The sequence below is a fragment of the Hakea prostrata genome, chromosome 5 (assembly GCF_041222555.1).
Source record: "Hakea prostrata isolate BN-2017 chromosome 5, UWA_Hpros_2, whole genome shotgun sequence".
Taxonomy (NCBI): domain Eukaryota; kingdom Viridiplantae; phylum Streptophyta; class Magnoliopsida; order Proteales; family Proteaceae; genus Hakea; species Hakea prostrata.
In genome coordinates, this window is record NC_142604.1 from 50009988 (window position 1) to 50070935 (window position 60948).

The 60948-nt window shown below is 36.5% G+C and overlaps 2 protein-coding genes across 2 annotated transcripts; both read left to right on the top strand.

Moving 5' to 3' along the window:
* The first annotated feature begins 20255 nt into the window (after positions 1-20255).
* Positions 20256-23015, top strand: LOC149016355 (triacylglycerol lipase OBL1-like). The gene is made up of 5 exons (XM_089157499.1): positions 20256-20610; positions 21331-21527; positions 21611-21644; positions 21752-22365; positions 22499-23015. The coding sequence occupies exons 1-5, from the start codon at positions 20295-20297 to the stop codon at positions 22784-22786; spliced, it is 1449 nt and encodes a 482-aa protein (XP_089013625.1). The 5' UTR covers positions 20256-20294; the 3' UTR covers positions 22787-23015.
* An 8216-nt stretch (positions 23016-31231) lies between these two features.
* Positions 31232-59817, top strand: LOC149016356 (RNA-binding (RRM/RBD/RNP motifs) family protein). Its single transcript, XM_089157500.1, has 14 exons — positions 31232-31308; positions 31464-31669; positions 31790-31879; positions 33747-33812; positions 42189-42254; positions 42383-42468; positions 42595-42640; positions 46660-46714; positions 53403-53479; positions 53637-53769; positions 54271-54398; positions 54500-54604; positions 58202-58342; positions 58994-59817. The coding sequence occupies exons 2-14, from the start codon at positions 31652-31654 to the stop codon at positions 59054-59056; spliced, it is 1074 nt and encodes a 357-aa protein (XP_089013626.1). The 5' UTR covers positions 31232-31308; positions 31464-31651; the 3' UTR covers positions 59057-59817.
* The last annotated feature ends 1131 nt before the right edge of the window (positions 59818-60948 follow it).

The following is a 60948-nucleotide window of genomic DNA, read 5'->3' on the forward strand; positions in this document are numbered from 1 at the left end:
TTTCTTCAAGAGCTTGAAGGTGGAAGGGTATTATAAGGAGGTTTGAGTAGTCGTCTGACCGGTTTGAGGTAGCAATGTATTATTCTCAAATCTTGTTCTATTTTGAAGATTAAAATAATGGATTCCTTCCTTGTGGATGTTGCTAATCTCGAACATTTCGAGTTAGTGAACCACATAAAAATCTTGTGTGTTGTTTGCATTTCTCATTCATTCTTATGGTGGTTTGTTGTTTCTTTGTTTTGTGATTGTCTTCAACTTATTTGCACAAAATCCTTAGATTTCTTTTTTATTTGATTGATTTGCTAAATTACCCCGATCTTTGCATTGGTTCTAAACTTCTACAATTGGCATCAAAGCGTAAGTTTTGTGCATGTATTTTGAAGAATATGAGTGCTCATACATTTAGGGTGGAGCCATTTGATGGAAAGACAAATATTGAGTTATGAAAAATGAAGATAAAATATTTGCTAATTCAAAATAGTTGTCACAAAGCATTGTTTGAAAAAGATAGGAAACTGAAGGGAATGAAAGATGTTGACTAGAAAGAGATGGATCTCAAGGTCATGTCTACTATACGGTTGAGCTTGTCCAATGAGGTTTTGTTTAATATTGCACATGAAAAAACGGCCGCAAATTTGTGGTCGAAGATAGAAAGCATCTACCAAACAAAATCTCTCAAAAATGGAATTTCTTGAAGAGAATTACTTTCATTAAGAATGAAGGATGGTTCCAATATTCAAATCATTTGAATGAGTTCAACAATATACTTTGTCAATTGGAAGTGCTGAAGAAAAGATGAAGGATGAAGACAAGGCAATGATTTTACTTTTCACTCTACCAAAATCTTATGATCATTTAATAACGATCCTAAGTTGTAGTAAGGGGATTCCCCTGACTCTGAATTAGCTTGTAATGCATTACTTGTCAAAGAACTCTGAAAAAAAGGCTTCTTTTAGAAGTTTTTTAAAAATGGGATTGAAAGCTAATATGACAAGGGGTAGAAGCAAGGAACTTGGTATGCATATCCACCACATTCTCATTGGTTTCTATTTTTAATAATCGGATCCTCTCGTCTAAAAAAAAAAAGGCATACCTTTTGACTTAATGCCAATCTCACTCTTCAATCCTTGAAGCCACACTACTTCCTTACAAGCTTCCATTACCACTATGTATTCTGCTTCGGTAGTTCACAGTGCCACCATCGCTTGAAGCTTAAACATCCAACTTATTAGACCATTGACATACTTGAAAACATACCCCATATTAGATCATCTCTTACTACGATAATCACAACAACTAGCATCCACATAACATTGGATTTTTTCTTTACCTTTGCTAAATGTGATCAAGTAGTTACTTGTGCCTCTCAAATACCAAAGCACCCATTTTGTAGCACCTCCCAATGCCTCTTTTCTAGATTTGATATGAACCTACTACTCAACACACCAACAAAATGAGTAATATCCAGCCTAGTGCACATAATTAGAAATGTTAAGCTCCCAACTAAACTTGCATAAGGACATCTTGACATTTTACTATTTTCTTCTTCCGTCTTTGGGTTATCATTAGAAAATAATTTGAAATGTGATTCCAATGGTGTTGAAGCCGCCTTTTTGTTGCACTTGCCAAACTTCTCAAGAATTTTCTTCACAAAGGAATTTTGTGAAAGTGACAAAGTCTCATTCCTTATATATCTTTGAATATCAACTCCAAGAATTTATTTGGCTTGACCAAGATCCTTCATTTCAAATTTTTTTCTCAAACATCCTTTAAGCTCTTCAATTAGTTTTATCCTTGGACATCAAGAGCATATTGTTCACATATAAAACTAAAATCACATATGAATCATCATCAAAGAAATTAATGTATAAACAATGGTCATATTCACTTCTTGTAATCAAGACTTAAAATGAAGGAATCAAAAGTTTTGTACCATTGTCTTGAAGCTTTTTTAAGTCCATATAAGGACTTCTTCAACTTGCACACAAGCTTCCCTTTGCCTCTCTCAACAAATCTTTCTGGTTGCTTTATGTACACCTCTTCAAGGAGATTACCATGTAAAAAAAAATACAATTTTCACTTCCATTTATTCCAGCTCCAAGACATACATAGCAACAAGTTCAGCACCAATCTAATAGTTACCAACTTCACCAATTGAGCAAATATTTTAAAGAAATCTATATCTTCTTTCTGTGCAAAGCTTGGATAACAAGCCTTTCCCTATACCTCTCCACCTTGCCATCCACCTCCTCTTTGGGGTTTATATACTCATTTACAACCAATGACTTTTCTTCCCTTTGGCAATTCTATTAGATCCCATATCTTGTTCTTTTAAAGGGCTTGAAACTCTTCTTTCATTGCATCCTTCCAATGCTTTGTATCATCCCCATTGATGGCGTCAAGGAACGTACTTGGTTCTTCATTTAATGCCACCAAAGCTTTAAGAGTATTTGGATCAACATAATCCTTGTACATTTCCAGCAAACAAGTTTGTCTTCTAGGTTTTCCTCCCAAAGGTACCACAACTTCTTTTCAACATCAACCGATGTTTCTTCTTGAATTTCTCCTTGTATACCTTGATTATCAAAATCTATAACATCTTCATTAAGAGCACCCTCATTTGAAGATCTTGTAGGTTACATGTGAAATCCATGTGTATCCTCAACAATTGATTTTTTTTCATCATATTTCTTTTTCACCCCCTCAATCAACGTAGAGGATTCATCAAAATGCACGTCACGAATTATGATAATCTTATGGGTACTTGGATCTCATAACCGATACCCCTTCACATTTTTTCTATAACCTACGAAAATGCACTTTTTGGATTTTAGATCAAACTTGTTCCTTTTGTTAACTTGGAATCAAAGCATATGTGTTACATTCAAAAATATTCAAATTCGAATAATCACAAGGAGTTTCATACCATACCTCCTTTGGAGTCTTTTCACCCAAAGTCATTGAAGGAGACCTATTCACAAGGTAGCATATCGTCAACACCGCTTCGGTCCACAATTCTTTCTCAAAGTTTGCATTGCTAAGCATAGCCTGAACCCTCTTCATCAATGTCTAATTCATGCGCTTCGCCACTCTATTTTGTTGTGGTACGCACAATCAAGTACGATGTCATACAATTCCTATCACCTTGCAAAAATCACCAAATTCATTCTTTGCATGTTCCATTCTATTATCAGTCCTTAGAACTTAGATGCTTCTACTGGTTGTTTTCTCCACCTCAACCTTGAAATTATTGAATGTCATTAATATATTATTTTTTGACTTGAGGATTGTCACTCATACTTTCCTTGAAAAATCATCAATGAAAGTAACAAAGTATTGAATATTACCATAATACACATTCAGTGATGGACCCAAAATATCTGAGTGAATATAGTCAATGATCCCTTTACTTGTGTGCATACTCGCTTTAAAAGTCCTTCTGCAAAAAATTCAAATTTGGGATAAGCTTATTTTCCATCAAATTTTTTATACATTTCTCATTCATGTGCCCAAGTCTTCTATGCTACAACCTAAGAGGAATATCTCTTTTGTTAACTATCACATTTGCAACATCATTAATCATAGAATTACCCAACAACTTGTACACGAGACCAACCCGGACTCCCTTCATGATAACAAGAGCACCTCTTGAAATTTTGAGGATTCCTATCTCCCCCAGAAAACTTACAGTCTTCCTTCTCTCAAGTAGGTAAATAAATCAAACATTTTGTCATATCTGGGACATGTCTAACATTTTCAAGTGTGCGAGCTGTTGGAATTTATTAATTTGATTAATAAATTAAATGCCCAAGGGGAATATTGGAAACTCACTATTAGGGCGGTTACAAAATAGGGTTATATATTTTGGTAACCACCGCATTAGTGAAAAAGTAACTGAGTGATTCATTCGTACGAGCGAATCTCTGAGAAACGGCGGCTCCATCTCTCTCTCCCTCTCTCTTAGAATCCCAGGCTTAGAAATTCTTCTTTCCTAATTTTTGATCTTCATTCCATTAATCCACGGCATTTGGGTTGTGGATATTATTCCCTTTCCCTGTGATTGTGGAATCTCGCCGGTAAATCTTTGGTGGTGGAACGAGAACGTGGATCTAGACTTCCGCTGCGAATACTTCAAGTAAGGGAAAGCGAATTCAGGTAAGGAATTTTTTCCCCATCAATTAATTGAATTGAATTACTTTTGATGTATTACCAACATTGGCATCAGAGCCATTGGTTCCCACGTTTATTGTTCCTCCCCATTGTTTAATTTTATTGTATGGATCCAATGGGAGGATCAAGGGTTTAATACGAAACCCATGGGAGAATTGATAGGGTTTTTGGAAACCTTTATATTTTGGGTTCGGATCCGAGTGGGAGGATCCTTGTGAATTTTCCTAATGAAGATTTGCATGAATTGATAATCCATGATGATAATTTTTGTTAATAATTATTGTTGGATTTTTTTCATGTGTTTTTGGATGAATTTTTGTAAAGAAAAAAAAAATGTGATTTTCCATTTTTTTTGAAAAAAATTTCGTTCAAAAAAAAAAAAATTCGTTAAATGGGGAATTGACGTCTGTGTACCAGACGGATGCTGAGAAGGTGAGCCATCTCAGAATCCGTTTGGTCACAGAAGCCAGACGGACTCTCAGATGGTGCGCCATCTCAGAATCCGTTTGGTCACAGGAGCCAGACGGATGCTGAGAAGGTGAGCCATCTCAGAATCCGTTTGGTCACAGAAGCCAGACGGACTCTCAGACGGTGCGCCGTCTCAGAATCCGTCTGGTCCCATCCTAGCCGGAAGGACTGTCCCGTCCGGTGAGACGGCAACATCCCTCGGGCTGATGGACTCCAGACGGAGAGCCGTCTTAGAATCTGTCTCAGACGGATTGTCAGACGGTGATCCGTCTCAGAATCCGTCTGAGTTTTTTTTTGTCCAATTTTGAATGTGTTTCTATTTATTGGACATCTATGGCTCACAATCTATGTGATGTTTGAGCATTAAGGGCCTATTGGGGCCTAGTGGGAGCTAATGAGGTAGAAGTGTTCTGTGTGAACCACCTCATAGCTTGAACATGATTGCATATTTTATTTTAATAAAACTATTTTTTATTTATGGGTCTATCAATCATGTTTCTTGCACAAAATGAAGCTAGTGTATAAGTCTATGTGGGTTTGCATGAGAATTTGATTGAATGTTTTTTAGCATCTCTTTTGGTTTAAGTGCTTATCCCATAGGTTGACTATGCTAGTGTGATTTTTTGTTGCATGAGTTGTGTTTTATGCAAGATTTATTGAACTCATTCTTGTATGTAATATCTCTAGAAAAATGGCTGCTACCAAGAGCATTGTTGCTGACCTCACTAAAGGAGATAAGCTGAATGAGAGGAATTATGACCTCTGGCACCGAAAGGTGCAATATCTCCTGGAAGAGCAGGATATCTTGGAGACCATAAACCGGACCATGAACCCACCCGAGGAAGGTACCACTGCACAAGCATCGCGAGGGACCTTGATATATACAATGCTTGGAAGAGGAAAGACCAGGTAGCCAGGATTACAATCCTGAGCTCCATGAGGGATGACCTGATGCTTCGTTATGAGAAGCATAGGACTGCAAAGTCTTTGTGGGAGGCTGTGAAGTTCCAGTATGGAGGGACTTCCACCACAAGAGGCCGCCAGCTCGGACTCACTTTTGACGGTTATAAGATGAGCCAGGGTCACACCATGAGGCAGCATATAACCATTATGTCTAACATGATTAGTGAGTTGAGCGCATGTGGGCGCTAGAAGACTGATGAGGAGCAGGTCTCCGCAGTCATCAGGTCATTGCCTAAGACTTGGGAGCATATGAAGATCTTCTTGACTCATGTTGATGAGGTCAAGACATTTGATCAAGCTGCCAAGCACCTTGAGCTAGAGGAGGATCGGATGTTGGCCGATGTCCCTCACATTGAAATAGTTGCTGCTTGAAGCAAGCACTCGTAAGGGTGCGGGCTTCAAGCGCAAGAAGGAGAGAGCTCAACCTCGGTGGTCTAGGCAAAGTAATAGAGGTGGGAACAGAAACAAGAGTGGTTTATGAGACATGGTTTTAGAGTTGTATTTGAAAACAATTCTTTGGTTTTGTATCTCTGGGTGATACGGTTTATGGTTATGGTTTTCTTCGAATGGTTTCATTGTATTGGATACAATTGATTATTCATTTAATTCTAGTAGTGCTTTTGTTTGCCAAGATACTATGTGTATTGTTTCTAATTTGTGGCATGCTAGACTAAGACATATTGGTTTAGATAGGATGAACAAGTTGGCAAGAGAAGGTCTCTTAGGCCCAGGTTCACTATCTGATTTGCCAATCTGTGAGTCATGTCTAGCAGGAAAAGCAACTAGAAAACCATTTAAAAGGGCTTTGAGAGCCTCTCTTCCTTTAGAACTTATCCATTCAGATGTGTGTGGACCCATGAATGTGCATACTAGAACAGTCATATTTCATCACATTCATAGATGACTATACAAGGTATGGTCACATTTATCTAATTTCTCATAAGTCAGAAGCTCTGGAATGTTTTAAGAAATTCATGAGCTTGGTTGAGAATCAATTAGATAAAATGATTAAAACTCTTAGAACAGATAGAGGTAGAGAGTATCTCTCCGATATGTTCAAAGGGTTATGTGATGAAAAGGGGATATCTAGACAACTTACTATTCCAGGGACTCCACAGCAAAATGGGGTTGCTGAGAGAAGGAATAGAACCTTGCTAGACATGGTGAGATCCATGATGGCGCAGGCAAATCTACCCATCTCTTATTGGGGAGATGCTTTGCTGACTCCGGCCTATATCCTCAACAGAGTTCCAACCAAATCGGTTCCTTCCACACCATATGAGTTGTGGACCGGAAGGAAGCCAGATTTGAGTTACTTGCGCGCATGGGGATGTGCAGCATATGTTCACTCTACTTCTCACCAATATGGAAAGCTTGGACCCAGAGGAAGAAAGTGTATCTTTGTGAGATATTCTGAACCCTCAAAGGGCCATGTCTTCATTGGACTAAATGAGAATAAGAGGAGAACGGAACTTGAGTCTAGGGATGCAACATTCTTGGAGAATGATTTTCCATCTCTTTCAAGAGTTAACAAAGAATCATCGGAATTCTTTGAGATACAAGATAGTGGTCTTGTCACTCCAGGGATTCAGATTCTGGATAATGAACCCGGGGTTCATCCAGAAGATCCTAGTAGGAGTGGGAGTGCAGATGTGATAGCTACCTTAGACGGTGAGCAATCGGACATGCACTTGCGCCGTAGTGGGCGCGGGCTAGTTCCTCGTCGACGTTTCGACATAGAGGATGAAGCCTACATGGTAACTCCTGAAGAGATCGACTGTGAGATGATTTCAGTCGATGAGCATGAACCAAAGAGCGTGTAGGAAGCTCTTGCGGGGTCAAGCTCAAAGGAATGGTTAAAAGCAATAAAGGAAGAGTTGGAGTCGATGAAAGTTAATCATGTCTGGGACTTGGTTGACTTGCCGCCAGGCCGAAAGGCGATTGGGAACAAGTAGGTTCTCAAAATCAAAAGAAAGGCGGATGGATCTATTGAGAGATTCAAGGCTCGTTTAGTGGCTAAGGGCTACACCCAACGAGAGGGCGTTGATTATGAGGAAACTTTTTCCCCTGTGGTTAGGTTTGCCTCAATTCGCCTCATACTAACCATTGTTGCTCAGTTGGACTTGGAGCTTTATCAGATGGATGTAAAAACTGCTTTTCTCAATGGAGAACTTGAGGAAGAGATCTATATGGATCAACCTCAAGGCTTTGAAGCACATGGACTTGAGCGCAAAGTATGCAAGCTTAAGAAGTCCATATATGGCTTAAAGCAAGCATCTAGACAGTGGAATGTGCGCTTCCACCAAGCTATGATGGAAAATGGTTTTTCCATGCTTGAGGAAGACCACTGTGTTTACACCAAGAGATCTGATAATAATTATGTCATTCTGACACTATACGTAGATGACATACTTATGGCTAGCAATAGCAAGGAGCTATTGGAAACCATAAGAAATGGTTGTCTTCCGTATTTGATATGAAGGACATGGGTGAAGCAAGCTATGTGCTTGGTGTCAAGATTGTCAGAAATAGGCAAAAGAGATTACTTGGGTTTATCTCAAGAGACCTATATTGACAATGTCTTGACGAGATACGAGATGCACAACCGCAAACCAATTGATACTCCAGTGGAGAAGGGTTTGCATTTGAGCCTTGATATGGGTCCTAAGACTCCAGAGGAGAAAACCAAGATGGAAAGAGTTCCATATTCCAGTGCAGTGGGTAGCCTTATGTACGCTATGATGTGTACTAGGCCGGATATTTGTTATGCGGTGGGTTTGGTTAGTCGGTACCAATCAAACCCGGGCATAGAGCACGGAAAGCGATCAAGAGGATATTGAGATATCTCAGAGGAACGAGTAACTACATGTTGTGTTACCAAGGATCGGATTTGCGGTTAGTTGGCTATAGTGATGCCGACTGGGCTGGAGACATTGATGAGCGCAAATCAACCTCTGGATATGCTTTCTTGCTGAATGGCGGGGCCATTTCATGGTGTAGCAAGAAGCAAGCTTGTATATCCCTCTCGACCATGGAAGCAGAGTATGTGGCATGCTCAGCTGCGGTTCAAGAGGCTATTTGGTTGAGGAGATTCCTTCGACATACTGGGATTGTGATGACATCCAAAGAGGCTGCCCTTGTCTATTGTGATAGTACGGCAGCTCTTAGCTATGTCAAGGACCCCAAGTATCATGGGAAGACCAAACATATACAGTTGAGATATCACTTTGTTAAAGACATTACATCAAGGAAGAAAGTTGTACTTAAGCACATATCTACTAGTCAGATGGTAGCTGGCCCTCTTACCAAACCTATAGCCAAGGATGTTTTTATTTCTCATGTAAAATCCTTGGGCTTGCGTAGATTGTGACTTAATTTTGTACTGAGACTTTCTTATTAATGAGTAATATGAGTTCATTCCAGCATTTTTTTTTATTATTCACTTTCTGTGTGATTGTGTTTTGCTAGCATAAAACAAGATATGTCAATAGGCAAGAGAATGGCTCACTCACACGAGCATTCGCCTCTGGCGCCTTGGAGGCGAGCAGAGATGAGACAGATTGTGAATGACTTTGTGTAGGTCAATTCATAATCATGATGTCGCCAAAATTTGGAATCAAGATGAGTTTCTCTATTGTGAAGAGAATCGACATGAATATTCCCACTATTCATGTTGCCTATAGGAGCCAGGTGCGAGTACTTTATGTGGCGCTAGGGTGGCGACAATAAAGAAACTCGGGTTAGGCGCAAGAGGTTGCGACTAGACTAAGACATGTATGGTGTTGAGATGGACATACGTTCTATTGTATATAGAATGCTCCACCATAGCACATATATCATACTATGTGTGCTTAGCGATCATTGGAAATAAGAGGATGGATCCGTACTCCTCTCATTGTGTGAGTCCTGGACCTTATGGTCCATTAGTGTTCTTAGTGACTTTCGACTACATCATGAAACGAAGGGTTGATGTGGCTACTTTGGGGTGTTACCTATGGTCATGATTGATTCGACCTAAAGGGGCACTACCGGGAAAGGAGTCAATCCTAAGTGTAGTGATGGTCTGGGGCGAAAGGAAAGGTTTGATTCAATCGCACCCTAAAAAGTGTTTGTTGGCGCCAACTCGTATGTGTTACAAGTAGTGAACATTTTAAGGACAAGAAGGTGATCTCTCAGAGGGATCGAGATACCTTTAGTCTGGTGAGTTTGAATAAACCTAGGACACTGTGTTATACTAATGCTTATTTGATTTGTTTCTATGAGTGATGTGCCATTCTGGCCTTCTGGGAAGGTTTCTAGTTTGGGGCTCACGCGTGCATAGTATATCACCGGTCGCACAACCCATTTTGCCAGTATGACTTGTGGATATTAGGTGTCCGGGACACGGATGGTCTATGTATCCGGGATACATAGTGAAGAGATCAATATATATGTATATCCGGGATATGCATGTGTGTCTCTGGGACACAAGAGGTCTATGTATCTCGGGATACATAGCAGAGAGATTGAATGTGTATATCTGGGATATACAAGTGTGTCTGGGACATATTGAAAGATTAACACTTGCCCTTGTGCAAGTGGGAGCTGTTGGAATTTATTAATTTGATTAATAAATTAAATGCCCAAGGGCAATATTGGAAACTCACTATTAGGGCGGTTACAAAATAGGGTTATATATTTTGGTAACCACCGCATTAGTGAAAAAGTAACTGAGTGATTCATTCGTACGAGCGAATCTCTGAGAAACGGCGGCTCCATCTCTCTCTCCCTCTCTCTTAGAATCGCAGGCTTAGAAATTCTTCTTTCCTAATTTTTGATCTTCATTCCATTAATCCACGGCATTTGGGTTGTGGATATTATTCCCTTTCCCTGTGATTGTGGAATCTCGCCGGTAAATCTTTGGTGGTGGAACGAGAACGTGGATCTAGACTTCCGCTGCGAATACTTCAAGTAAGGGAAAGCGAATTCAGGTAAGGAATTTTTTCCCCATCAATTAATTTAATTGAATTACTTTTGATGTATTACCAACATAATACCATCAAACATCTTCACGCATACCGATCCAATGTCAAGTGTTCTACTAGTTGAGTCATTTCCCATCTTCACCAATCCTCCTTCACATGGCTCATATGTGCTAAACCAAAATTTGTATTGGCACATATGATGTGTAGCACCTGTATCAAGAACCCAATTTGTTGAAACCAAATGACAACCCACCATCAACATTTCATCTTCGATAACACTAGATGTAGTAGCCACAACTTGATTTGTCTCAGAATTATCACTAACGTTTTCTTTACCTTTCTCATTTCCTAAGTTAGAACTCTTTTTATTTCTTTTGGGATAATTCTTTCTAAGATTCCACTCTCTCCACAAAACCAACAACTATACTAGCTATCATGCCCCTTGAATTTAGAACGATGTATTATTTGTTTCTTGAAGAACCCTCGAAAGAATCATGACAGGTTACCCAAGGAGACAAGTTGAATTGGTGTCTATCTTCTCTTCGTTTTAAGAAACATGATTTGACAAGTCATGATTTCCATCAAGGTAGAGATTGTTGGGTTAGTGATGTGAATCACTTCTGTCTTTTATGTTCAAATTTTGAACTTGGTGGGTCCCACTTAGTGTTAAACATGGGTTAGATGTTTGGTATCATTAAGAAGGCCTTGGGAGAGGTAAATGGGGTGGAAAAAAAAGAGAGTTTCTAGTGATTTTTGAAAGGAGTTTTAAGCAAAAATGAGATTGAGTTTTTAGGTCTTCTTGTTCTTGAGGTTTTGCAAAATAAGGATTTTCTCTCTTGGGTCTTCTTCTCCATTGTTGCTCCATTGAAGTTTATACTTGGATTGAAGGGGTTTTTTTTCTTCAAGAGCTTGAAGGTGGAAGGGTATTTCAAGGAGGTTTGAGAAGTTTTGTAACCGGTTTGAGGTAGCATTATATTATTCTCAAATCTTGTACCTATTTTGAAGATTAAAATAGTGGATTCCCAACCCGTGAATGTAGTTCATCTCGAACATTTCAAGTTAGTGAACCACGTAAAAATCTTGTATGTTGTTTGCATTTCTCTTTCATTCTTGTGGTGGTTTTATCTTTCTTTGCTTTGTGATTGTCTTCAACTTATTTGCATAAAATCCTTGGATTTATTGTTTAGTTGAGTGATTTGCTAAATTTCCCAGATCATTGGATTGGGTCTTGACTTCTACAATTGGGAAGAAGAATGAAGTTGAGAATCAAAATCATAAAAATTATTGCAAATATATAGAGGAGAAAGAAACCAAACTCTTTAGTTCAAAACCATAAACGGTCAAACCAGTGGAATTCTAGAAGGATCTGAAGAGTTTCATAGAATCTTTGACCAATGGAAAAATGATCTAGAGCTCCAAAAAGCCATTCATCGACTTGCATCGTCTTCTAATGATAACGATTTAAAGAAGTTAATAGAAACGTATTAGCGAACCCACTTGAAGGAAACTCGGGTGAGATTGGAAGGATGACTAGTAGTTGTCCATGAATCAAAAACAATGGTGTTGACTTCGGAATTTTAAAAAAAATTTATGGTGGTTGATTTCCTACAAATTAGTGTGGTCACTGGTGGCTGATTTCTGGCAGAGTGGCTAAGTGTGGAGGGAGGAGTGGGGGGCTGGGCATGCGCATGGGCAGTGCAGAGAGGTTGGGTGTGAGTAGAAGGGGGTATCTTAATCATTTTATGAACAAACTTAATATTTTTTAAATGGTGTTAATTGAGTTAGAACCCAGACATTAAGAAGATCCAACAATAGTTTAACCTTACCAAGAAGATCCACGCCTAAATTTATCTTTTCCTACTGTTGCTACGCAATCTTGTTCTTCCACTCAACTGGATGAACCTGCAAGAATGAGCTCGACCGTGGAGGTCGAGTTTTCAATTTTCACCTCCGACGATCTAATTAGGAATCCGACTAAGGAAGACAAGAAACCAATGAACAATAAGAACTTGAATAGTGATGGTTCTATTCAGTGTACATTTCTCTTGTGTCCTCGTACATTTTTATAGCTTTTTTATTTATGAGTTTAACTGCGACTCAAGTATTGTTCAGTCTGCAATACGAATCTTAATGATTGAGTCCTACTCAAATATGAGTAGTTGAATTCCAATTGAATACCGTTTCTTCGGCTACAAGTCTTATTGGATTTGTCTTGCTATTCTGCCTTTATATTTATTCTACCGACCTTATCTTAGTCGGTTCGGCTTGGTCCAAACTGCTCGGACTAATCGAACTAGTTCGGGCCGGTTTATTTCTCCTTTATCACCTACCAAATGTTATTAGCATGTGCGTGTGTTGAGGCATAAGAGCTGCATGCCCACATGATAGGGTAGCATCCCTTTCTAACTATACCCATGTCCAAAATAGCAGCATTGGCAATAGAAAAGCATTTACTATTATTTATGTTTATGGATAAAATGATAAACGTTTTTGTCTTCCCAGTAATGAATTATTGGTGGCCAGCGCAATTGATTTTGCCATTAAACCACCATCATAGAGGATAATTTATATAAACTATTATTCCAAACCACCATCAACCCCCCCCCCCCTTTGTCTCTCTACCTCCCTCCCTGGCTGCTGAATGTTTTCACACACACCAACCCAAAAGTCACTGGGATTCTCATTTGGTAAGACTAACAATTTTTACTGAAGAGATCATGAGTTTGATTCTACCTAATAGTATATTGTGTAATACCACATCCTTAATATATAAAGAATTGTCTGTTCAAAAAAAAAAAAAAAAAAAAAAACCTCTATTAGTGATTTAAACCTAGATTAAAATTTTGGAATAGCTATTTTTGCCCTCATGTATCATACTAATTTAACCTTTTTTTTCATTAAATCACTATTACCCCCTCATTTCTAACGGCATTGAGAGGCTGTTAAAGTTAGATGCGTAATGTCTATTTTGTCTTTCATTATAATTATTGATGTGCATTTTACTATAACTTTATCTCATGTACTTATAAAAATCAATAACTCAGCTTTAGACTTTTCTTCAAATTATTATTGCATCTTATTGATAAGCTTTATTAGTTATTGATGACGTGACATCGGTATATTTTTTCAAAAACCACAAAAATAACCTCGGAGTTTGTTAATACTTATTTATCTTTCAGGTCATCTTATCAAATTTGATTCTTTAAAAACCAAAATGACTAGAATATAAAGGCAAAATTAGCATCTCATATGATTTCTCTAAATAAATGCAATATTGTCTCATAATTTCTTAATTTTAGTGAAGGGTAGAAACGAAATTGCACACTCAACCTCCTGCAACCTTCTAACACTATAATTAGAATTAAGATATAAGGTGACACCGGTAACTATTCCTAAATAGTGAGAAATCTCAAAATTATTTTGGAGTTCTTTAAATTCCACAAATGAAAATCTCAATCGAGCATACCTCTCAAATTAGAATCTTCTCGTGTTTCTCGTTTCTGCTTTTCTGGTGTCTGATCTGATGTGGAGGCTTGTTTTTCAATATAGAAATATGGTGCCATGGGCTCAGAGGAGCAGAATCGTTTGAATAATAATTTAGGCGACACTAGAACCAACAAAGATATTTCTGTTTTTCTCTCTTTCTGTATCTGTTCCACTTCATTCTCTTTCTTTGAAGTTTCTCTTTCATTACAAATCCATTTCATTTTCTTTTCAAGTCTAGATCACCTCATCAGTCATCAGCACCCCATGTCTTGTCAGATGCTTTCCCTGCTCCATTGCTTGTGTTTGACCATTTTCTTGTTTATATTAGAGAAGACTTTCCGTATACATCTTTGGGTTTGAATAAATAATATCTTTTAGTAAATAAAATAACTAATAACCGAATTGTAGTACCTCAAATGGAACCAAGTCAGTGAACCCAACAATCTCAATTACTTTAATGGTAAATTTGGGGAGCATGATAAAGGCTGCTTGTGCCTCACCATTATCTTAATTAACTGACTGATTAAGAACAGTCAGCCCTGTAAGGCTAATGGATTTCTTGAGTTTCTAGCTCAGAAATTCCGAGGGGTCGCTCAGTTGGCAAAGCCCAACACTTCCACATAGGAGGTCAAAGTTCGAATTCCCTCGGGGCCAAGGGCGAAGTCCCGCCTATATTAATTATATAAAAAGCGCCTTGAGAATGTAGTCGTGGTGCGAGCAAGCTGGTCCGGATGAACCTCATTCCAAAAAAAAATTTCTAACTCAGAATATGCCCATCACTAAGATATAGATGTAATTAAACATTAATTCCAAAAATTGTAAAATGATTCAAAAGAAAGCTATAATATCAAACCTGGTTGACGCTCTCTAGATTGTGGATATTCTTCCAACTGGATGCTTTACGCGAAAATTTAATAATATATTATTTATTATCAGAAAAGTCTTTTAATTAAATTTTTGTAGGTATGTATACAGTGGTGGTAATGCTTCACACACAACCATCCAAAAGTTACTACCAAGTCAATGAGAAACCAACTACCCTAGCTAGTTGATGCTTTGTGAACTCCATCAATGATTAAATTTATAATAAAAAATCTTAAGGAGTTGGCTCAGTTGGTAAAAATCAACACATCATTGTAAGAGGTCAAAGATTCGAATTTCCTTAAGATTATTAGGGTGAAGCCTCGCTATATATTTAAACAAACATAAAACCACTCCTAAAATCTATAGTCTAGGTACATGAAGCTGGTTCAAGTGAACTTAGTTCCAAAAAATAATAATAATAATAATAATAATAAATAAAAACCATATTAAAATTTTGAATACAAAATTAAATTTATTTCTATCTAAATCTAAAGTGTAAAGTGTTAATGAGGGCTTAATTTCTTGGACTTGTGATCCAATGGCATGGTCATTGTGAAGTTAAAAAATGTAATTGTATTGTTAATGCATGGTGGCTTGCAAAGCAGTAGGCAAGATTAGAGTTTGAGACTTCCAAGGGCATAGTTAGTAAATACGCATATCAATAGTTATTAATACATGTATCCAACGTATAATTGAAAAAATGGTATTTTTCTAGGGTGACCCCCTAATCGATCCTACCCATTACAGGAGTATTGTTGGTGGTCTTCAGTATGCTAAACTCACACGGCCTAACATCCAATTTGTTGTAACAAGGTATGCCAGTTCATGCAAGCCCTACCTGCTATCATTGGTCCACATATAAATGGATTCTTTGCTATCTAAAGGGTACCATCACTAAGGAACGGGGGCAACCACTTTCTCTGGCTCATCGTAGGCACTACGGGAAGCGGCCATTGAAGTGAGGCTCCGGAGGGAGTCAAAGTTCGGAGCCCGGTGCAGAAAGCCGCCTTTAGCCTTAGGTAGCTCTCGGTGGTGCCATTACTGCTTATTCATAAATTCTCATGTTTTAAATTGTGTGTGTTTTCAGATGTAGATTGGGCTTGTTGCCCTGATGATAGAAAATAGCTAGAGGGTATGCAATTTTCTTGGGTCAAAATCTGGTGTTTTGGAGTTCCAAGAAGTAGGCCACGGTGGCCCGATCTAGTACAGAGTCAAAGTACAAGCCATTGCCAAACACTGCAGCCGAACTGACTCTTGCTTCAATATCTTTTGAATGAGCTATAGATCTTCTTATCCACTCCTCCGGCTTCGTGGTATGATAATGTGGGGGTCACTCATCTTACTACCAAACCTATTTTTCACGCATGCATGAAGCATATGGAGATCGATTACTACTTTGTTCGTGATAAAGTTGCTAAACAACAACTTGAGTCAGATTCCTCTCTACCGAGGATCAGTTGAAAGATGTCTTCACCAAGCCACTATCATCTCAGCGGTTCAATTTCCTGATTTCCAATCTCAACATTACATTCTTGTCATTGAGCTTGTGGGGGCATGTTAGGGAACCACCAAGAGTCCATATTGAAAAACCTAAGAGAGTCCTACATGGACTCCTCCACACCAGATCGCATGAGACAGATAAGGACATAAATAAGGAATCTTATTTCTCAAGTAAAACCCCTCAAGTTGTTTTAACTAACCAAGGCAATACTTACCTCAAAATGAAGAGTTCTATCTCATGCATGATACCTCAACAGTGGGACTTCCACACAGCCAACCTCTCACCATAGGCGTTTGAAACTAAAAGAGTTGTAAACTGATGAATACTCTTAAGCTTCTCTATTTATATACATATCATACATATCATTGATCATCAATAAGAAAACTCAGTTGCAGCTCTCCATCTTGGACGTAGGTTGATTTCTACAACCGAACCATGTTAAACCTCTTATTGTTCTTCTTTATTTTCAGTTTACTTCACATCAAGTATCAGTTATCAACAAAAGGAAAACTACAAGCCACAATAAATTCTCAAACATAATTTTTTTCTTTAATATTTTACTGTTAGTAATAGTATATGATGTGCCAATAATCATGGTTTATGATGTTGGTTTAGGTCTGTCTTGCATTCTACGGGTCCGTATGTATAATTAGTATTAATTTGGTCGTATTATAATTGAAACGGGTATGGAGGCAATTACCTATATATAGATAGAATTGTAATTATATGGAAAATATGGTATTGTGTTTCCTTATAAATAATCTTTGCATGATAATTTAGGGAACAAGGTAAGCAAAGGGTAATACTTTATAAAGGATGAGAGTGATAAGGTTTTTAGGAAATAGTGAAAACTCTCTCTCTTGGGGACGTAAGTAATTTTACCAAGCTACATTAAATTCCTTGCTATTGTGAGTGTGTTCTACTTGTGTGCTTCATGGTTGTGCATCTGTCTCCAAGATATCAAATTCTAAAAAACCTAATTAATAAGGTCAAAGCCAAATTCAAAGATAATGTATCACGAATCAAGTTCTTAACAAAGCTGACATTAATTTAAAAACTGAATGTCAAGAAGGAGAACGAGATCAAATCCACATGCAAGAACATAGGCATTTTAAATGTTACACTTGAGGCCTTTTAAATGCATAGTGTAACTTAAGAAAAATGATTAATCTGAAATGGGTGTTTTGGTGAACACAGTATGATTAATCTACCTGTCAGACTTCAGTTGTAGCACTACTGCATGCATGCTTTGGCAGCCTCTATATTCTATCCAAGTCAGTGAATCCAACTAAGGTATGTTGCTTGGTTGGTGCGTCTAATGTAATGGTACTTGTGATGTCTTTGATAGACATCACTTGAGTTTCATTAATATCAGCTACACAAAAGAATGGTTCGATTCAGATCAAGAAAAAATCAGTTTGTTTCACTCTTTTTTTTATTTGGTAAAACGATTTAATTCATTTAAGTTTGTATAATCTATACATGCTCTTTTGTGCGGTCAAAATTCAATGAAATCCACATGACATCCATTCCATGTTAGGCACTGATGAGCACATTTATGTGTGAAATCTTAGGGCACAAAGCATGCATTTTACACACTTAGAGTGGAGTTACCTTGGATTTTATGTTGTTTTTGCAAATTTTATGATTTTTCAAAATTTAAACAAATATTTAGAGTTTTGGGTGTGAAACACGCAATTTTACAAATTAAGAGGTCCGATCAACTTCTCAAGTGTGAAAATAGGCTAGAGATGTGATTATAGACCAACTCCAAAATATTTTAGAGATAAATAAACAAATTTTGATCTACGGCTGAGATTATAAATTACAAATCAAATCTACAGAGATATTATTGAGAAAGTCCTAATGGAGAAAATAGTCTTTGCATACTTCAATATCTTATTTCCTATTTGGGATTTGATCAAAAAAATAAAAAGAGGAAAAATAAATATATTCACAAAAGAAAGAGGGGAAAATCCCGTTTTTGAATGTCTCTGTTCAATTTCGATCAATCCCTTCATTGAATGGTCATCCGATGTCCGATCGAGCTGATTTTTGGAGGAGAGCTTCACGACTTCTTGATCCTCAAATCCAATGGTATAATTGTGCATTTTATCTCTCTAAGCTCGTCCGATCAGTATGCCAAAACCCTAATTGGTTGAGTCAGATAGGAACTCCGAGTTTGATTCAAATTCTGTCAAGATTCATATCCCATGTAAATTCTATAAAAGGAGAGCATATTCCATCAAGGGAGGACATGTTTTAGAGCTTAGGAAAAGCACGTTTTCTTTTCTCTTCAGTTTATTTTAAGCTTTCTTTAGTTTTCTTTGATTGCTTTCATTAGATTTTAATTTCTAGAATGAATGTTTAGGTTTATTTTTTCTATGTAATGCAATTTCAAGTTCAAGTTTCAAGTTTGAGGATTCGTTTTTCTCTGGGTCTAGCAATTGCAAATCTAGATCATTTTTCTAGATCTAGAGTTGGTTGTTAGGGTTGTTGAGATTCAAATCGTTTGTTCAATTCTTTTTTTTATTATTTGAAGTTTAAATATGCAAGTAAGTAACCTTCTTTAATAAGCTTCTCTCCCTCCTCCATTCCCACTTCTATCTACCCCTCCATATATATTCTTAATTTAAGATTTACTTTCAGCATTTATTTATTGTTCTCCCTTCCCTTAGATCCTTGATCAGAGATGCCTCCGGTCGTGCCTCTCTTTAGTTAAGGTTTCCCTTTCCTTTTATTGCTTTAATTATTTCTTTTCTACAATTTGTTTTTCTCTCATATCCATTCCCCCACTCGGTTGACTGTAAGCTATGGCAAAGGGTCCACGGTCAAAGTCATTATAATTATACTCCCCTTCCCTAGATCCAAAGCTGACACTCGGATCATTTCTCTTTAATTTTTATTTATTTATCATTCGCATTTTTTTCTGCCTTCATTAATTATGCATTGGTTATGTTTGCTTTATTTTTCGTTTCAATTCGATCGCATTGGATGTATGGATTAGGACCACTCGTTTAGTTTAAATAATAAGTTAAAATCTGTGAATCATTGCACTATCGCATTATCATTAAGAGATTAATTATAAAGTGGCATATCAAAAACTTGTTTGTGAAATTAAAAATAACCGCAAGCGCACGGTATCGTGTAGCTAACGGGTCGATCTCAAGGAACAGACATCTCCATTCTAGCAAAAATCTGATCACTTTAATGGTAAATTTAGAACTTTATGAACTAAACTAAGTTGTTCCATCTCCATTATTTGCCTCACCATTCTCTTAATAGCTAATTAAGGACAGTCATATCTGTAAGACCCAGTATTGTACTCTCTTGAACTTCTAGTTCAGAATCATGCCAATCAATAACGTATATAATGAAGTCTTCTAAAGATCCAGAAATGGTCCTACATTTAAGGTATGAAGTCAGGTCTTCTGTTCAATTAATTATAAATGGTAATAATCATGGATGTTCAAAGTGAACAATTATACTAATGTTTCACATTTAACGACTTGAAAGTCATTACCAAGTCAATGAGGACCCAGTTGCCTAATTAGTTTGGTTTTACATCAGAAAAATACAAAGTCTAAATGGGTTTCTTGACTTCTGACTAATTCTTTGGTTTATATTGTTTTAAATTCATATGTTGTCTTGATCCATGGAAGGACTTAGTTTTTTATGAGTTACTAAGATAAATATTAAGCAATTTCATTAATCTCTCTTACGCGTTGAGGCAATAAGTTGTACGAACTACACATTTAAATACAAGTCATATCTTCATGTATCCCAAGGGTGTGTAGAATTTGAGACTTTGAAGCCTGAACCAATTTCTTCTTCCTCTTATTCTGCCCTCTCTCTCGGCTCTCTCTCTCTCTCTCTCCATGGCTTGCAACTGCAATGAGGGATTCAGTGAAAACTTTCTTTTCCTGAAGCATAAGGAAGCAAGTTTTATGGAACTGCTCCATCTCTTATTCTCCAGTGACTTGGAGAAAAGAAACTTTGTAGAACTTCATAGGAACAGCAAGAAGGTGGCCGATCATCATTACCGGTTGGTCATCTTTGTATCCGTCTTCATACAAAAGATTCTTCACCTCTCAGCAAAGCCCATGTCTTGGGCTGGTTCTGTGTATGAGCAGTGGCTGAACCTTCTTTTGTGTAATGGAGGTTTCATCAAGTTTATCTGCAACCTCATAACAGGTTTGTCTTCTGATTTCCTTGTCTTCACCTTAAACTGTTCAAACTCAGTTTGATCGCTTGAGCAGATCAAATATGAACTAGTGAACCCAGCTGATTCAAATATCTCTCAAGAAGCAAGATCATTGAATTATTTTAATTTACTGTTTAAGCTTTGGTTTGAACAGTTTAATTAGCTGCATGGAATGGGAATGAAGTAATTAAGGACCCATTAATCCATATTATGGAGCAAGCGGAAAGTTTATTAGATGAGCTAGGAATTTCTTCCAACCAGTCTTAACTTAGAAGACAGAAATCAAAAGGGTTTGATCATGAAATCAAAGAAAAACTTCAATCCACAGCAAAATTCCCAAAGATGAAGTAGTTTTTAAAATTAGCATGTTGAAGAAAAAATAATCATTTTTTCTCATCATATGGAAATTTAGAATATGTGAAATTGTTCTAATTATTGAGCCACTTGCCTTACTTGCTCAACGGCCAACAGTTAATGGTTTTAATAATATATATATATAAGGTCACCCAAGAGTTGTTAATAATTATTTAATTTTATGGGCCTGTCACTCCCCTCCTTTCTATCCCTACTGGGCCGAGTTCTCCCAACCCTTCTGTTGGGCCCATCCCATCTGGGCTTCCATTTCCTTTTGGTAATGAACTATTTATTCATCCAAAAAAAATTATTCTTAATTTGAATTATTAAGAATTCATGTGGGTTGATGGTTGTAGGGAGTGTTGAAATGCCTCCAGAAAAATCTTCTGCTACTTTCACATCATATATTGGAAATCTGGATACAAGACTGGACTTAGACAAGAGCATCAAGTATGGAGATAGCAGATACTGTGGAGCACTCTCTATGATGGCCTCTAAAATAGCCTATGAAAATGAAGCTTTTATCCAAAATGTTGTCACAGATAACTGGAAGGTACTAATTTTTTTCTTCATGGAAAATTCATCTGGGTTTTTTCCTAGTTTTCTTAAATAACTGAATCTTCTGTTTTGTTGCAGATGAAATTCCTGGGATTCTACAATTTCTGGAATGGTAAGAAGCATACTCAAGCAATATTAATTCCCATCACTAGTAGTACTCTAGATTTCTCTCCCTTTGTAGCACTGAAACTAGCTACTTAAATATTATGTTGCATGCAGATTACGAAGGTAAAGAGACAACACAGGCCTTCATGTTCCAAGATAAAGAGACAAACCCAGATATTATCATGGTAGCATTCAGAGGAACTGAACCTTTCAATGCTGATGATTGGATTACAGATATTGACATGTCTTGGTATGAGCTCGAAGGTGTAGGAAAGGTTCATGGTGGTTTCATGAAAGCTCTAGGGCTACAAAAAGAATTGGGATGGCCAAAGAAATTAAAACTGGGAGAGAACAAAGCTTCTCTGGCTTATTATTCAATCAGGGAATCGCTGGAAGACTTGCTGAGGAAGAATGAACAGGCACAGTTCATTGTAACTGGGCATAGTTTGGGTGGTGCACTAGCTATTCTCTTCCCATTGGTATTGTCTTTACATGATGAAACATGGTTGCTGGAGAAGTTGGAAGGCGTTTATACATTTGGGCAGCCTAGAGTTGGTGATCAGAGGCTTGGAGAATACATGAACAAACGATTCAAGGTTCACACTGTTAAATATTTGAGATTTGTCTACTGTAACGACATTGTTCCAAGGTTGCCTTATGATGACTCTATCCTCCTGTTTAAGCACTTTGGAACTTGCTTCTGCTATAACAGCTTCTATGATGGAAAAGTAAGTGCCTTATGATGACTCTATCCTCCTGTTTAAGCACTTTGGAACTTTGCTTCTGTTATAACAGCTTCTGCCTTATGATGACTCTCTCTCTCTCTCCTGCAATGTTGATCATCTTTGTTTTTCTTGACAGATTGTGAAAGAGGAACCAAACAAGAATTACTTCTCAATAGTGGATGCAATTCCCAATCACTTCAATGCAATGTGGGAGCTGATTAGAAGCTTCATTATTCCATTCATGAAGGGACCAGATTATGCAGAAGGTTGGACTCTAAGAATCCTAAGGTTTCTTGGATTGTTTATCCCTGGAATAGTAGCTCATGGACCTCAAGATTATGTAAACTCTACCAGATTGTGCACCTCGGTTCCATCCCTCCCAACTCAGCAAGGACTGAATCGAGAAAAACGTATTGAATATTAATCTAAAATCCATAATGTTATCTAGAAATGTTAGATTTTGTTGGTTACTCTCCAACCGGAAAAAAAATGGTGTGAAATTTTATTTTTTTATTTTTTTGAGGGGAATATCATAATCCTGAATAATGTATCATCGTGTTAAAATGCAGTTGTTGAACAGTTTGTCAACAATGATTTATGTGCAACCATATTGCCTAGAGTTTGAAATATGAGAAATAAGAATATCATTTGTCATCGAGAAGTGAATTTACTGTTACACTCCTATGGAAAGGTGAAAATTTCAACATTTTATTAGCACGTGCGTGTTTTCAGGCATAAGAGCTGTATGTGGTATGCCAACATGGTAGGGTAGCAGAAGGGATAACGATAAATGAAGTATGGACAAACGTTCATTTTATCAAACAAATTTTACCAAACCCTACGAGAGCAAAATGGCCTCTCAAGGAACTTCCCAAGTTAATGAACCTGACTACTATATCAAAACATGTGGTTTTTTTGGATTTCCACAACCCAATGCTTCAATTATATTTAGAATATTATGCAAAAACAGGATTCTTACAGATGGATAACTGTAATAGCACTATATGTAGTATTTGTAAGTGTTTTCAGCACTAATTTCGTTTTAATCTAAGTTTTAATCTATAAAAAAATATATATATATATATATATTAATCAACATGTAGGGTAGCATTTTCTTTCTTGAATAATGATTTTAATCAGAAAAATGTATATAGAAATGAACTGGACATGGATTCTCAATGATTTTTCTCAATATATAACTGAGTTGGACCGGGTATGGGCCATTAGGCCCATTCCTAATCATGGCACACTCAACCTTGGGTTGAGATATTGGGGCCCAATAGTTCAAGCCATAAATAATCTTAATTGTTTCTTTTCCTTTTAAAAGGTACTTCTATGCTCATTAGGGGGAGCGGGACATTACACACACCCTACGGAGAGTTGAACCCTTATCGATCTCCTTACAAAGAGGTGTTGATCTTTATCAACTGAGCCAACACTTGGTAAACTAATTGTTGGGTAATTTTCATTTGGACCCCCTAATGTTTGACCTATGTCATTTCTTGTTCAAAAAAATTGATCTTTTGCATTTGTCTCCCTTGAAGTATCCAAAAAGACCAATCAATGACACTCAGTTAACTTTTATTCAAAGAAAAATACACTTAGTTAATAATTAAACGATTTTCTAACCAAAATACCCCTGTGTCCTTTTAGATTTCTTTCTTTTACTCAATTTATCAAAATAAAATTACTAAAAAAATAAAAATAGAAAGTTACCAAACCAAACTCCCTCGATAGAATGAAAGTGAAGGTGCAGTTTGAAGCTTCAAAGCCCTTTTGTAACTGTAATATTACTATATTAAATACCTGCAAAAAGAAGGCAAAGAGTTCCCTTTGCAACTTTTGAAATGAAGGCAGAACTCAAAGGTGAATAGTGCTTCAAATCCATCGATTTGGTTCTTCATTTTTAGGTATCAAAGCTTTGGTTTTCAACCCTCAATAGGAGGTGTCATTCTCCTCTTGAATCCTTTGTTCAGTTTAGAAGCTTTGTTTGGGAGCAATGGCAACAACCAATACTTCAATCACCATGAAAAGAGAAGCTATTCTGACAAGCAGTTGAGGCCTATATCATTATTAAGATTCAAGATTAGATTCTTAACAGTGGTTGCAGCACAAAATATACTTTTTACTTAAACTTGGTATGTTTTTTCTTTTTTTTTTTGTTGTGCAAACCTAGTTGTCTATTTCATATAATTTAAGTAAGTTGGATTTCTATGATCCAATGGTATAAAATGTGTATTTTGTTTCTATTTAGTATCGAACTTTCTAATGTCTAAATTTGGTAGTAACACGACTTTTTGTTTTTCCTTGTTTATGACAAATTTTAACACAGGTTATTGGAACACAGTGTCTCAGGTTCTATCACGTTTGATGCTCTATTTTTCAGAATTAAGATCTATCTTAGTCAACCCAATCTTATGGGTAGTATATCATATCGTTACTTATCGACATGAAAATTAATTAGGAATGAGAAGGTTGCAATCTTACAATATGATTATCTTTGGATTATTAAGATTCAAATATATTAATTTGTTTATTAGCAAAGCAAAAAAAGCAGAGTCATTTCCCATACATACAGTCAAATTAAGCATATGAATGAAACATAAACAACACAACATTTAAATCCGAATTAAGCATCATGAGAGTTGGGGGATGGTGATCATAGTTTAGTTATACTCAAATATTATGAGGCAGCAAGAGTTGCAGTAATAAGCTTCATTGGAGTAGATATCTCTAAGGCAAATCTTCCAATCTTGATGGGCTTTCAATCTGGGTGCAAACGCTAAAAAAATAAACAACTTAGTTGAACACAAAATGTTTATACAAATTTTCCAAGTGTCCCCTTTGATGACATGGCAAGTTCAGGCCAAAAGTATTACATTATATTTTTTTCTGCTAAAAGGATCATTATATTAAGCAAAGAAGAAATATTAAAAGTACATCAATTAATACCGTATAAAGAACCAACCTCCCTTACCTGCAACAACTATTGCCCCCAAGACACCCTTCCTCACTGGTTCCTGCTCAGATTAGAAAACCACTAACTTATAAAACGAAATCTAGGACGTCTAGAGGCATCCACATCAAGTTCATTAAGGATTGAAGCTGACCAAGGAATGTTAATATCAGAAGTTCCTGTTTTAACTGGCGAATTTGCCAAAAAATCTGCCACTGTATTAGTTTCACGATAGCAATGTGAAATCTTCCAATCTATAGTCAACAAATATTCTTGTAACTCTCTCCACATATGAAAGATATACCAAGGTATTTTCTTCTGCTGTATTAAAGTCACCACAACTTTTGAATCACTTTCTACCCAAAGCTTTTTAATTTGTAAATGCCTTGCCCAACCAAAAAGTCTACATAGTCTGTATTTTCAAAAATGATTAGATAGTAAACAATATTTGGTACAAATATGTTAATACGTGGTTTTGTGCTTTTACATTCATGGATTGCTAGTCTACATAATCCTATATCTATCCAATACAGTTGCATCAACCTCATTTGATTTGATAACTGAAAATACTAAGGGTAAAATTCACAAGATGGTAGGCTACTCTACAAAAATAGAACAGCCAACTTATAGGTGACCCAAGGCCCACCTATCCATCAATACTCCACATGCCACCTGCCACCTGCCACCTGCCAGCTAGCAGAAATGTTTTGCAAACGTAAAACTTAAGTTTCTACAAGAAAAAAGTCAATTGCACTATAAAGAAATCCTAAGGCATTATATACATTTTTGAGCGTGTGTTTGTATGTGGTTTTTTTTTTATTATTGTATGGGGGAGTTGGTACGAAGCAATATAATTAGTTTAATCAATATTCAAGAATAACCACTGGCTGTGCTTCCTTAATGAACAAATAATAGAAAGCCTTTAAAGAAAACTAGAAACAAATGAAAATACTTAAAAAATCACATGCTTGTGAAATTTCCATTTTGCAGTTAAATGTTTTTCTACACTTTTTTTTTTTTTTGGTAGAATGTTTTTCTACACATATTGATTCTACCGAATCTGATAATTTAAGTTGACCACTTAAAAATAGTCACTTCATTCGATCACTTTTCAAATAAATTGGGTACAGAAACATTTGATCATATTATGATTGGTTGGGCTAAAATGAACAGTTAACATCATAACGCTTGATTGATAGATCAAGTGGTATTCATTTGAAGGGTAGGCTCTTAAGTATGTGATTTATGTATTGGTTGCTTTTGTGTTTAATATTAATAAAATTGATTATGTGCCCCACTTTTGGCTCTTCATCATTTTTGCCCTGTGTTCAATAGTTGAAATGGTGAAATGTTGATTTAGATATAAATTTGACGATGTTGTTGCAGCCAACACAAAGATCCCATTGAACTCCACGGTCCACTTTCTTATGCACTTGATTTGGCAAATCTTCCTCAACTAACGTCTTTACAAAGAGGGGGGAATAGAACAACCTAAAGTCTAAGGTTGTGAATCTTTAGCTCCATTACTAGAGCATTTGGAACATAAACAAGTTTCAAAAAGATGGTTTTCAAAACCATCAAGATTCTTTTGATTCGATTATGAATTTAGATTTTAAATCATAAAAAATTGAAAGAATAACAATGAAGAAAATAAACTAACATCTAGATGTGCTTCATAATTTTCAAATAAATGATTTATTTCAATTCTTGCTTTATAAGTAGAGCACAATACTCAAAATTTCATATTACATTATGATATTTCAAGAATCATCAACTAATATATAAGGCTTGAATCATCACTAGTAATTGTTCCTTAAATATCGCAACACAGGAGAGTATTCTAAACCATTAAATAACCATAGTCAAAAGGCTAGTTTTTTATCCATCAAATTTATGGACATGACTGTAACAAACTTACGTAGAAAAACTGACAAAACAAACTTGAGATTAAAAGTAAAAGCTAAACTAATCTTGAATTGATTAAGTATGTTAAACTAATCAGGAAACTGGAAAAATGAAGGAAAGGAACTAAAATAAGTTTGATTGTTCTAGCATATATGATAGTTCTTGAATTTTCTTATTACTCTAGTCTTTAAAAAAATATTTTGTTAATATTACTACATTTTCTAAATTCTTAGGACTGAATATAATAAATAAATAAGGTAATCAACATTGGTTTAATATATGAATCTCTCCTAGCAATTCTCATTGGTTTGCCAACTTAATACAAACTATGAAGCAAACCAACTACATTGTTCCAATAATAAAACGAGTATACACACTCTGGAGAAAAAGGAAAAAATGGGTCACAAAATAAAACAAATAGAAAAAACTTTTGAAGCATTTAAATTCAACAATTATATATAACACTCTTAGATCCTCTAAGGCAACTCTCAAATGCATATTCATCTTTACTCCAACCATTTGTGGATGGGTAGCCTTTCTAGCTCCACAATCATTTAAACTCCATAGTGCGCAACTTTGACATATAACTACATAATGAGAAATAATGTTAATGTGTAGCTTATTGATAGAATATAACATATAACTAACAAGTTGGGACCTAACCTTCTCATCGACTAGCTTTGCTAGCTATTGAAATTATCCTTACCATTTCTTTAGCATTCTTGATAGATATTTTTATGAACAATATTTTATTGATTTGTTGTCAATATAAATATAAATGATTGTTGAAAACTTGTCTCATATTCGGAATCAGTCACTTGTTTCCTTTGAATTCCATAAAAAATCAAATAATAAAGATATCAATAGTGTAACATGAGAATAAGTTCAAAAATGTTTTAGGTCTATGTAGATATTTGAACAAAAATTAAAAAATAAAACTGTTATAGGCGTATTACCTTCACTCCTTTTGGTATGTTAGCAAATGTACTAGAAGATACCTATTTCTCTTTAATTGGACCACCTTTACAAGATCTCCTATGCCTTACATTTTCCATACCTAGCAATGTTAGACCTCTTGTTAATATTTTCCTTTGGCAGTTCAACAAGTTCTCTCTTCTTTGATTTATATGGTCTACCAGTTGACCTTTTGATAAATGGAGGAAGGAGTTCAACATCTTTAATAGAGCTAGGATCAAGCATAAGATCAATCATTTTATCATATGTTACAATGTATCTCTTTGCACTAAACTAAGGATCAACATACTCCGTTATAAGCATAGATCTATTTGTATACCTAAGCATTCTCACAAATGTCTGCATTGCAACCTTGATGCAACATATACACCATTGTCATGTGTCAAATTACCTTTGTCCACCACATACCTCTTAAAGTTATCTTGTATCTCATACATATTGTTCCCAACTTAAGTTGGGTTACAATACTTAGTACCTTTTAATTGTTCATTAAGTCGTCTTTGATCCATAGAGTGATTGATTAAGTAAAGTTACACGTTGTCAACTTTTTCTGCAAGCTCCTCATTATTAATTATGATTTAATAATCAACTAATGTTATGATTAGTTTTTCTGTGCAAGGTCCTTCCCCATGATCAAATGCATATTTGCTCCATATTTAAACAGTATGGATATCCATTAATCAATCATATACACTCTTCTTTTCCTTTTTTATTCATTCAATAGCTTTCTCAAAGTCAATCATGTATAAACTTTGATGGTAGCCTAAAACAATTTCCTTAATGTAGATCCATTGTCAAATAATTTCTTAAAATTATTGTATACTTATGATTTGGCTCAGGGAAAATGACTAAGATTATTCCAATAAGGCACTATAAAATAAAACAAATATAATTTTAAGATGACAACCTTATATAGTTTATTAAAACAAAACCAAAGTACTGGGATTACTAACATACCTTTTGCTTGTCTATCATAATGGTTATTGGAATATAAGGGGCTTTAGTTTTCTCCATGCATGTCTCAATTGATTGTTTTAATCGATAGATAATGAATAGCCAAATATATTTGCCCTCAGGTTCTACAATCCTATAGGCAATTGAAAATATCCCATTATTTTCACCCCACTAACACTAAAGAACCCTAGTAAACATCTAAGCCCCACAATCACATATGCGATCCCTTAGCCTTACCACAAATCTTCATGAAGTTATATCCATTGCCTCGTAGGTTTCTTGATTACAGACATGGACAAAACAATCTCTACTTGGATACTAAATATGTCAAAGGTGATTTGAATGTATGATGTCATATGTTTAAGAGCCCTAAACTGAAAGTCATCTTCATACCTCCAGTGATTTTGTTATTTACTCTAACTCTAAAATTGTCTATCAAGAAGATGGTCATGCACAAGTCTAAGGTCACTAGCCAGCTATTGAATGTCTCTATAATATTACTTGTGATAGGGTCATTTCTTGCAATTTCATCAAATGCAAGCTTTGTCCACATATGTATGAGTGCGTGTCTTCATCAGTCAATCATAAGCTTCTTCACTTGTGTCTCTAATTTTGTCCATCTCTAGAATAAATTGAGATCAGGTGAAAGACTTACATGCACTTCAAAAATGTGACTTTAGCAAAAGACCTGAAAAATAACCTTTTGAAGTTTTCATAGAAGTGCTAGCAGCATATCGTCTAATGAACATTCGGAAAGTCTAAGTGTATTGCATTTGCTAGGCCCTATATAACAAAATCAGTATATTTGAATACAAGGAATTCAAAGACAATCATATTGTAAAATAACAACCTTCTATTCCTTAACTTAATTTTAATGCCACTAACTAATGATATAATATATTATCCATAAGATTGAGTCCATTTAGATGGATATTAGTTCTAAAAAATAAAGCATCGAGCATGGTAGAACTTTAAATATAGTGTTATAATAAGTTGTGTTGACGGTTATTAGAAATAGGGAAAGGCAAAAACTTGTGCTAAGACCAAAACTAGACATTGAAAGGTAATCCTTTTGTGCTGCAATCAATATTGAACAACAAAACAAGTTAAAAAAGAAAAAGAAAAAGAAAAAAAAAACATATCGAGTCCAGGTAAAAGCTATCCTTTTGTGTTGCGACCTTCTTTAAGAGTCTAGGTTTCGAATCTTAATAATGATCTAGGCCTCTACCACTTCTCATAATAAATTTACTTTCATGGTGATTAGAGCACTTGCAGCAGCTATTGGTCCCAGTTAGACCTTCAAAATTAAACAAAAAGATTCAAGAGGATCAAAACCTCTTATTGAGGTTCGAAAACCAAGGCTTCAATACCGAAAAATGAAGACATAAATCAATGGATCTGAAGCAAATTACTTATCTTTTGTCTTCGTTTAAAAACCAAAGGGAATTGTTTACCTTTCGCCCTCATTTTCAAACTATACCACTTAATTTTTTTTTTTTGCAAGGGAGTTTAATTTGGTAATTAAAAAAAAAATTACTTTGGTAATATTTGTTTTGGTAGTTAAATTGATTAAAAGGCAGAATAAATTATTGAAAGACATACGGATATTTTGGTCATAAAAAATATTAAACCAATGCAAATTACTTGATTATAAACATTGTATCTTTAGTTGGTCTTTTCTAGATATTTTTTGTTTTTTGGTAACCGGTTTTTCTTGGACACCATAGGGAAAGCAATCACAAAAGATCATTTTTGTGGATTGCAAATGGTTTTGCTAATTTTCTGGCTAGGGGTGCAAGCTTGCATATTCTCCTTAAACGGAACTTGGTGGGGTTATACCACTTTTATTTATTGTAGATTCTACTCGTTTGTATATGTCTTTTGACCTTAACTTTTTGGTTTAAATGTACTTGATTTTTAATGTAATTCAGACCTAAAAAAAAAACCGAACCAAAATGAGAAAATGGAGATACCGGACCACCGGTTTAGCAGAAATATTTGCACGGGCCCACTGGTGTGGCAAGTGCGGAAAAATAATTGGAACCAGGATATTTAAAGAACGGAACGACCAAGGGATGCTGCTATGCACAGGAGAGCTGAGCGCGAGGAGAGGTAGATTTTGAGCGAGCGAGCTTCGAGAGAGAGTTGAAGGAAAGGTGAGTGGGTGTGTAAATATTAAGGCCTTCTACTGCTTTAATCTTCCTTCCATTGCTCGAATCTCAGTTGTTGAAGTTCCGAACAGAGGAAAACAATATGGTTAGTTTTTTCGATTTGTTTTGTGTCCGTGAGAAAGAGATGTGCTTGTGTGCAGGGGTCGAGTGTGAGAGGCATAGGGAGATAAGAGTGAGAACGCGAGTGCGAGAGCGAGAGCGAGAGGGAGAGAAGAGAGAGATTGAGGGGGTCGTCAGATCTTTCCTTATAGAAGTGAGTTAGGGTTCTTCCCTGTAACTCTATTTCTTATTCTTCTTCTTCTTCCCTCGAATCGCCTTCTCAAACCTCATGGACCGTAAGCTTGTGGTAAGTTTTATTCATCTCCTCTTTCCTTTTCTCCCCATTCCCCTTTCCCCTCTCATGGGCTATTGAATAAATTCTGTGGTGGCTCAAAGAATGAAAGGAAAAGTTCCATCTGTTTTATAGGTTCTTGGGATTCCCTGGGATGTTGATACCGAAGGGCTCAGGGAGTATATGAGCAAATTTGGAGAATTGGAAGATTGCATTGTGATGAAGGTTAGTTAGTTGTCTATCCTTCACCTCCAGATTCGCGTTTCCTATGTATGTTTATTGATTTCTTGTGTCTGTATGAGTCTGTTTTCTCTAATTATGTTCTTTTTAAAAATTCTTTTATCTGTATTGTGTTGTCAGTTTAATGTATAGTAGCACTTCTATGATTTATTGTGTCTGTGTGAACTCTGTTTGTCTCATTTATGTTGTTTTTTAAGTTCTTTTATCTTCATTGTGTTTATCCCTCTATGCAGCAATTATTTTATCTTCATTGTGTTGTCAATTTTTCGCCCAAAGGTTTTGTTTTTGTAAGTGTCTTTCTTATGTGTTGGCTTGCCTTAATGTTGTGTTGTGGTGGTACCTGAGGTTTTAGGCAAAGTTCCCTTTTTAATGTCTTTTCTGATGGAAGTCTGTTACTCGGTGTTTGATTCTGGCATTACGAAATCTCAATAACAATTGATTTTAGGATCAAATGGTTGGTAAAGAATTTGAAGCATGTAATGCGTGATGTGGAGAAAGAAGTGTATAAGGTTGTCAGAAGGTTTATCCTAGCTCTTTATCAGAGAGGAAAAAGGATACAACTATTTCTTACACTTAAACTTTAGCTTCTAACCAAAAGGTTTATGTAGGAACTTTATCAGAAAGTAAAAACAATACTACTATTTCTTACACATAAAAACCATTCAAATTTTAGCTTCTAAACCATTCCTTGGCAGTTATTCAGCATTATTTATGGGATGCTCACTTACCAAATCCTGTTGGGGGCGACAATGTTTGTTTCATTACTTTCACTGTCCACCCTCATTCATCCCCTTGCAGTAAGATCAAGACAAAAGTTGATGATTTATATTATACTTGCATTTTCTATTCATTTCAATTCCTTCATAATATTTCAAGTTATACTAGTAGCTGATTATTATATTACACTCTTATTAGTTCTATTCATTTTCAATTCCTTCATAATATTTCAAGTTATTCTAGTAGCTTTGACTTTGGTTGCCATGTCTATCATTGACCTGCCGTTTTTCTTGTTGTTTATTGTGAAATAAAGTTTTATCTTGTAATCTATTCGTTTTCAATTACCTTCAAAATATTTCAAGTTTTACTAGTAGCTTTGGCTTTGGTTGCTATGCCTATCATTGACCTGATCTTTTTTCTTGTGGTTTATTGTGAAATAAAATTTTATCCTGTATAAAAGGAGGTTGTGCTTGGCACATTAGTCAAGTGCTCTTTTTCTGAATACTTGGTCACTGGTTCAGGTGCTGGAAGCAGCCTCTTTGGAAACAAGGCTAAGGCTGCATGTGTCTGACCTCTCCCTAGATCCCCAGCTAAATGTGGGAGACTTGTGCAGTGGATACAACCTTGTAGAAATGAAGATAATGATAATTGGTTTTTATATTTTGAATAAGTTTGTTGTGGATGCAACATAACACAATTTTTATGACTTCCATTGGAGGTTGTTCTTGCATGTTGGTCAAGTGCTAACTTGCTGAATGCTTGGTCACAAATTCAAGCCCTTAAAGAGTCTATTTGAAAATATTTTGAAACATGGGTTAGATTGCATCGTTTGACTTCCACTTGTTCATTGAGAATTATTATGTTTTTTCTTTTAATTTTTTTTATCACTATCATTTTTTTGTACTGTTTGAATTTCTCATCCTTTGTGTAACCTAAACGCTTTTTGCCTCCCTTCCACAACTAAACAGTGTAGTCAATTGAAACATAATTTGTTTACGTTTTCTTCTCTAGCCAAAATGTTTATCTTTCATTTGTTATGAGTTCCTGGTTTGGGTGGATGTTGTATGACAACTGTTTGCCTTACTTTAGGTGTCCTAACTGGAAGCTTTGTTTTCTGTTTTGTTATGTCCATCAGGAGAGGCACACTGGTCGATCTCGTGGTTTTGGCTATGTGACTTTTGCATCTTCTGAAGATGCAAAGGTAGGATACCCTGTTATTTAGTCTCTACTCTATATTTGTAGTCACTGTTTTTTCTTATATTTTAAATTCCTTTGAGTGGTTAATATGATTGTACTTATTTCTGATCTTGTGATTGATCTCCCATCCTCCACTTTTTTCATATTTTTCTCTTGGGTTTTAGTGGTTCAAATACCCATCATCCACATGGCACAACACACAACTTGGTATGGTCCTCCTTATGACCTCTTGCCCTTCCGTTGTTTGGGATTTGGGTACTTCAAGGCCAGCGGGTGCATTATGCAGCACTCCTCTTTTTGCTGGGACTCCTTTTTAGCTTTTGATGTTTATGCTGGATAAGGAAAGGTATTTCAGCAGTTGTTGAGTGAGTAGCAACTTATTTGCCTTGTATAAGATACAGTGCATATTGGTTGAATCATGTTCATTGTTGCTGCTGAAATTAAAGTACACACCGACATAATTTTCAAATAGAAATCCTTGGATCATACTTGAATTTTTCAAGATGCAAGTTTTCTTTCCCACTTATGCAAGCACATCATGTAGATGGGTTTGTTTTAGTGGAAATATTCTTTGGGTTCGGTCATATATGTTTTGGCCTTTGATCCCGTGGGTTTTCATTGTGATTGATCTTGTTAATGGGCCTACAAAATTGGTAGAGCCTAAGCATATGAAATTAGTTAGCTAAATATCTCTCTCTCTCTCTCTCTCTCTTTATTATTAATTTTTTTAATTATGAAATTAGTCATCTCTATATATCTCTCTTTGTTATTATTTTTTTAATTTTTAAATAATTCTAATCAGTAGTTATTGTTTGGGTGAAGAACTTGTTCATGCCATGTACATCACCCCTATTACTTATTCTCACTAGAAAACCAAACAATTACTAAAATACCTTGTCAAATCGACGGTGTTAGTCTGCTTTTAATGGTTTACTAGAGTAGTCCATTTTGCCCCCAAGGGATATTAAAACTTTTTGAAGTATGTTCATCGGTATACCCTTTGGACCTGTGTTGGTTTTTTATGTCAGAGTTGAAGCGAAGCTGGGGTGAAGATGAAGTTGAGGTTCCTCTGCAACTACCCCTAAAGCTTATTGCTGCAACCAATCAAGAAGAGATGAACTGAAGCATCCAGCTTGAGATAATTTAACCATGTGTAACAGAGATTAGTGCTGGTTGATTGAGATTCTGGAGTGTACTTTGCTGTTGAATAACGCGAATTGTAGCAGACATTTTGAGACCTAGAAATATAAAATGCTATCTAAACTTTAAAAATTTGAAATGTAAGGATGTTGTCTTTCGGACCCAAATAATAGTTTTCTTAATCTCATAAATTTCATTAGTGCTAGAGATATGAGGTGTGATGTAACACAATTAGAGGACTAAGTGTCTAATTGCTTATTGATTTAGGTCTCTAGCTATTAGTGTCCTTGGTGCGTGAGTTTCCTATTTGGTTTTAGGCTTAATTAGGTAGGATGATACTCGTTTTGTAATTCTCTCTTGATTTATGGTAGAACACACATTCTATTGCCTGGCCCTTTTCTCCGATTTTCCTCTCGTTTTCTTCTCTTAAACCTGTACTTGTTACAGGTCCTAGGATTGCTTACATCATATTAGTGCAGTAACCAATACTTGGTTCTCTAGATAAAAGCTGTTCTGGGGGTCACTTTAAGTTTCTAGTTTGGAGAATGGGATCCTAATTCATAAAAGAAGATGAACCAGGCTTTCCATGATGGTTTAGTGTGGAAAATGATGCATGTTTTGTTTGAAGGTTGTTGGCAGTGGGTGTCACGTATTGATTGCCGCGGGATAAACTGGCGCCTGATTCAGGTGACCGCCGGGGTTTAATGATAAGATTGTCGCCCTTTTTGTTGCTGCTTGGTTTCTGTCATCCTGATTTAAAGGGAAACCTTATTTTTTAAATCAATTGCTGAAGAACCTGCTATTTACAGGTTTTGAACCTTGCTACTGGGGTTCTTTAATGAATAAAAGGTTGTCGATGCCCTTTGTTGTTGCTGCCATCTTGCTTTCTGTTCATCCTGATTTAGAAGTGGTTGCTACTGGTTTATATTAATTATTTTATCTAAGAGAAGAGGTGTTCTTACAAGGCTCCTTTTTTTTTTTGGTGTTCTGTATTCCTCTCTGACAAGAGGAAAGCAGTCACATTCCATGATGGTTTTTGGTCAGTTACTGCTAAGTGTTCCATTATGTTTTATGGTTGGATTTGCTGATGTTGGATCTATTTTGCTGTCAAGAGGATGTGTTATAGTTTGTTATGTGTTCATGGTCCTTGGTTCTTGATTGCAGTTCCATTTGGTATCTTCTTCTCATCCTTTGCTATTACAGAATGCACATGAAACCAATTTTATTATTGGACTGGACTTGCAGCTGACCTATTTCTTGTTTTGATTTCTATTTAGAACACCCATTTGTTGGACGTTTCAGATCCCTTGGGTTTATGCTAGGGATTTTTGCTGAGTTGTGGATTTGTACTTTGCTTGCATTTTGTTGGAAGTAATTTGTGATGCAGAGCTGAAGGCATACACTAAAAAGAATAAGCCCAATGGGTGACACAAATTAGCCATGGCTTTCATGGGCTAGGAATATTTTGGTGGGTTAAAGTCAGCCCACATGTTAGGATTTTCATAGGCTAGACCTCAGCCCAAGTCTGGTCTAATATGAATGGGAACTTGAAAATTTTATCAAAGTCAATAAAGGGGGATGTAGCTTGAAAGTAAGGTAACTCATTATCAAAAGTAGCTTCCCTTAGTCAAGAGTTAAGTAGTGGTCGAGTCAATATTGGGTGGGTGTTAGCTAGTGGTTGGGGGGTGTATTTAAAATTTATGTCTTTAGATTGTTTATATTATATTGAGGGACTAAATAAGAGGGTGGATCACTTCACTCATCAGTTGAAATCAAAGTTGCTTAGCCTTTCCTCTCAATAGAGAAACCTTGTGTTTGATGAAGGTAGGTTGGTGTTGGATTCAAATGATCCACTGTGCAATGTGAAGTCTAGGCATTACTTTATTGTTAGTATTGTTTCATCAATTCCCTCTTATTATTCCTTCACTCTCTTTGTTTATTATTATTATTTTGTGAAATTTTCTTCATCTATTAGCAAGTCTACTTTAGTGACTTTTTTTTGGTTTCAGTTACTAATTTACTATTTAGATTTGCCATCTATTTGATATCATATGTCAGATTATCTTTCTCATTTCATAATGGTAATCTACACTTCATCCTAACTCAAATCTAGTTCATAGTTCGGCCACTACTTGGAAGAGCTATTCTGTCCGCGTGTTTATGTTATTTTCATTGTGATATTACTCTAGGTTTCAGTTTTGTTTAATATTTGCATTTTGTTTCATGCTTAGTTTGTCAAATCTGAAATTCATTCTCTATGAAGAGATCGTGATTGGCTCCTGTTTTGATTATTCAAATATAATGCTACATTATTTGGTATTAGAGCCATCACAGGGGATGAAATTTTTGGACAATCTGATCCATTTAATCCTATAGCAGCAATGAAGAGATGTTTAATAACTCAGCAGCCAGACCACCACAAACTAGAAGTAGGTGGAAGAGAGGCTTTTTGCAATGGAGGCTAGATTTGTTGCTTCTACTCATCTACTCATGCCCCACGCCCTCCACTTGGTGAAGAACCCCTAGCTAGATCACTCTACGCCAAATTTTCCTGCTTGGAGAAATGTCGGGAGAGGGCCCCACAGGATTTTCAGTTGTGCAACTAGCCTTCGAAGAGCACCTACGAAGGAGAACAACCTACGTTCAATGGACATGTTGGTGACTTTCAAAAAGTTGAAGTTGAACTTGAACTCAAGAAATACTTGGGAAAACATGATCCTCAAGTGTTTTATGATTGGTTGGTATAAACTATCGGAGGCACGAAAGATGAAGCTAGCACACATCAAGCTAGTTGCATGTGAGTGGAGAACTCACGAATATGAGGATTGTGGTAGTGCACCTCCCACATGGGAGGAAGTGAAGGAAGAATTGAGAAAGAAATACTTGTCATCCACATTTCGGCTGTGACTAGAAGATAAATTAAATTCTTTCCGTCAAGGGAATTTATTAGTTGCAGAGTATATTGAGCAATTTGATTCCCTTCAAGCAAAACCACGACTTCAACTAATTCCTTCAATTAATTCTTTATTTGATAATTGTCAACTAATATGTATGGGGGGGACTCTATTTATAGCCGTACAACTGAAGGAAATCATACTAGGATTAAACAAAAAGAACATTACTTGGACTAGAACTCAACAAGGAATTCTATTTGGATTGGAATTCCTTGAAACATAAGACTCAACTCAAGCAACTAAAAGAGGAAGTCTGATTAGGAACTCTCTGATTAGGAACTCCTAACACTTAAAGATTTACATAATTATATTTCCTTCTTTAAGAAGGAATCCAATCTAAAAGTTGGATTCAACTAGGACTCCGAATGGGACAAAGACTCTGTCATAACTTGCTCAAGGAGTCAAACTCAAAATAAAAAGTAGATCTGGACTCATTGTACAAACTGGAGTACAACTAAGATCCTTCTTTAAGTGGGACTCCGAACCTGGGTGGGACTCTTTCATAACTAATCAATGACGAACTCAAATTCAAAAATAAAAAGGGCTCCTGATGGTACTCTGCTTCGAATGAGACCCATTAGGACCCCAAAGAGAGCCAAATGACCAATTTGACTCCGATTAGATTTGGCCTTCCTAGAGTGCTGAGAAAAAAGTGGCAGGGTCCTTCCTGGTTACATGAGATTGATGATTAATTACTAATATGCCATAATCATACTTTGGCAGACCCCATATGGTATCAGTTTAGAGTTAATGAATTGCGTGGGGGATGATTGAAGATACATTTATTGGGGCCTGGTGCTTTTCTTATTATATTTATTGAGACGTTCATTGTCTGAGATTATCATAGATTGCTATTTATCCACTTGTAGTGCTAATGTAAGGAGGAGATTTTAGGTGTCTGCTGCAAGCAATTTTATGTACTTGTATATGAGATTTATATATGGACTTAGGGATGAATTTGATTGTTGTTGGAGTACCTTCATTGAGATAAGTGTTTGTGTAGCCATTGAAGCTGCACTTTTATGGGTTATATGGGTTATAGTGTAGTCATTGAAGCTGCAATTTTTGGGTTTCTATGTGGTTGTTGGGTTTTGCTTTTTGTTTCGTCTGAAAGGGTGTTTGATGATGCTGTTGGGTGCTGCAACTTGCTGTCTTCTTTTGGCAAGAGATTTTGACATTGTGATGTTGCTATTGTTGGTGGCTTGGTGCTGTTTGTCCAAGGTAGAGCTTTCTTTTGATGTGTGTATGCTCCAGCTTGAGGGTTGAATGCTAGTGATATGAGAAATGATAGGGGAAGTCCTATCATGGTGTCCTTATTGCTTTAGGTCTTTAGTTTTTAGTGTCCTAGTGGAAGTAGTTTCCTTATTGCTTTAGGCTTAATTAGGTAGGAGTTATTTTTGTTTAGTAGTACTCTTTTGGATTAGTATAAATGGATGTGTTGGCTGGTATGGTGAACACACATTTTGTTGCCAAGCCCTTTTTCCCATTGTCTTTCCTTCTTCTTCTACATTGTCTATTTCTTCTTCTCTTTACCTGGTATTGGTTCAGATTTTGGGACCATCTATGCTCAAATTTCAAAATTTCTAATGTAAGCCTATTAATCAGGAACAGAGAATTAAAGGACAATCTAAACTCAGGAAAGGGAACTTCTGTACAGGTTCTTGTATCATTAGTAGGAATTGACCTTGTGAGAGTTTCATGGACTACAGACAACAAGAAGTTTCCTTCATTAGTAGAATACAGAAAATATCTGAAAAATACAGCATCAACAACTGGAATGAATTTATTGTACGAGTCCAGCTAGATCTATCACATGAAGGTCTGACCTTTGGAACCCACCACCATCTATCACCGTTGTGGTGGAAATCCTCCCAGACACTACCAAACAATTTTCATCTTGAATTCACCATTGTAGGCAATCTCAGCTTCATGTATTTGATTTTCCAAAAGCAACTTGCGAATTGATAATGTGGCCCAAAAGCCAATTGGGTAGCAACACTTCATTTGTTTGGGACATTACTGCCATTTGAAGACAGATATCTTTGATCCGTTGGAAGAACGATGCACCCTCTCCAAAACTAAAACCTTACATAGCCCCTCCACTTTTCACACCGTCAGCTTTCTGTTAACCTTAATGTGATTTTATGTTTTCACCTTCAATAAATTTATTTTTAAAACCATATATAATGTTTTTAATATGACCATATTACCTTAGAGGGGTAAACACTAAATAACCAAATTACCCTCCAAATTAAATATAACCCTTGCATTGTTTGGTCTCCCATTCTTAAACCTCAACTCCATCATTTGTTATTGAAACCCAGTCTTGATCAAATTTGTTTGTAAGGGTTATTCGGCCGTCATTTGGCTGCTGGTCTCATCTTGACTAGAGTCTGGCCAGACTCCCGTACCACTGCCAGTTCATATCTCCTCCCACTGCTAGTGGTGTGAACCTCAAACACCACATCTTGTAATTCAACCTCATTGCTTTGAGCAACTTGCAGTTGGTACAAATCTTCCTGTTCAAACCCTCCATAGTAGTCCATGTCATTTGAGTACCTAATCCATTCTTTATAAAAGAAGAATTTTAAGGTACTTGAATAATTGAAGCATTGAATTACTGTTTAATAATTCATGAATCTGTAATAGAACTTCCACCTAGGATAGGGGGAGATCATGATAATTTTGCAGAGAGATTTGAATGGGTGATTGAACATCCAAAGAAACTCTGATTTTTCTTTATAAAATCTGAATCGAAAATCAAAAAAGGGGGAAAATAGAAAACATGTGAAAACAGGTGGTCTCCCTGAGCTGCGACTCACCCCCCCTGTAATATACTTCATGCTGGACGGTGATGAGCCCATGGTTGTTAGGGCATTTTTGGAGTTTTGGGGTTTCTGTTCAAAGTAAGATTCCTGTAGTCGGATCTTTCATCGACTCACTGAATGGGGGCTTGTGTGGATGTTGACACGGCAAGGGCGACCAACAAAGGTTACTTTTGGACAGATCGGAGGAAAATGATGACTGGAGAAGAAGGAAGAAGATTGATTTGAGGATAAAATGGTAATTTCAGGGTTTAGGGTAAATTAGTAATTGGGTTAAGTTGGTGGTGTTATGGTTATTTATCCCTCTAGGGGTTATATGGTCATATTAAAAAACATGTTTGATTTAAATGACTAACTGTGTACAGTCACCACCAGTGTGAAGTGTGGAGAGGGGCTCTGTGAGGTTTCGGTTTTTATTTTTTTTGGGGGGGGGGGGGGGGCTGTGTTTCCAGTGGAACTGGAAGGGGCTCAGTAAAAAAATGCTCCTTTTTTAAAAAAAAATTGGGAGTGAGTTTGGCCTCTTACTATTAGTGCAGGAGTCAGTTTTTGAGGCTTCGATATAAGTTTGTTAGGATGGCCAGCGTTGTATATGAATTTGGATTAAAATGCTATTACTACTCTCCTCCATTGGTGAGATTCCCTTGAGTTAGGTCAAAGCCTACTTGGTTTTGAACAACCCCTCTCTCTTTAAACTATCTTCTTCATCCTTAACCTTTCATCCCCATTAACAAGTAAGCATTGCTTCTGAATGCACTTTCTACTTTAAATGAGGATCACATACCAGTCTTTTCTTGCATGAATTTAACCATGAGATCAGTCTTGGATTTTAAGATTTTGTTCTTCGTAGACCAGGTACTTAATCCAAATTTCAGGCAGAGTAAACCTGCAGGTGTGGTTTTATTTCTGATTTCCAAGTCTGTCAGCATACTTGGAGCACCTGCTGATGCACCTGAAAATTGAATTGATTTACTGGTTTTTAACAGTCTGTTTTTGCCCCTTTTTTGTTCACCGTTCAGAATCAGTCGTCGTTTGACCCCCCCCCAAAAAAAAAAAAAAAAAAAACTTATTCCCATATTCTGATTTCTTATATTGGGAGGTTAATTTACTGAACTCGATAGGAGTTTAGCGGTCACCTGACAATCTGGGTTGTTGCTACTAAATATTCTTCTTATCTGAAGTTCTATTCTGTTGTCTCTTTTTTGTTTGAATACTGTTTTGACCATTCGAATGCAGTCCTATACTCCTATATTTCCCCTTTCTCCCCCTTAATACAGTTATTTATGTGAACACTATGGTTGATGATAAAATAATGTTTTATTGGGACAACTTAAAGGCTCTTGGCTAATGTTATTGTGGAAATAAAATACCTTTTGACTCTATGCGGTTGCATAATATCACTAGTGCAGATTAATTTTCTTGTTGTCTTCAAGGATTTAATATTGTCTTCGCTTTTGGCTGCAGAATGCACTTTCAAGTGAGAACATCCTTGGTAATCGAGTGCTGGAAGTGAAAATAGCTACACCTAAGGTTCGGGACCCTAGACCTGATATATTGCATTTCTTTTATTATTTTAAGTGCCACTTTACTATTATTTTTTCCAGAATTAATTTCTTTTCTTGTCTGTGGTTGTTACTGTTTCTCCTAATACTTGGCAGGAAGAGATGAGGCAACCAGCAAAGAAAGTAACCCGGATATTTGTGGCTAGAATCCCGCAATCTGTCACGGAAGCTATGTTTCGAAGGTATGCTTATTTTATTTACAGTAAAAATGGAATGCATGCTTTCTTCACTAAAGTTGTGTGCTTTTGAAAGCTGATATACAAGCCTGTGATAAGGTTCCAACAAAGTGCTTTTTGACTTGCTTGCAGTCATTTTGAGAAATATGGTGAGATAACAGATCTATACATGCCGAAGGTATGCCCTAGCTTTGTTTGCGCTCCATATTTTCTGTCAAATGTTGTTTATCTGGGATTAGATTTTGCTTTTCCTTTGTTTTATTTGGACCTCTATTTAGAGCGTTCTTGGAAATGTGGGAGGACCTGGGAGAATCATCTAAAAGTATCAGTTACACTTCAAAAGTTGGAAATACAGTGCATAATTATTTCTCCTGGGGGAATAAATATCAATAAATGGATCATTGCATGTTATTTGTTTTAAAATGCTTGGAGTTTTTGTTATTCCCCTAAAGGATGGGTTATCTTTATTTACCTCTCTAGTTGCAAGTCTTAGTATGTGCCTGTGTTTGGATCTAGTCATGGGGAGATTTTAAGAAGTCAGATATGGTTAGTTTACAAGGGGATGCAGATACTTGGATTACATCAGCCTCGCATATTCTCTAGTCTAGTTGCTTTGGTTCCTTGGATGTCTAACTTTTAAGGGTGATGTCGGACAAACATCAAGAGAAAGAGGCCAAACTTATTCACATGAACAGTGTTACAACTTCGTATTTTGCCTTTTGTGTAAATGATTCAAGAAATGATGCAGGTCTGGTATAGGGCTGGAATATGCAATGGTGGGATGTAAGTGTAATATGGGGAGAATTAGAGGAGTTGGAAGGGTAAGAGGGGAAAAAGTTGAACAAGGGGAAGGAAACCTCTCAATAACAAATAAAACTCTACAATCTAGTCAACCCTAACTAGAAGGATTGATTGATTGTTGTGCAAGGATTGTCAGTTGGTACCAGGGGAAAGCTTAATTGCACAATATAGACTTATGGTCTTAGATGTGTGTTTAACCCAAACACTCATAAAAAGGTGCAAGCTTAACTATTTTAGGATGAGATGGTGAAACTTTAAAGGAGAGTGCTTGAAATCCTTTGCTAATGAAATAGTGAAACAAGGAAAGTGAGATTTTGAGGGGGACACTAATGCGATGTGGAATGAGATGGCTACGTATATTAAGAACGTAGCTAAAGATGTCCTAGATGAATCAAAAGGAAAGCTCCATTCTTATAGAGAGACTTGGTGGTGGGATAATGAGGTTCAAGTTGCCATTAGAAATAAGAAAGCTAGTTTCAAAACATGGCAAAAGACCAAGGATGTTGAGGATCTTCAAAGGTATAGGTTGGTTAGAAATGAAGCTAAGAAAATTGTAGGAAAAGTAAGGGGGAAAAAGTATGAAGAGTTATATAATAAGTTGGGCACTAAGGAAGGGCAAACATCCATTTATAAGATAGCTAAAATAAGGAATAGAAAGAGTAGAGATCTTGACCATATTAGATGTATTAAGAGTGGAGATGGTAAAATATTAGTATATGGTGAGGACATTAAAAAGAGATGGGAAATCTAGTTCTCTAGTTTGCTAAATGGGCACACTTCAAGTATCTGTGATTTGGACGATTACACCATCTACCAAAGCATCAATTTTCAAACATATATATGGAGAATTTCGGTGTTCAAAGCAAAAGAAGCACCAAGTAGGATGAAACTAGGCAAAACATAAGGTCCTAAGGAAATCCCAATAGAAGTATGGAAGAGCTAAGGAACCCACGAGATAGCTTGGTTGACTATGTTGTTTAATATGATTTAGAGCATAGGGTTCATGCGAGATGAATGGAGAAGAAACATCATGGTTCCAACTTACAAAAATAAAGGAGATATTCAAAATTGTAATAACTATAGATGCATTAAACTGAAGAGTTGTACTATAAAATTATGGGAGAGAGTAATTGAAACTCGTTAGTGACACCTAATCTCAATTACGGAGAACCAGTTTGGGTTTATGTTGGGAAGATCTACGATAGAGGCTATTACCTAATTAGGAGACTTATGGAAAGATATAGAGAGTGTAGGAAAGACCTTCATATGGTATTTATTAACTTAGAAAAATGTTATAATAAAGTTCTTAGAGAGTTAATTTGACAAGTACTAGAGAAAAGAAGGGTCGCAAGTAAATATGTTACGTAGTTAAGGATATGTATGATGGTCAAGTGATAGGTGTAAGATCAATGGGGGACAAAGTAATGAATTTCCAATTATAGTTGGGCCACATCAATGAATCAATTTTAAGCCCATATCTATTTACACTTATAATGGATGAATTAACCAAGGACATTTAAGATGAGGTTCCTTGGTGTATGTTTTTTGCTGATGATATTGTGTTGATAGATGAGACTCTTAAGTATGGATTAATAATAAGTTAGAATTATGAAAAATAACTTTGGAATCAAGAGGCTTTAAACTAAGTAGAACGAAGACATAAAATTTAGTTTGTAACTTTTGTCGTGTTTAGGCATATATGAGGTGTGAAATTTGATGATAAGGAGATTCCTTAGAGTGATTGTTTTAGGTACCTTGGTTCAATCATAAATAATATAGGTGATTTAGAAGATGATGTTTTACAAAGAATTAAAATAGGGTGGATGAAGTGAAAAGGTGCATCCGGGGTCTTGTATGATCGGCATATTCCATTAAAGCTTTAATGAAGATTCTATAGAACTTTTGTTCAGCTTGTTATGATGTATGGTGCAGAGTGTTGAGTTATTAAAAAGAATCATATAGATAAACCTAGTGTAGCAGAAATGAGGATGCTAGGATGGATGAGTGGCAAACTAAGAAGGATAGGATAATGAATGATCATATTAGAGTTGGTCTAGTAGTTGCTCCTATAAGTGATAAGATACGAGAAAGTCATTTAAGGTGGCACGACCATGTTCAACGGATGCCTATAAATGCCCTCCTTGTATAGAGAAGTGATATAATCCAAATTGAAGGAACTAGAAGAGCTTGGTGCATACCTCAGATAACCTTAGGAGAAGTGGTGAGAAAGGAAATGCATAGCTTAGGCCTTGTATCTAGCATAACCTCAAACAAAACTGATTGGAGGGCAAGAATCCATATAGCCGACTCCAAATTGTTGGGACAAGGCTTATTGTTGTTGTTGAATCTAGTCAACCCTAAATCTATTTAAAGGTAATAAAATGCAATTCTTAATTGAAAAAAAAACGCAAAACAAAATCCTAACCAGAGTCTAACCCACTCTTGTGTAGGAATAATAGAACAAATGAAAGACTAAAATTAAAACTGAAGTAGTACACTCAGTTAAGGCTCTATTTGGCAGAATTTATACTTATGTTTATTATTACTCTTTATGAATGATCAATTATGATAATAGGTAATGATTGATAAACTATAATCATTCAGTTACTGCTACACACAACATATTATATAACAAGAAATAGGTTTGGTATAGTTTTGTGAATAATATATTATGTATCATTGGTTTGGTTTTGGGTTGGCTTTGATTTACCTTGTGTGTATGTCTATATGTATATTAACCTTTAATTTCGATTTTCGTTCGCTTTTATTAGTTTGGGCTAGTCTTAATATCCGTAAAATATTATTAAAGTGGAGATGGGAGCAAGGTGGAGGTTGGAAAGAGAGAAAAGCAAGGTTTATTTTAATTTTTGGTAACTTTGCAATTTTATCCTTGCTTAAGTAATAATTTTGCACATGGCTTAATGATATGTGCGCAAACACCAAATTTACAGTTTATGTTGATAAACCATAAACAACTAAGAGTGTCAAATCTTTTAAAATGAACCATTATGGCCAATCTAACCTGGCTCATTATGGGCCGAACAAAACCAAACTGAGTCTTATTGGGACGGGGTATGTGCTGAGGGGTAAAAACTGAATGGTTTTGGGCTACTCCTTTATCTGAGATTCATCTGGAAGTTTATTTTTGAATGAACTCCAGCTTTAATTACCTTCATATAAATAATGACGGAAATGTATCAGAATAGAATGGGGACAAAATATGTTTGGAAACATGAACAACAGATGAAGTGGGATGGTTGATTTTTGGTGTTCGTTTGTTGTGGCAATTATAGCCACAGGTTGATCTGCATATCTGTTTGTTTTGCATATGAAACATGTTATTGACTATTGAGAGAAAAATGGGATTTTTACTTGATTATTCTCTGCATTTTACAGGATCAAGGTTCGAAAGGACACCGTGGGATTGGGTTTATCACTTTTGATAGTGCTGGTGAGACATTAACTTTTCCTGAATCTTCTATAGATGTTGACATAGAGCACTTTTCCTTCCCCCCCCCCCTAAAAAAAAAAAATCCTTCTCGACTTTATACTGGGGTTTGATAGGGAGGACTGAGAGCCCCAAGGGGTGGTTGGTTTACACAAGTAATGGAAGGATCCATCAGCAGATGCTTTGACCTGGAAGTCTCACTCTTAACATAAAAATACTCTACTTATCACCCATTCTTCATAATCTTATTGAAAAATAGAATCCGAGAAGTTTATGTTATCTGGAATTGTCGTCCCTTGCTGAATTGTGTGTCCATAGGTGTGGACATGGATGTCCTATCATTTCGAATGGATTTGTTACATTCTCTGTCCCTTTACTCTTTTATTGAAGATCTTGAATAGCAGCTTGAAGAATCAAAGATTACCTTAACCTGCAAGATTTCGATAGTATGGCAGCCTTTGGGTTGCTTGGAAATCGGTAGAATCGGATGGGAAGAGAATGCTGATTCATGAAGCAGCAAGCTCGGGATGAAAGTTCTAATTCATCGAATTGTGGTTGGTTCTCCTGGGCTGTTTAATATGTATAGTCTAATGGCTGGATGTAATTCCTGATTTGCAACAATGCTAGGATTTCAAATTAGTAGCTATATCTCCAACTTGCACTAGGACTTCCACCTAGGATTCATTTTCAAATTCCCGTTAGGATTAGAGATCTAAATAAAATCTGATTAACCTAAACTATGCTCATGATTTTTATGCTGCTATAGGGAAATCCTTACACCTTCCTACGCAATTACTGGTTGTTCTTTATACCTATGGCTGATTCAATATAAGCTGGATATAAGTTGTTACAAAAGATAAAAAATAAATAAAAAGGAAAGTGATCCAAGTGGCAACTTAGGATCGAGGGAAGGGGATTGCAATTAAGATGTGTTTGATCATGGACTCTTTGCTGTAGCTTACAGTCCACTAATTGAGCAAAGGGGTATCGAAAGAAAATTACAAAAGGAAAATAACAAAACAATAAATAAAAAGGAAACTTTGAACAAAGAGGCATAACTATAGACATCTCTCATCAAGGACCATTGGGGGAAAGAGAAACAATAATAAAGTGCTGAAAGCAAGAATTTGACCTTTTCTAGGTTAAGAACAAAAAGGGTAGCTAAAAGCAGGAATTTGACCTGGGGGGGGGGGGAGGAGACTATTAATGGAGGCTACTTGCACTTTGAAACGAAAAGGGAAAAAAAACTTGATCGATTTGAAATTCAACCGACCCTAACAACCAGATTTGGACTAAACCAAATTTAAAATTGCTAGACCTAGGAAAAAACAAATCCCACCAAGAACCTTGAACTTGAATAAAACTTATTGCATTTGATTAAAACTGGTGGTTACACTTGCATAAATAAAAAGAAGTAAACAATTAAAAGAACTAATTGCATTAAAGAAATTACAAAATTGAAACCTAAACATTGAATCCAATTAGTGAAACCCACAAATAGCAGAGAAGGAGAAGACTTATAAAAGAAAAGCTAAGGAGAAGAGATTTTAACCTAAGTACAATAGAGGATTGGTGGAGGGGGGTGTGAATATGGAAAGAATAATAATAATGATTATGATCTTTACTCGAAGAAGAGAAAGAGAAAAAAATAATTTAAAAAAAGAAAGAAAGAAAGTATACATGTGAAGAGAAGGATTGGAATGAGAGAGAATGTAATATAAGGATTAGGCTGCATTTGTTTGCTGGAATAAAGGTGGGGTGGGAAAAAAGGGGTGGGAAAATTCTTGAAAAGAGTGCAGATTTCTTACTTTTCCCTTAAATCCCAAAAATAGTAGATTGTTTGGTTGCTTGGGGTGGGAAAGTGAGAGACAAGTTTCCTTGAATCAAGGAAACTTGTCTGCTGATGTGGCAGCTCAACTTTCCCACCCCAAGTCATTTTAAAACCCCACATATTTGGTGGGACTTTGTGGGAAAGTTGAGAAAAGTAAAAAGTGGGACCCACCACTATCACTTTTCCACAAAACCCTTTCCTTTCCTTTTCTTCTCCCTCACCCCACTACACATGGGACCCACATGTTTTTTTTTCCCACCCCACCTTTGCAAACAAACGCAGCCTTAAGGAAAGAGGGAGAAAGGAAAAATAAGCCAAAAAATAAATAAATTAAAACATGGGATTGGAAGGACATGAGAAGAGATGAGAAGTGTAATGAGAGTGTTTGGAAATGGAAAGAGAAATTAAGGGAAGAGAATAGTGAGAAAATGGAATGAAAGAAAAAGAGAAAAAGGTAAGGTAAGTAAAATAAAAGAAAAAAGAAGATTGTGACATCATATAGGTAAGAAGGGGGGCTGGGCGGAGAGAAATAGAAAGTAAAAAGAATAAAAATGGAAAGTGGACAAGAAAAAAAAAAAAAAAAAAAAAAAAAAAAACACCAACAAAACCCACAAAACCAACCCCCAAAAAAAAAACAAACCCCTTGCAAGGAGATAAATAGGGAAAACGTGGGAGTTCTAGAATAATTTAGAATTATTATTTATTATTGGGATCATGTTCAAAGTTTTTTGGGTAGGATATCTAGGATAAGTTTTAGTTAGTTTTAAATTCCTAAGAGTCATTGTAGGATCAATCTTTTGTTGTTTTAAATAAAAATCTAGTTTAAATAGTTGTAAAGCAATTGGAAGGAGATTGACTAGAAAAATATGAATTAAAGCTCGAGCTTTGTGCGTTTGCAGCCCCCCCCCCCCCCCTGGACTCTTCTTCTTCTACTTTTCTTCTTAGAATGTCTTCTCTCTCTTCCTCTTCTTCCAGACTAAAAAGTTTCTAAGCCCCCCCATAATTCTCCCCCATTGGAGAGGGAAAGCTAATTTAGGAAATAAATCAAAATCTAGTCCTAGTTGAAAGAATAGGAAGGAGTTTGACTAGAGGCCTAAGTCTCCTTGTGGACCTGCAACCAGATGACCTTTCCCAACCCAAAAATCTGCCATCTGCCGAGCAAAAAAACGGGGGGGGGGGGGCCCCCCAAAAAAAATTGATCCACTTTTGGCCCATCATGCTTAGAATTGGGCCCTCTTCGCAATTGAAAAATTAATCTGGACTTCTTTATGTGTAAAATTGCACGTACTACACCTGAAAACTATGATGAACACATTTGTATGTGAAATCTTAGGGCATAACTCATGCATTTTAAACACTTAGAATAGAGCTACTTTCAGTTTTTTGTTGTTTGCACTTTTAGGAATTTTTGGAAGGTTAGAGAATATTTAGAATTTTTAGTGCGATACATGCAATTTTACACGTAAAGATGTCTAATTCAAATTTTCAATTGCGAAGAGGGCCCAATTCTAAGCATGATGGACCAAAAGTGGATTGAGATGCTATTTTGGGCTACATCTCACTCCAAAAATATCTTAGGCATCAAAAGAAGGCAATTATGATCAGTGGTTGAGATTATTTAGAATTTTTCTGTTGGAAATGAAAAATCCTAGTGTATGTAGGGGCCCACTAGCGATAGAGATTGAGATTCTTTGTAGTGATTATCCTTCCTATTCTGTAATATTTTATTTTATTAGGTTTCTACTTATTTTCTAAATTCTTTGTCTTCCCACTTTCCATTTTTATTCTTTATTATTATCTTTCCCCTCAAATTGACCACTTTTTATCTCTATCTTCCACCCTCCAAACTCTCTTGACCTATATGATGTCACAGTCTTCCTTCTTTTCTTTTATTTTTCTTACCTTTTTCTCTGTCTTTCTTTCCATTTTCTCCCCATTCTCTTTCCTTAGTCTCTCTCTCTTTGTATTTTCACTCTCTCTCTCTCTCTCTCTCCCCCCCCCCCCCCAATTTTCATCTCTTCTCACGTCTTTTGAATCCCATATTTTGACCTTTTTCTCTTGCAGAATTTTCACAAGTTATGATTATGTGTTTTTTGGGGTTCCACAGTTAAGTATGTGGTGGTTCAAGGTGGTTCAAGGGTGCAGTTAGATTAGATTTAATTCTGAATTTGTTGTTCTGTTAATTCAGAATTAGTCCTAAGATTTTAGGGTTTCAAACATGTCTCCTTGTTGAATTAGGACTCGAGAGGTGTAGGGTTAGGGCTTGGAGGGGAGGTAGAGTAGGTGTAGGAGACGGTAATCCTAGTTGGCTTAGGATCTTTATGTAGTCAAGCATTTTGGAATGATAATCTCCCTACAATTTAAATATTATTCTAACCATTGGAGCTAATGTCAACTTATATCCAAAATCTATTAAAATAATTAATTGAACCATCTGGGATCATGCATCATGGGTGTTATAATCTCTGTTATCCTTCACCTTCTATATCTTCCTTGCAAGTCCTCATATTTGTTTACCTTTTTTGATGTTTCTATCCTCTATTCAATAATATTACCTTTGCTGGTTGTAGTGTCTTGGGCAGTAGTTTGAAGACAACTGATTGAATCAATCTTCTCCATGTTCATTCTGTTTTTTTGCCTGATACTTATCTCTCAAGTGTAGTCCCAACCTGGAGATCTCATGGTCAATGTCCATGTCTATATAATATTTGATGAGAATTTCAGATCTGGTTTTGCAGCGGTATTGTTTTACCACCAGTTTATTAGTTGCTAAAATTGTTGGACTAAAGAGAGTATCTCTGAGATTTCTGATCCGGGCTGTGACGACCAGAGGTTCTGGCCTTGCAAGTCTTGTTGGATGTCTGCCTCTGTGTTTTGATTGAGAGCTTGAAGAGTGCCCCTTCCTTTCCCATGTCATTACTGCACTATTTTTTTTTCTTCTTCCTCCCTTCTGAAATTGCCCTTCCCTTAGCCTTCAATTTATTATTTCCTTATTTTACACATAGCTACAAGTTTACTCTTTCCTCCATTTGCCTTTTCCATTGTTGGCTTGACATTTAGCAAATTACATGATTGGAAGTTTTCTTCTCGAGTGACTTCCATCATTTAGGTGCGTCTGTAGGCAATCCAAAGTATGTTTGGGAACCCTGGATCTGCATCACAATTAGGGCCTAATTTGTCAAAAGTAATTTTGCATGGAGGAACTTCAGATACCTGGCAATATGTGTAGAAACTTTAAAGAACATTCCATTGAACTTTCAATAAGTTTGAGGAACAAAAGTGGCATGGAAACCTGGAAAATACATCATATGGAAATTTCGTTTTGCACTCTACTATACAAGGTTAGCCCTATTTGACATTTCACATTTGCTACATATTTTATAAGTTAAAACTACCTTTTAATCTCTTTATGTTTTTAATGGAAAAAAGAAATATATTAGCTAATAAACGAATCTTACCTCAAGAATAGATCATCCTTTGGGGTAATCAAGATACAAAATGTTACTACTGTGTTTACTACCGAATTCCATTGGAATATTACCTATTCTAGTACCAGAGCAGTTTCTTACAAACAACAGAAAATAAGGGGTTAATTCTAAAGGCCAAGGTTTATCCCTAGGCATGGGGAGCATCTCCAAAAGTTCATTACCAAAATCATTGCAAGTCTTCCATCCATAAACTAAGTCTTCCAGTACTGCTTCAATGCAACTAGATGCTTTGCTGGTTCCTTCTCTTTGAAACAGATGCTTCCCTTCATTCCCGATCGCTATTCTCCAATTCCATCTTCTGTCCTCTTGACTTCTTTTTCCTGCAATAAGTAAAGTGCCCTTTAAACTCTTTAACAGTAAGAGGACTGAACAAGTTTGGTGGCTTTAAGCACACCCATTTAGTATGGTTGTAGTGCTTAAGAGGTTATTCAATCTCTTTTCTTATGAGATGATGATCTTTCTCTTCCAAGCTGCATTTGAGAGTTATGGTAAATTTACAGGTACTTGTGGCCAGATTTATGTGTCAGGAAGTTTAATTTAGGGACAGGGAGGAAGCAGAATTAGGAGTAACATGGGTAGATTAGGTAGTGACGTTGAATGTGGATAATTTTGAAGTTAAAAAATGAGGCAATCCATCACAAAGAATCATAAACAGATTTTGTTTGAAGTGTAGTTCCTTTTTACACAGATATGTTGCATACAGTATGCTGTTATCTTGTGGTCTTGTAATTCCTAGTTGCTGATGTAATCTTACAGCCGATCTGTTGGTAAATGCTGCTTGTTTTGGCGTAAAAGTTTCCTGGTAAAATTTGGATTGAACTTCTCACTTCAAAAAATTCAACATGTTGAATGGCATTCCAGTGTATGTTTTTTGGATGGAAAGAGCTGAATAACTTCTAATCATATTAAATTTTCAAAACTTCTAAATTTATGTGGTTGCCATGGGAATATAAAATTTCTAGGTAGAGTTTTATGTTGAAAAAATGAAGCCTAAAGTAAAAGTACCTGGGAACAAACGTATGACGATAATCTTGATTGACATGACGTTGATGCAGACAATGCATTACTCCATATTATGTGGTAACTCTTTGGTGTTTACCCCTATTAATTAGAGCTTCAGGAGACTCAGATGAAACTCTTCCCCTTTTGTTTGATTTCTCTACCAATTTTGGTCCTTGTTTTCAATCGTGGGGAAATTTACTGACTGATTCTCTTGTATTTCCCACTGTTGGCATCCTTGACCTTGTTGCTGTGGCATAGCTACCAGTACTTTTAGCAGGACTAAGGAAACTTTACAATTTGTAGCTTCATTTCTTGGTTTTGAATATTTAGATCATATGATGCTGAAGATATTTGTTATTCTCTGACACAGATTCTGTGGACACCTTGATGTCTGATACACATGAGTTGGGAGGTTCCACTGTTGTTGTGGACAGGGCTACTCCAAAGGCAAGTCTCAACTTCTATTCCCCTTTATTCTTCATATGAATGCATTAAAGTGGATCTAGCATATGTTGTGGTTTCTTTGGAGAATGTTGGAATTCTTCTTGATTCTCTCGTTGAGATTTAACTCTCTGGTTCGTATTGTGGTGATTCCTGTTAGCAGGAGGATGACTTCAGGCCAGCCAGAGTGCCACAGGGTGGATATGGAGCATACAATGCTTATATTAATGCAGCAACTAGATATGCTGCACTGGGTGCTCCAACATTGTATGATAATCCTAGTTCAGGTTATGGAAGTAAGTTTCTGTCCTCGTTTTGTGACATTGTCATCGTATTATCTTTGTATCATTTTGTCTTCTGAGAGAGTGGAAATCCTGGTAACTGCATTTTGGTCCAAAATTTCACCTTTCTACTGATTACTTATTTTTAATAGGGACAAAGGGATTTTGTTGTAACTTCAAAAGGTTGCTTTTTATAGATTAGATGGGCTGGAGGTGACAAGAGAAAATATACTTACATTTTGTTAGCAAGGCCCTGTAGGCTTTGGGCCTTGTCTTCAACATAAGTTAATAAAACACTTGTGTTATATACCTAGTCAAATTATATATCGTGATAAAGCATCTGAACGTAGTTATTATGGGTTGCACCTTTTATCTCAAAAAAATCTTTATGTATGACTTTTGTTGCATTGATAGTGCTGTTGTAGTTATTATTCATTAAATCCCCCCTATGTTGCTTTACGCTAGTGCAAGTTTTATGAGTAGCGGCTGAAATATGTGTATTCTGTTGCTATGTAGGAACGGAACCAACTCGAGGCATGGGTAAGAAGATTTTCATTGGTAGGCTTCCACAGGAAGCAGGTGTTGAAGATCTCCGTCAATATTTTGGCAAATTTGGCCGTATTTTAGATGTTTATGTTCCCAAGGTAATGATGAAAGAGAAAGTAAATAGATTTTGGCATCTTTTCTGTGGAGCGAATCTAAAGCACTCAAGAATTCTTGGTTTCTTATTGTGTGCTTATTACAGGACCCAAAGCGAACTGGACATAGGGGCTTTGGTTTTGTGACATTTGCTGAAGATGGTGTAGCAGAGCGTGTATCCCGAAGGTCTCATGAGATTTGTGGTCAACAGGTATAAGATTTGCATCTTACTGTGTATATGTTGCTTGAAGAATGTAGGATATTGAAGTATACATCATACATTATCCCAAAAATAAAAAGTATACAGCATACAGTTCTTCCTAAAAGGAGAAAAGAGGGGGAGGGGGGGGGGCTTATCATGGTTTGACATCTCGATGCCTAGAAAAAAAAACAGAGATCTCGGCCGAGGTGGCGTAATTTTTGCCAACTCAACTTGAGCCAACTTGGTGCCATATTGGTGCTTTCTTGGCTAATTTTGGTCTGGATATTGGTAGTTACTCTATTTTAGGCCTTCTAAATACAGTGGTGGCTTTAGATTTATGACAAAATAACTGTAGATGTGAGTTTCAACTCGACCCTAACTTTGAAACTGATGTGCTGAAGAAGTGAACTGCAGGCTTACAGAACATAAAATACACAACCATTACTTGATCCAAATGAATACATTAAGGTTTGACATCAAACAATACATCAAACATGTTCAGGTTTTCACTAGTTCACATCACAAGATCAATGTACTTAAGTTACACCACAAGATTAAAAAAGTAACAAGACTAAATTCAATGAGGTACTAAGCAGCTCCTCCGACTCCTGCTCAACCAACACCAGCACCACCTCCACTCCACTAGGTCATGCAACTCCTCTATGTTGTTGAGATCTAGCCAACTCCAAATGATTAGAAGTTTTTCACTACAGCTTCCTGCAACTCAGGAGGGACTTGTTGGCACTTGGTGTATCTGCATAGACTCTGACCAAGTGTTACTTGGACCTTTGTGTAGATACTCTAAACAAATTGCTGATGCAGGTTCGATGGTCTTCCAACCAAGATTCTGACAAAAAATCCAGCAAAATGCACAAAACCAGTGAGAGGAAAGAAAAGCCTTCTGCAAAAACTGTCAAGATTGAGTCGAGACGACTTGATCTCGATTGAAATGTGTTGCTTTTATAACCATGGCTCGACTGAGGTCTCGGCCAAACTGAAATGTTGAACTGACGCCTCAGCTGAGAGATTTGTGATCCTCTAGTCTGCATGAGATCTCAATACGAGATCATCTCAAAATACTGAGATATATGGAACCATGAGGAGATTGTAACAGTGAGGTTGTCCCCTAATTGCACCGGTGGATAGAAATGCAAGGTTTTTATCTATTTATTTTTATTATTATTTTTTATTCCCCCCCCCCCCCCCCTTTTTAATCTTCTATGTAGCTTCCACAGCTGTATTAGGGGTGTCAGCTAGGTTAGCAATTGCCCTGTCTATTTTCTTTGATGTGAATCTGATATTGAAACTTTCCATCAGGGACTACGCCTGTAAATGATCTTGCTTTATTCAGGTCCATGGTTCTAGTGCTTAGTGTCCAAACAGGTGTCCATTAACACAGGAACTGATATTGATGTCAAATTGGTATAGGCAAGGAATGGCAGTATCAGATGGATCTGCCTCTGATTCCCCTGAAAAATGGGTTTTTTTTTTTTGGGGGGGGGGGGGGGGGACCTGTTTATCCCTTCTCTGTACCATGTGCATGGGTATTGCAAAGGTGCAAAACTGATACGTATCACCAATACCTAGAACCATGTTTAGGTTTCTGCACATCCAACCACAGTTTGAAGGTGAGAGAAATGTTATGTGGTTCTGATAGGTACAATCTGAGTTCAAAATCTTGGGACAGCTACACAAATTTTTTATATTTATAGCAGGGGATCTAGGCTTTGGTTGTACAGGAGGACATTCTAGGCTTTGGCTGTATGGTCTACATTTAGAATTTATATAGTTTATGCTGCCATCTAGTCACGTGTTAATTCTTGGTCCATTTTGATGTTGTCACATGTTAGGTAATAGTTTGATGATTTGAGTTAGTTACAGCAGAAATATTGAAAAGAAAAGGGAGGAAGCTCCTCATTTCTTTGGCAATACGATTCATTTAGGTAATGCATTTCATGAATGTACTTGTATGCTGCATAGATCGGAAACTCAGTCTCAGAGCCCAACTTTGTTGGTAAAAATATTGAGTTGATGCACTTCTTTTCGGTCAATACTGAAGCTAGGTTTTGTTGGGAAGCATACAGTTACTGAATTGCTGTAAAATAACAAGATATCAAGTCGATGCTGTGTCTTAACTTGAAGAGGAAGCCCAAATAGGGTCCTAGAAGGGGTTCCACTGCAGTAACTACAAGCAAAACAGTATGAAAATGAAAGTAGAATGAGAGTAGTAGAAGTATTAAGGTTGTAAACAAGAATAATTAATAGCCTTTTAAAACTAGTAAGCTACACATCATGAATAAGTTAACAGCTAATTACTGCAATAGAGAACTCGATCAGTATATGCTAACATCTAGCTATTACAATCAAAATGTTGAATGCTAGAATGAAAGGACTTATAATCAAAATCATTGAAGTACTCTCACATGAACATATATTATAATTCCAAGATTATGCCAGTGACCTTCCAATATCAAAACAACGAATATAGTAACTTTGTCTGAAAAAAGGCTCTCAGAAAGCAGAAGAAAGAATTGAAGTTTGCCACATAGTATGTGTATGTATGGATGGGGGTAACAAGTAGCGTCTGATTCCTACATGTACTCTGAAGAAAGCATCTTATTCATGTTTAAAAAAAAAGCATTTTAGATTCAGACTTCCAACTTCATTATTTTCTTATGTACTTTGATACATTGCATGGAAACCTCAACTATTCAAACAGTAAGGATGTCTTACTCTCATATAGGATGCAAAGAACTGTTAATGTAGCAATGGACAACAAACTATCAAACAAAACGGCAGGAGAAGAACAATAAAATGAATAAAATGCACGCAGACGTATGACTTGAAAGGGTGCCACTGCCACCAAAGATGGTGAAGCAGGTTGCAGAAATTGCTTTTGCCGGAAATGGAAGTGTGCCGTTTATTAAGTTTCCAGACTTAATCTGGATGGAGCCGTGGCAGTGAAGAATTGATTAAGGAATGAAGAAATTTATCTTGATTTAGATGAGGTGTCCCCCCCCCCCCCCCCCCCCCCAACCTGATGATTCCATGCATCTCATCTCAATGAACCTTCATAAACAAAAAGGTGTTAAACAGGATAGACTTGTAAAAGGACAAATAAAAGTAAATGTTCATAGTAAGTTGCCCACCCCACCATAACCCAACGGGCCAATGCTAATCATGTTTGTGTCTTTTCCTAAACACAGTTGCTTTTGACCACTCAACACCATGTTCAGTGCCTAGACACCTAGGTGAGGCCCTGACAGTAATGAGCAGGAGATAACTACGGTGACAGTTTTATGACACAGAGATAATAATGCTTGAGACAATCGGTGGCCTCTTTATTTGTACATCTTCCTACAATAACCAGTCTATTTTGATGCCAACATATTAAGTTTGGGTTGGCATGCAGTAAGCCAGCAACTAGTTTATTTTTAGTGCGAGGAAAGGGGTTGATGTCAGTTGACTCAGCTCACTTGAATGACAACAGCATCAGTCACTCTTTTTTATGCATTGCGGCCATTTAAATCACATCTTTCTGTGTAATAGCACTTCTAAGCTACTCCAATTTTTCTACCCATCATTGTTCTTCGTAATGCTATGCAGATTGCCATAGATTCAGCTACGCCACTTGATGAAGCTGGTCCAAGTGGAAGTTACATGATGGAGGGTGCTGATCTATATGGGGGCTATGGTGGCCCTATGCGTACATATGGGAGGATGTATGGGAGCCTGGATTATGATGATGTAAGTACTCTCTTTCTGGCCTGCATAATAGCTTATTAGTTGTTGCTGGGGTGTTGGTGAAGGAAAACATCAGAAATCATAAAATGATATTGAGTGCATGATTACTGCTTTTCTAACCCTTTAGCGAGGCATAGGAAAGCTGTTGAGTAGCTTAGGAAGGGAAAGGACCATAGTTGAACAGACCCATTTGCATTTTTCAGCGTGAAATTTTGTTGCTGGTCTATATCATTCAAGAGTGCAAATTTCACCCTCACTATCAAACCCATTATTAGATCTTCACTGAGTATCTAGATTTCATAAAAGCATCTATTTATTTTATTTCTTTTCATGTATTTTGAATTATTGCAGTCCAATATTCCTGAAACTATTTAACCATAAGCAGTATCATCAATCAAATTTCAAATCTGAATTTACACGAATTATATAGACCTTTTTGAAAGAATGAAACTTGCCCACCCTTTTCATGAATGTGTTTGGTGTGGCAGCATGTCTCTTTGCCTATGGCAAGCTTACCATATCTTAGCCAGTGTCATTTCTGTGACACTTTGTTCAAACATTCTTCATTTTGCTTTGCTTTTGCGAGAGACTATTTTTCCATGTGGATTGTGTATTGAACTATTTCGCCCCTCTCCCATGTTTTCTTTTGTGCAGTGGGGCTATGGCAGCACAGTTGGAAGACCTTCAAGGATGGACATGCGTTACAGGCCATACTAGATGGGAAAAAGTCAAACTCTCTCTCTCTCCTCCTATGCGAGGGCAAATATAATCTTATCTGTAGCTCTTATTCAACAAAAATATTTGGCCTTTTTAGTTAGGTTCATGCGAATTCTTTGAATCGTGCTTGAAGTAGTCTCGTTTGATACTTAAAAATTGTTTTAGACTTTCAGGTTGAGGCATGTGCTGGATGATTCCTGTTAACCTGACCCTATCTCCGTAACTGTAAAACTCTGATTTTGTACTTCCGCCTGAGATCTGGGGTTCCTTAATTAGTTTATTATCTGTTGTGGTGCTCTTCCTCTGTACGGGTTTTTATCACCTGCCGTTCTGACATCTTCCTGTTTGATACGGTTTATCTTTGGATCAATGACAAGTGTATTATGCTTAATCTAATGGTCAATAATGTATCATTTATAATAATGTTTTTTTTTCTTTTGCATTTAACCCATCGTCTTCTCTCGAAAGTTCAAAAACTAACTTCTGTCTCTCCTTGGCTCCGGCAAAGGCATTGTCTCATACTCGTCTGGAACAATGACAGTTTCGTCACCAATGCCGTCGATGGAATCATCTCTTCCTATCATGTTTCCAATCTTCTTCCCATAAAACAACTCTAACGAGATTCGTTTCTCATCTGAATTCGGTCTCTTCCGACTCACGGGTCACTCAATCCTCTCCCCACTAAACTCTTGCAGCAGAAAATAAATTCCATGTTTTTTCACTTATCAGAGAACTAACAAGAGGAAGATAACCAAACTATTTCATCTCGGAGCCAAATGAACAACAGGGGTTTTGAGTTTATGGTGTAATGATTCAGATGAAATTGGTTGTAATTATAAATTTCTCAAGTATATAGAAAAACCCAAGATCTGTGGATTGAGATCAACAACAGAGCCAAATGAGCGGAATCAATACCCTAAAATCTTTTGTGTGGGTGGCCACAAAAAAACACGAGCTTTTATTTTTTGGGGTTGAAGACGATGAAGATGGTAATGGAAATGGTGTCTCCATTTTCCCTATGTGTATTTTCGAAGGTGTTGCAAGGAACAAACCAATGTCGGAGCTAATGAGGAAGCCAGCGGAAACTTAGGTTTTCAAAGAAGCCGATAGTTAAATGAGAGAGAAAAAATGGTTAAGGGATTATAAATTATTGTGCGTTAGATCAGAATAATACACGTGCTTAGAACTGGAGCGGATAAAAATCCGCTCTATAAACCCCCCCCAACTGGGAAAAAGAGAGGAAAAAAATAAAGAATGAATGAATATATAAATGAAGTTGAAAAAATCTTGGTGGATACTATTTGGAAGTCTCACTGGACTAATTCAGAAAATTGGTTCTTTTATTTGTGTTGGTGCTGATTTTCTGCTAGGGTTGAATCGCTTGATGTTTCGCAATGTCTGGTTTGGTGTCAATTTGTGTGGTGAATCGGTTTGAACCCGCGATTAGGTATTTCAAAACTTTTATGGTAACCATCCTTTTTTTCATTTTTTTTTTTGGTAATAATGGTGGCCATCGATTTTTTTTTTTTTTTTGCCATGGATTGAAGGAAGGTAAGAGTGCACTTAATGGGAAGTCATCGGTGGCGGATAATGTTGGAGCTTGGATGTGTATTTGCATTAATCTTGAGTTATAAGTCGAAATCATGAAAACAAGTATCTCTTGAAGTTATTGCGATTGTGGAAATAATAATCTGGATAGAGTTTTGGATTTTGATTTTGCTTCAGTCTTAGGGCGGAGGACTGTCCTGCGCCGACCAGCTGTCGGATCGAAATTTCGATCTCAGTCATTGAAAATCTTGATCTTGATTCTCAACCATTAATTTTCAACAGCCAAGACCGAAATCTCGATCTGATAGTCGATTTGATCGGCAAGACCATCCTGCACCATTATG

Bases quoted from the DNA above. Each gene is read 5' to 3' on its own strand.
- LOC149016356 (XM_089157500.1), top strand. The intron at 31,880-33,746 runs GTTAGTTAGTTG...TATGTCCATCAG, and splicing joins AAGATTGCATTGTGATGAAG to GAGAGGCACACTGGTCGATC. The intron at 33,813-42,188 runs GTAGGATACCCT...TTTTGGCTGCAG, and splicing joins CATCTTCTGAAGATGCAAAG to AATGCACTTTCAAGTGAGAA.
- LOC149016355 (XM_089157499.1), top strand. From the start codon at position 20,295: ATGGCTTGCAACTGCAATGAGGGATTCAGTGAAAACTTTCTTTTCCTG. The intron at 21,528-21,610 runs GTACTAATTTTT...GTTTTGTTGCAG, and splicing joins TTGTCACAGATAACTGGAAG to ATGAAATTCCTGGGATTCTA. The intron at 22,366-22,498 runs GTAAGTGCCTTA...TTTTCTTGACAG, and splicing joins ACAGCTTCTATGATGGAAAA to ATTGTGAAAGAGGAACCAAA.